Below are 72,089 nucleotides of genomic sequence, written 5' to 3'. Positions count from 1 at the left end.
GAGAATGAATATGGTAACATCCCAAGTGATGTTGTCGTCTAGCATCGGGAGAAGAAAAGGATTCACAGAGGCCATTATCTCACCAAGCCGATCAGCGCCAAAGAGAAGAGCGATGTGTTGTTGGAAGAAGATCTTTTGGCTCAACATGATATGAAATGATATATATCTAGGGGCTTGAAGGGGCTGATTTGGCTAGATGGGTAAATTCCGGGGCAACATGGCACCTCCTTCACAGAAACCTCTAGAAATGGCTCAAATCATTCTACAAACTGCTAGAAAACATAGAGGTCTATAACATCCACCAAAGAACTTATATAAAAAATTAAAGTACATACATGGATGTGCCTTGAAGTGAGCTTCGTACTGATATAAGTTTCGTTGAAAACAGATAACCGGTTGAAGAGATATGGACAGTTTACTTAAAGGGAGTAAAAACTATCATGAAAACAGACTATCAAACTCAGAGACTCGTAACTTTTTACAGTAGTATTTAATTCAAAATCTAATTTTATAGAAACATGCGCTTTAAAGAGAGCTTTGCGCTGATATAAATTTCATCAAAATTGGACTATCGAGCAGAAAGTTATGAGCAAAAGATTAACAGGGGGTCAAACTATCATAAAAATTGCCCTCCACCCATGCTAATTTGGCTAGGCAAACTACTTCCTCAAGGCTCCACCATTATCAACGATCCAATACCCCTATAATTTGTCTAAAAGAGAGGAATAAGCTTGCATGGTGGCTCGCGAAACGGACGGACCATGTGTGCGCAATGAGGAGTTGAACAAGAACTACTTTAGAGACTTGAATAGAGAGAGAAAAGGACATAGGAATGGAGACTCAAGGAAAATGATAAGAAGTGACTTTCATTGCCATGAGAGTAATAATCCACTCAAAATACTACAAACACAAGGGAGAATAAGAGGTTTCATACATACAAGAGAGAGTGAAAGCTCCAAGACTACTCATAGAGAGAGAAAATAAACTAGAGAGAGATGGACTCAAGAGTCTACATAAGAGAATATCTACAAGAGGGAGAGAAGGCTCATGGAAGAGGCTTGAGGAGACTAGAGCTACAGCAACATGAGGCCTGATGGTGGAAGAGATGATGAACAAGGGAGAGGAGGGCTCCTTTTATAGAGATTTTGTCACCCTCCACCCATTTACAATTGCTACCTGTAGATTCTTTTCCCCATCAATCACATAAGCCTGTATGTCACCATCCATGTCCTTTTTGGCTACTATTGCCATGTGTCCCATCAAAGGACGCTCAAGACTCTATAAATATTGAGAAAGTCAAGAGTTTCCCCACATGGAGCCCATAGGGACCCTCTCTTTTCCATATGTCCACATCCTCCTTATTCCACATAGGAATTCTAGAAGGATTCCTCTTGACTCCACACTTCTCCACATGCCTTCCACACTCTTGGCATGTGATCTGTCTTATATTATTGGAACACATGGACATGAGCCCACCTCTTTATATGACTCACTCTTCTATTTTCTAAAAACCCCATAATATCCCATACACAAATAACTCTCACCCCATACCAAGGTATTTATAATTCATACCTATGGTATTTACAATGATCCATTCCACTCATCCTCTCAATCCCATACAATATCTTAGAAAATAAAAATAAGTGAGAGTCGCTAGGCTATCACTTGATACTCAAACTCTTATCAAACATAGAAGAAAACAATACCAATGCCTAATAAAAAAGATCAAAACTTGGCATCACACCATGCAAAGCATATCCACCAGTAGGCACAAGACTATGCAAGCACCTCCATGTAGGTGGTATTGAGTTGCATGCGAATTTGTGTATCCATCTGATAAGTACTTGATCCGATAACACACCGAAGAGCGTGTTTTTTAATGGATGTGCATCATACTTAAGGCAAAAACAGAACGTAATGCTTGATTGACAATGCAAAGCATATGCAATGGGAACAATACTTTCCCCTCATCTTCATAAAGGTGTTATTTACTTGCATGCAAAGTGGCGCGCCCATCCCATAAGTACTTGTTTGGTTAACACACATGGGAGCGTGTTTTTTGACAGTTGTGCATAACACTAGGGGAAAAGCAGTTTATATTGCATGATTAACCATGCAATGCATATCCGATGGGCAAAATAGTTTGCATATGCCTGAACCTATGTGCTATTTAGTTGCACGCTCAGTGGCGTGCCCATACCATAAGTACTTGTTTGGATAACACACCTAGGAGCACGTTTTTTGACGGTAGTGCATAACACTCGGGGGGAAAAGGTTATATAATGCATGATTAACCATGCAAAGCATATTCGATGGGCACAACACTTTTCCTACATGTTAACCTAGGTGGTATTTACTTGTGTGCAAATATGCCCTCCATCCAATAAGTACTTTGTCGAATAACACACCTAGGACTGTGTTTTTTAAGGGTTGTGCATGACACTAAGGCAAAATGGTATTTAATGCTCGATCAACCATGAAAAGCATATTGGATGGGCACAATACTTTGCTTGCACCTCAAACTAGGTGGTATTGAGTTGCATGCAAAGTGGTATGCCCATTTAATAAGTACTTGGTCGGATAACACACCTAGGAGCATGTTTTTTGATGGATGTGCATAATACTAGGGGGGAAACGGTGTATAATGCATGATCAACCATGCAAAGCATATCTGATGGGAACAATACTTTGCACGCATCTCAAACTAGTTGAACTTGACTTGTGTGCAAAGTGTCACCCCCATTTGATATGTACTTGTTTGAATAACACACCTAGGACCATGCTTTTTAATGGTTGTGCATGACACTAAGGCAAAAACAATGTTTTATGCTTGATCGACAATGCAAAGCATATCCAATGGGCATAATACTTTACACGCACCTTAACTTGGGTGGTATTGACTTACATGCAAAGTGGCGCACCCATGCCATAAGTACTTGTTTGAATAACACATCTAGGATCGTGTTTTTTGAGGGGTGTGCATGAGACTAAGGCAAAAATGATGTTTAATGCTTGATTGACAATGCAAAGCATGTCAGATGGATATAACACTTTGCATGCACCTCAACCTAGGTGGTATTGACTTACATGCAAACTGGCATGCCCATCCCATAAGCACTTGTTCGGATAACACCCCTAGGAGCATGTTTTTTACCTGTTGTGCATGACACTAAGACAAAATTGGTGTTTAATGCTTGATCAACCATGCAAAGGATATCTGATGGACACAATACTAATGTGCCTCAACCTAGATGGTATTGGCTTGTGTGCAAAGTGGCGTACCCCTCAGATAAGTACTTGTTCAGATAACACGCCTAGGGAAAATGGTGTATAATGTGTGATCGACTATGCAAAGCATATCCGATGGGAACAATACTTTGTACGCAACTCAACCTACATGGTATTGAGTTGCATGTACAGTGGGACACCCATCCCATAAGTACTTGTTTGAATAACATACCTAGGACTGTGTTTTTTGACGGTTGTGCATGACACTAAGACAAAATCAGTGTTTAATGCTTGATCAACCATGCAAAGGATATCTAATGGACACAATACTATGCACACACCTCAAGCTAGGTGGTATTGAATTGTGTGCAAAGTGGCATCCCCATTGGATAAGTACTTATTCAGATAACACACCTAGGAGCGTGTTTTTTGATGGATGTACATCAGACTGAGGAAAAAACAATGTTGATGCTTCATCAACCATGCAAAGCATATCGGATGGGCACAATACTTTGCATGAATCTTGAGCTAGATGGTACTAAGCTGGATGCAAAGTGGGGCACCCATCCGATAAGTACTTGTTTGGATAACACACCTAGGAGTGCGTTTCTTGAAAGTAATGCATAACACTAGGGGTAAAATGGTATATAATGTGTGATCGACCATGCAAAGCATATCTGATGGACACAATACTTTTCTCACACCTCAATCTATGTAGTATTGACTTGTATGCAAAGAGGATCCCCCTTCCAATCAGTACCTGTTCGAATAACACACCTAGGATCGTATTTTTTTACAGTTGTGCATGACACTAAGGAAAAAAGGGTGTTTAATGCTTGATCTACCATGCAAATCATATCATATGGGCACATAAATTTTCATGCACCTCAAGCTAGTTGGTATTGACTTGCATGCAAAGTGGCACTCATATCCCATAAGTACTTGTTCGGATAACACACTTGGGAATGCATTTTATGATGGATGTGCATAATACTAGGGGGAAAACCTTGTATAATGTGTGATCGACCATGCAAATCATATCTGATGGGCACAATAATAAACACATATCCAAACCTAGGTGGTAATGACTTACGTACAAAGTGGTGCCCCCATCCGATAAGTACTTGTTCAAATAACACACCTAGGACCGTGTTTTTTAATGGTTGTGCATGATACAAATGCAAAAATGGTGTCTAATACTTGAGTGACCATGAAAAGCATATCCGATGGAAACAATACTTTGGACGCACTTGAAAATAGGTGGTATTGAATTTTGTGCAAAGTGGAGTCCCCATCCAATAAGTACTTGTTTCGATAACACGCCTAGGAACGTATTTTTTTATGGATGTGCATGACTATAAGGCAAAAACGGTGTTTAATGCTTCATCAACCGTGCAAAGCATATCTTATAGGCACATTACTTTGAAAGTGTCTCAACTTAGGTGGTAATGAGTTGGATGAAAAGTGGCACACCCATCCGATAAGTATATGTTCGGATAACACACCTGGGAGTGCATTTTTTGATGGATATGCATCACACTCAGGAAAAAATGGTATATAATGTGTGATCAACAATGTAAAGCATATCAGATGGGCATAATACTTTGCACGCATGTCAACCCAATTAGTATTGACTTGTGTGAAAATGGGCATCCGATAAGTACTTGTTTGAATAACACACTTAGGTCCGTGTTTTTTGATGGTTGTGCATGACAGGAATTTAATGCTCGATTGACCATGCAAAGCATATTTGATGGGTGTGATAATTTGCACATACCTCAAGATAGGTGATGTTGAGTTGCATGCAAAGTGGCATGCCCATTCGATACGCAGTTGTTCGGATAACACACCTAGGACAATGTTTTTATATGGTTGTGCATTACACTAAGGCAGAAACAGTGTTTAATGATTGATCAACAATGTAAAGCATATCTGATGAGCACAATAATTTTCATGCACATCAAACTAGGTGGCCCTGACTTGCATGCAAAGTGGCACATCCATCCTATAATTACTTGCTCGCATAACACACCTGGGAGCGCATTTTTTGACGGTGGTGCATAACACTAAGGGAAAAATGGTGTATAATGCGTGATTGACCTGAAAAGCATATCTGATGGGCACAATACTTTGCATGTGTCTCAACCTAGGTGATATTGACTTGCGTGCAAAGTGGCATCCCCATCCGATAAGTATTTGTTCGACTGACACACCAAGGATCGTGTTTTTTGACGGTTGTGCACGACTAAGGTAAAGATGGTGTTTAATGTTTGATTGACTATCCACAGCATATCCGATGAGCACAATAATTTGAATGTGCTATGACCGAGGTGGTATTGAATTGCATGCAAATTGGAGCACCCATCCGATAAGTACTTGTTTGTATAATACACCTAGGAGCGTGTTTTTTGTCAAATGTGCATCACACTAAGGAAAAAATGGTGTTTAATGCTTCATCAACCATACAAAGTATATCGGATGGGTACAATACATTTCATGCACCTCAACCTAGGTGGTATTGAGCTTCATGCAAAGTGGCACATCCATTGCATAAGTACTTGTTCGGATAACACACATCGGAGTGTGTTTTTTGACAGTTTTGCATAACACTAGGAGGAGAACGGCGTATAATGCATGATAGATCATGCAAAGAATATCCTATGGGCACAATACTTTTTAAGATCCTCAAAATAGGTGGTATTGACTTGCGTGCAAAGTAACAACCCCATTCGATAAGTACTTGCTTGAATATTAACACAGCTAGGAGCATGTTTTTTGACGGTTATGCATGACACTAAGACAAAATCGGTGTTTAATGCTTAATCAACCATGCAAAGCATATTCGATGGATGCAATAGCATGCGCATGCTCAATAGGCTGTATTGAGTTGCATGCAAAGTGGCATGCCCAGCTGATAAGTAGTTGTTTGGATAACACACCTAGGACCATGTTTTTAAACGGATGTGCATCAGAGAGAGAGTCAAAAATGGTGTTTAATGCTTGATCGACAATGAAAAGCACATCCAATGGGCAAAATACTTTGGAAATGCCTCAAAATATGTGGTACTGAGTTGCATGAAAAGTGGCACGTGCATCCCATAAGTATTTGTTCCGATAACACTCCTGCAAGCACATTTTTGACGATGGTACATAACACTAGGGGTAACATGGTATATAATGTGTGATCGACCATAAAAAGCATATTTGATGGACACAATACTTTGCATGTGTCTCAAACTAGGTGGTATTTACTTGTGTAAAAAGTGGCACCCCCATCTGATAAATAATGTTTTGAATAACACACCTAGGATGGTGTTTTTTAACAGTTGTGCATGACAGGGAGGCAAAAACGTCTTTTAATGCTTGATCAACCATGCAAAGTATATCCAATGGGAATGATACTTTGAATGCACATCAAGGTAGGTGGTATTAAGGCCGGTGCAAAGTGGCGCACCCGTCCGATAAGTACTTGTTTAAGAAACACACCTAGGAGCTCGTTTTTTTATTATTGTTTTATTGAGGACCTCTCCCCTCCCTCTTTTATCCCTCAAAATTTATACCACTCTCCAATTGAAGCCCTCTCCCCTCCCTCCTTTATCCCTAATAAATATCTTACCACCCATCATATACTACTAGACTCCCCCCTTTTATTTAATTGAAGTAGTTACATTTGCTACAATCCATGATAGTGATCCTAATTTAGTTTGCCACTTTTAAAGACTTGGTGAAGATAAGGTGGCAGTTACCGTATCAAAGATTCTTAGCACACATGTTGAGCTAAAGTATAAATGTGGAGATATGGAAACAATTGGAGATGTTATGCCCTACAATACATATAACAAATCATTTATAGCATGGGTTAGAGATGAGACTTATGCAACAGACATTATCAAGAATACAAAGTGCACCACCTTCGATTTTACTACAATAGGGGACATTTTGCAAATGATGTCATTTGCAAATAAGAATGTAGCAGAAGGTGAAGTATTGGGATTTGAACAAGTGGAGCAATGGTCATTTGCACAGATGAGGATTCTAAAAGTCACTGATGATGGTATGGTTGATAACATAACATCCTTATGTGATCCCTACTATGAGGTAGGCAAGAATATGAGATGGAGCATGCAATTTTTAAACATGAGAAAGAGGCACGTGGTTTTCAATGATAAAGATAAGGTATACTACAATATCAAAGGACCTAAAAAGCATGCCCAAGTGCCAAGCTCTATCACTTCAAACGTGGATGATTTTAATGTACTTAATTAAGAAGTGACATCTTATCTGGAGTGGATGAGTTCATTGGTTCCAAGAAACACAAAGATTTTAGAAGTGAAGCCTTATCTGGGGTGGATGAATTCTTGCATAGTGAGAAGGGCAAAGGTTTCAGTAGCAATGTCTTGTCAGGTGTGGATGAGTTCATGCATATTAGCAAACCTGGTGTCAATCAAACCTATGGATTTGTGAAAGCCATGCAAGATGTCCCAATGAGCGATTTTCTCTCAGGAGTGGAAGAGTTTCAAGGTTCTCGATACTCTCGTGGAATATTGAATTCATTGAATGGCCATAAGAGTATGTTAAAAGTGAGGATGAGATCAATAGAGGATTGTTTAGTATTTAACTTTGATTGTGATATGGCCAAGGATGTAACGATCAATCATGGATGCTTTGTGAAAAACAAATGTGAGGAGAAGAAGTACATAAATATAGATAACAACGCGCAGGAGGAATGAAAATAGTCATACAAATGCATGAAGAGAAAGCAAGATCCACAAAAGCAACCAAAGAGGAAGAGAGTAATGAAAGAGGAGTATTGGGATATCTATGTGGCAAGCGAAGATGTATGCGCTTCATTGATCTTGCAGACATTAGGGAATGTAGAGGACACGTGTGGCGAAGAAGAGGAACTGAAAGAAATGAACACCTTCTCACAAGTCTCTCTTGCTTTCTTTAGAATGGCAATAAAAGGCCAAGTTCAAGATAAAAGGTAAAACCTCTTGTGAATGAAAAAAAGATTTGCAATAAGGCATATCACAATGTTACTGGATTATCCCATGGTACATATTGGGATTTAGTCAGTAAGGCAAAGGGTGGCAAAAAATTTAGCATTCATGATAATAGAGAAAGGTCCAAATCAAGAATCTCAACTGTCAGGGTAGTAGCAATTTTACAAGACTTCATACTTTACCTCAACCCCATATATCTACCAAACCCCCTAACGGTGATGCGATCACTGAAATGCACCTTCCAATGGGCTTGACAAAACTCGAAGTATTTAATTCTATTGCAAAAAAGCAAAGGCAAAGAGCGGATGCCATGGCTTCTTCTCATACTTTGTATACTCTTTGGAAGAAGAACTTTGGATATGTTAAAATCCCAAAGAGGAAAAAAATGTCAAAGTGCAATGTCTGTGATGATTTAAAGCAAGCGATTAAAAGTGCAACATGTCCAAATCAAAGGGAATTATGCAAAAAATAAATAAAATCTCATCATGACCTTATTTGACATTCCAGACAAAAATACGCATTTTGGAAGGAGCAAGCTATTTCACTTCCTGATGACTACATGTACCTTATTGTAGATGGCATGGATCAGAATACAACAACATTGCCTCGCTTTGTTGCCATTCCACCTAAATTACAACGAAAGCACTTTCTAAAGACACATTTATGTGGAGTGTTAATGCATGGAATTAAGTTTTTTGTAGATATTTGGATTGATTCCTTACATCTACATGATAAGCAATCAAGTTGTAACATTGATTATGAAGGCAATTCGCAATGTACATGCAGAAAAAGGTCGCCTACCACTGACTTTGATAATACAAGTTGATAATTGCTGGAGAGAAAATAAGAATGTCCTCATGTTTGCATTCTGCTCAATGCTAGTTGCTCATCAAATCTTCAATGAGGTTGAATGTGGATTTTTATATGTTGGGCATACACATGAGGATATCGATGAGGTTTTTAGCATAGTCTCAAGAGATCTTAAATGCAAGGATGTGGAGACAATAGATGACTTGGTAAGAAGATGTGGGAGGCAAGTTGATGGTTGTAAGGAAAGTACGGTATGTGAGAGGCTCTAAAGAATGTATGATTAGAAGAGCTTCATTCTACCTTTCATACAAACATGTGGTGATGAATTGACACGTCATACCAATCCACACTACTTTCATTTTTTTTTAAAGGATGAAAAACCAGTAATGCAATGGCAAGAGTATTCTCATGATACAAAATGGAAACCTGAAGAACCTTACAGTCTCTTAACTTCAATTCCTAGTAAGGAAAGGTATCCAACATGGGCTCCTATATAACAATTCAATGAGAGGTCTAAATGTGAAATAGAAGGTTTTAAACCATTTATTACATACAAAGAGGAAATGCTTCGGAGATATCCTGATTAGACACCTACTTGGAGAGAACACACTACCACTGTAATTAACAAGACATGCAAATTAATAAAGGACCTTGAGAGATTGCGAGGCTCAAAGGATGTCGAGGAAGAATGCAATTTATTTTGGTCAAATGTTCATAATGATTTGCGCCCAGCTCGAGTCTTTGAAAATGAATTTGTATCATTACTCCCACGTCCATATTGTGGACTGAAGATGAGACAGTTTATGCCACAAGTAGATATAGAGGTCGATTGTTTTGTTTTGGTTCGGCCATCGGATGATGAATATGAGAATTTGAAGTTTTGGGTTGCAAAAGTAGTTGATGTGCAAAGAGATGATCAAGGGAGAGCTACAACATTTACAGTGGTATGGTATGAGCCAAAGGGCACGAAGGAGAATATGGATAACAACATATTGTATACTAATTGTATAATGAAGGATTGGGTCCCTAATGAACCAGTCTCACAAGTTATGACGGAGACAATCATAGTGTCATAGCATTCAAGGGCAAAGAAATCAAAGAAGCACATGGGATATGAGGTAGAAGGAAAAATAAAAATACCGCAGCAAAGTATTTCACATATACACAAATTTCAAGGATGCTCGCCATGGAGGAAGTAGGAGACATCGCAAATGAAGAATATCCATGATTAAAGCTTTGTATTGAAGTCCATTGAAGGATTCAATTTGGGTACTAGGCAAGAAGCCAATTGACAATCATACTCATATATTAGACTAGGTGCAACTGTACTGAGTCATCACCTCCTATGCCAAATGAGAGTCAAATTATGCAGATGTCACCCAAGGGGCAAGGCTTGGCAAGACAACAGGGAGTTAATGTAGATGGCACCTGGCAAGCGACTATTGTGACAAGCAATAAGACAACGAGGAGTCAATGTAGATGGCACGGAAGGCTCTTTAAGATCAATAATTTTGTAAACATATGAATCTATATCATTTTATACAAAGACTCCAGCTGAGATCAACGATTCTCAATGTAAACATATGATAGCTATAATTGCTATAATTCTTTGGTTCAATACAAAACTTGGGTCTTATGGCATGCCTTTTTTCTATTTAAAAGTTTTAAATTTGTGCATATTGCGAGTGACAATGTTCTTTAGATGAAATATTTAAGTCTTCTTTCATGGATTTATAAATTTATCACGTTAAGGAAAAATGTTAAAAATAATTAAATTAATAAATAGCTTCGGAAAGGCTAGAATTTCTAAAATAGGATTCTTTCAAATTCTTGCATGTTAATGTAAAAGTATAGATTGAAAAAATAAGATTTCTATGTGAATATGATAGTGCCACAAAGTGAACTTTTGATTTGGGAAGGATATTTTCACAAAGTAAAATTCTGATTTGGGAAGGATATTTTCACAAAGTAAAATTTTCATTTGGGAAGGATTTTTGGGCTTCGTCCAAAAACAACAGAAAAAGTCCAAAATTAATGAAATAGGTGTTCTTATTTAAAACTCCCTTATCTATTATTTTTTCATGAATAAAACACACCCTTTTTAAATTCAATCTATGAACACCCCCTTTAAATGGTACCCTTCTGTATCTAAAAAATGTCCAAAAAAGTTGGATTTAAAATCCATTCTGCATATTTTAGAGTGACCCACCCAAGTCTTGTATTCATCTTTTCCTTATATAAGTCTTCTTTGACACTTTGGTCATTCATTTGGCTTTTGATGTCATCCTAGGTTACATCATAGAATATTTGTTTATGCTTCAACATGTGAAAATTGTTTGGATTTTGGTGCCATTGTAGCTTATCACAAAAAATAATAGTTTAAGCTTCAACACTTGATCATTTATTCAACTATTTAGTTGTTTGGACTATATATTATTTTATTGTAGTTATCTATGTTTTGACGCTTAGTCATTTATTTTTTATTTTGGTGTCATTGCAGCTTGCATATATAAAATGCATTAATATGTTGTCTAGATGAAAATGATTGTTCAATATAATTAGGATGTATGTGTTTTGATTTCTACATTTCAATCATAATTATTTGTAAAATAAGATGTAAAAAATGATGCTTTTGATCCAAATTAGTGAAAGGGAGAGGAAGGGGGGGGAAATGAAAAGAGGAGTGAAAAGAAGGAGAGAGAGAGAGAGAGAGAGAGAGAGAGAGAATAATCTTCATCATAGAGGTTATGTTCAATCTTCAATGGTTGTAGAAGTCCTTATGGTTCCTTAACATTCTAGGGACCTTTAATCCTCACATTTAATACCATCAACCTTTAGTCACACTATTTTAAATCTCCTTCTAATCATGACACCCATAAAGGCCTTTGAAATATGACATGTGTAAGGATTCTAAGGTGAAACTCTCATCTTCACCTAGAAGAGTTTGATCTAAAGTCCACTGTATACATTCTCATGCATGTGGTCTACACGGACAGATGATGTGGCATACCATGTGTAAGAAATTTTTAAATAGGGTCTAATGAGTGGTGCTAGGGGCCGATTTTAGTGCTAGTGAGGTGATGATGGTTGGAATGATGGAGATATGGTAATGGTAGAGGTGGTAGATTACAATGGCAAGAGCGTGACCGTGTGAAAGACAATGTGTCCCAAGAATTGATTGCTCCCTATGGAGTAGTAGATGTAGTGGGGAGGCTCCAATAGACATATCAAAGGAGGATGCGATAGCACATGGTGGTAGGGAGAAGTTGTAGTAGATAGGAGAGAAACTATGTGGCTACAAATGTAGAGGGCATAGATGGGGGGCATGTAGCTGAGTTGGTAGCATGCCTTATCTCCAACGGAGGAGTAGCAATGGGGGGGCACATAGAGGAAGCACACATAGTGCGAGACATGCAATGCAAGCATCAAGGCTAGAATGAGGCCCAATGAATGTTAATATGAGATCAAGGGACCAATCAGAAGGGCCCATTGGTGGGAGAAAGGCTTTGCGTGCTCCAAAGCACATGTGTTTTTGTTTTTTGGAGGAAATTTGATTTGAAGTAGTAAACAAAATATGATGGAGGGCATGAACCAAATAACACCCATAGATTTTGAACCAAAAGTAAACTTTATTGATGCTTGAATATCAGATCTCATCTTCCTTCTAAATGCATCTATAGAGGATGGATTAGGAACATGCCATTCTTGACTATCAAGGTTAGGAAGAGGAATAGGATGGAGGCTTCCATATGCACCTGCTCTTTGAGTACTTGGTAGCATGCATTATAGAAATATACTAAACTCTCTTAAGGAGGAACACCACCGTCTGAAGAACATTAACTCCCTAATGTTTGAATGGAAATCCTGAAATGTTCTCGTAGGACTATTTAAGGGGTAAATTTTGACTTTAGTAGAAGGAAAGATATCCACATAGGGAGCAAAGAAAGATGCCAATGGGCCAATCAATCCCTTTTCTCTCACTTTGTATCTAGCTCGCTCACTTTTTTGTAAAACTATCCATCACACATGCACATACACACACACACACACATACACACACACACACACACACACACACATACATACATTATACATACATACATATATATACATATATATATTATTATTTTTTAATTTTATTTTCACTCCCTCCCTCCGTCTACTCTCTTGCCCTACTCTATCCCTTACACCCCTCACACCTGTGTGTGTGTGTGTGTGTGTCTTTGTCTCACTTCCTCTCCTCCTAATCTCTCTGCTCCACACCCTCTCTCGACACACGTACACATTAGAATGGACATATGAAGTGCCATAATGAAAAAAATATAACATAAAAGAGAAAAATACAATTTGAGGGAAAGCAAGTTTGCTTCTCTTACTTTGCTCTATCGTCTCTTGAAACCTTGAATAGACCTATTGGAGATTACATTAACCTAAACTCATGAGGAATCCAACATCCCTATCATCCTTCAAAATGCAACCCACACAAGATTGAATTGATCTCTTTGGTCTAGGGAAGGGGAGTTCTTCACCATCATATAAATATTTGGAGCAAGCAAAGAGAGAGAGGTTGGGAGGAGGAAGAGGTTGAGAGGAGGCGGTTGCTTAGAGTAGGCTAAGAGAAGTGAAGAGGTTGAGAGGAAGAGGCTGAGAGGAGGAAGAGGTTGAGAGGAAAAGGTCATGAGTCAATGAGGACAGTTGGGGAGAACTCCTAGGAGGTGTTTGAGGGGGTGGGGCACTTTTGGAAAAAAGCAAACATGGGGAGGACTCCTAGGAGGTAAATGCCTAAGGAGGGGGGGTAAAAGCCCAAGGAGTTGGGGGGGGCAACTGGGGCCCAATGAGAGACAAATACTAAATTGTCCAGTGTTTTAATGCCCAATCCTTCCCACTGGCTAGTTTTCTAATCACAAATATTAAGGGCCTATGGAATCCAAAATTGTCCTAATTAAAAAAAAGAGTATCAATTTAGTGAGTAGATTAAGGTACCCAACATATCAATTGCCTAAAATGAAATCCAAAATGGTTGGAAGAAGAAGGGAGCTATGATATGGCAAGAGTAGAAAATGGAGAAAGCAGTTGAGAGGAGCAAGAGGAGGCTGAGAGGAGGTTGAGAAGGGGAAGACATTGAGGAAAAGGTCATGAGTCAATGAGGATAGTTGGGGAGAACTCCTAGGAGGTGTTTGCGGGGGTGGAGACACTTATGGAGAAAAGCAAAAATGTGGAGGGAATAAAAACTTCTGATTCTTGGAGAGGGAGGAGGGTAGGGGGACCCTCCAGACGTTAAGAGGGGGGGTAAATGCCCAAGGAGGGGGGGGTAAAAGCCCAAGGAGGTGGGGGGGGCAAGTGGGAGCCCAATGAGAGACAAATATGGATTCGTCCAGTCTTTTAATGCCCAAGCCTTCCCATTGGATGGTTTTCTAATCATAAATATTAAGGGCCTATTGAATCCAAAATTGTCCTAATTTTTTAAAAAAGTATCAATTCAGGGAGTAGATTGAGGTAGCCAACATATCAACTGCTTATGAAATCCAAAAAGGTTGGAAGAAGGGAACTATGATTCGGCAAGAGTAGAAAATGCAGAAGAGCAAGCTTTCTCTATTATCATGTTGCAAATCATGTGAGTGCACAATGGTGAGGAGAGAGATGGAGGAGCACACAAGTAGAATCAAACGAGAGGTCTTTGATTACGAGCCTTCTTTAAAGAATAAGGCTATAGGCAATCCATGCTATAGAAGAGAAAAGGTGACTACCCACGAAATAGAAACCAATTCCCAATCATCAAATATCAACATTTTCCAATCAAAAGAGGTAGATTCAAATCCCTCTAGCCATCTTGATGTATAAATCTCAACTGGGTGTTGTTGATATTGTTGTAGGAGTTTTGGTCTTAATTCTCTAACTATATGACAATTATTCATAATTTCTTCAATTGGAGAATGCGCACAAAGTTTTAACTTCCAATTACTATCATTGTTATCCTCCAATTTCCTATTTCGATCTAAGAATACTCAAATTTATGTCTAATTGATAATTATAGGCTATCAAAAGTTAACTAACTCAAAAAGTAGTGTGAAAGATGATAAAAGTAGGCCAAGGTATAGCATGTTTAGAGAAAGCTAGTTGCATATCTAGAGCTAAGCATAGGAGGATGTATATAGCGTGAATTTACGTTTATTGATAATGGTCTTCTCAGCAATAGATTTGTTCTTAGAAATCTTGTCTCATTTTATTGTTCGTATACTTCATGCTCGGAAGAGAGAGAAGCCGGGAAGTACAAACTTGAGAGAGGTGTGGGGATTTTGTGAGTTTGGAAATTTATAATAATTATTAAAAAGCAGGAATTACGAGCAAATCAAAGGAAGCTTAGGCTGTAAGGAAGAGGTTGTTTGCTGGCAAAATGCAGCTGAGACGCGTGGCGTGCGGCGCCGCCAACTATAAAGCAGCGCATTTCGCATTCCACCGGCTTTCTTCATCACCTAATTTCTTCATCAGCCTCGTCTCGCTCGCTTTCTTGCTGCTGCTGCTCACCACCTTTCTTCATCAGCCTCGTCTCGCTCCCTGCCTCCCTGCAACTGGCTGGCTATGGCGACGCTGGCCTCCCCGACCCAAAGCCAGAGCCTAACTCGCAAGCGCCCCCGCTCCCTCCCCTCCAACCTCCTCCTTCCCCCCCACTTCTACACCCCCGACATCTCCCTCCTCTTCTCCCTCGGCCCCGAGCTCGGCCGTGGCTCCTTCGCCACCACCTTTCGCTGCCTCGAGAAATCCTCGGGCCTCCCCTTCGCCTGCAAATGCATCGACAAGTCCTCCCTCTATTTCATCTTGCAGAATTCATCACAATGATGTTGAGCAGGCTGTGCGTGCCGCAAATTCACAACGATGTTGTGCGTGGCTGTTGCACTTGGGCCCATGTCCATCTCCCAGGAACATTTATTCTGCTTACAAGAACCTTTGGGTCTGTTCTACCTGAAATACTACTGCCACACATCCTGGCCGTCTCATGATATGTTCAGGAAACAAAAATGCCACCATTGTGAAGCCATTTTGGCTATGTCTGGCATCCTTTACAAAAGTATCATATAACAATTTTGGACACCATTTTTGGCAGTTTTGGGAATATCCTGATCAATTTGGATCAAATTTCAGGTCTGTCTTCACGGGCAGCATTCACATATTGAAAGTAATAATCTGATCAATTTGGATCAGATTTCAGTTGTGTCTTCACAGGCAGCATTCACATATTGAAAGTAACAATTGTTATAAATTTATAGCTTATTGAATACATTTTTGGGCTTCATTTCAAGCCATATAATAAAGGCACGTCATGCAGTAAGATGTTGGAAATTTGATCATATCATATGATCAGAATTGAATGTAGTCTTTTCCAAAATGTTCAGAACATCAAACGCAATGTGTTTTCTCATTTATGTCAAATTTTGTAGAGCTAATTTTAATTGGGAAAAGTCTCATAAAAAAATGGACATGGATATCATAATTGAGGCAATTTTACATCAAGCTGTTCAAGAGCACATGAGCTTCATCAACAAGTATCAAAAACCTATTTTAAGTCCAAATGAATGATATTTTTGGCAAATAACGTGAATTTCAATAACTTACGCAAGTCCGTGTACATTTGAAGTCATATTGACAATCTAATTGGTAATCTTAGCAAATGCAATCAAGATCATGAGGATCGTTGTAAGCATAAGGCTATCATTAGTCATGCTTTCTATTGAGCAGCTATTGGCAAAATTCAATCTATCCTTTTATAGGTAATTAGTTATAAAGGTTTATGTGCAATCGAAAAGAATTGATGGATCACTGAATTGATTATTCAATGCTCCAAAGATTTTTCAATTGATGGATAACATATGGAAGTCCGTGTACATTTGAAGTCATATTGACAATCTAATTGGTAATCTTAGCAAAAGCAATCAAGATCATGAGCATCATTGTCAACATAAGGCTATCATTAGCCATGCTTTCTATTGAGCAGCTATTGGCAAAATTCAATCTATCATTTTATAGGTAAATAGCCATAAAGGTTTGTGTAATAAAAAAGAATTGATGGATCACTGAATTGATTATTCAATGCTCCAAATATTTTTCAATTAATGGACAACATATGGAAGGTTTTTCATAATCTAGCACCAACAATGATTCACAAAGGCAAAACATAAACAACATTGAAGCTCTATCAAAAGAGATCATTATGACATCATGTTTACACACTACCAATATTCATTCATTATAAGATCTTGGACCATAGTAGCAATGCATTGACATTTACGGAGGTAATCATGCAACATGTCAATGTACATCAGCACCAAGTGCCAAGTGGGTTAGTTCATCACTTTGACATGTAGCCATCTCCAGCAAAAATAGCACTACAAAGCTTGCTACATCATAATGTTTCACGTCAAGCTTTTCAACATAATTGGCACATACAATTATTTGCAATATCAGCATCACATCCAACGTGGCATAAAATTAGATGAGTAATATCTGTGTCACATCAATGGGGCAAAACACATTAAAGAATCTATAGTTAGCAATACTCTTTGGACACATCAAAATCCTTCATATTTGCATATCGGAATCTGTAGCTTGTTTCCTTTATCAAGCACTCTTTAGGGATAATACTCCAATTTGTGTACTATATCTCTATGCTGACACACTTATATGTGATCACTATAAGAAAACTAAGTAGAAATGGCAATGGGAAGTGGCACCCGAATTGAATCCTCAATTTTGCCATTTCTTAGGTATGAAACTGCAACCACTTCTCAAACAGTTACTGCCATATATTTGGAGAAATGGTAGTTGAAAATGGCAACCAAATCTTAAACTGCAATTTCTCAAGGGTAACCTTTTTTTGTCTACCATTTCTTATAAATGGCAACAAAAAATTGCAAGTATTTCTTCACTGCCATTTCTTATGACACAAAATGGCATCCATTTCTTGACTACCATTTCTTAAGAAGAAATGTCAGTAAAAAATGGCAACAATCTTTGCATTGCCATTTCTTATGAAGAATTGGTAGCACAAAATGGTAGCCACTTCTTTATTGCCATTTCTTACAAAGAAATGCCAGCACAATATGGGAGCCATTTCTTGACTACCATTTCTTACGAAGAAATGGTAGAATGGCAACCATTTCTAGACTACCATTTCTTACAAATAAGTGGCAGTACAAAATGCTTATGTGTGGTAAAAATACACAACAATCGACCATTCAAGCACTGCAAGGTATTCGATTGTTGCCAAACTTCCACTACCACCATTCACACCAATATCAATGCTTATCCTCAACACTTTTTCTTTAGTTTTTATTTCAAGACTGCATCAATGTTAGTACAAGAGATACCTTCATTGATATTAGAATTGATATTACCGTCTCTAAATTAATATTGATAAAATTGTAGGAAGCATCGATATTAGCATTCAATTTTTTGTCGATAATATTCTGAAATTAAACACACCATCAACAAAACTTGTCACCAAAATCTCCAAAGTTTACCATTGAAAATTTTGGATAGGCATGGAGTTTCACCCTGCACCTTGTAGCAATCAAATTAAATGCAAATGGCTTATCATCAACTCTTGTCCAGTAGTTTTTCATTTCAAGGCCATACCATGAATGTTAGTACAAGAGCTACCTTCATTGATACTACCATCTCTAAATTAATATTGATAAAACTATAGGAAGTATCGATACTAGCATCCAATTTTCTGTCGATAATGCTTTGAAATAAAACACACCATCAACAAAAACTTGTCAAAATCTCCAAAGTTTACCATTGAAATTTTTGGATAGGTGTGGGGTCTCACCCAGCGCCTCCCCAGTGCCTTGCAAGAATCAAATTAAATGCAACTATTTTTATAAACAAAAATATTTTTATCAATGTTGTCCTCCATATTTCTCCAATTAATCAAGCCCTCTTTTAGATCTTCCAAGTTTCCCTCACAAGATTGATTCTCATCCTCTTGAGCTTCCGTGGCCGAGTCTCCTACATCTTTAGCATCACATTCCAAAACTCTTGTAGTAGAAGGTACATTGGAAGTGATAGCTTACAACACATTATTTGTAGATCTTCTATTTCATGCTCCAATTTTGCATCCTTGAATATATGCAGCTTTCTAGGCACAACTTGAATCACAAACCACCACTGGGTTGTCCACTCAGTTGTGTTGAGATATATTTGAGAAAAAGTTCATGATATGAAATCCAAGGGCAAGACACCAATATAAGAAAAAATCTTACTTACTCACAATGCAATAGTAGAATGAATATCTTTAGTAACACAATCCCAATTTCTTTTTGAGTAAATTCCAAAAAACCCTATTAGATCCTTCCTGATTGTAGCTTGAAGCACATTTGCTAAAGAGTTTAAAATTCATTTGCTAAATTTCTTGTGTGTTCTAAAGTGATTCACTTTTCAAATGAGATTTGTATCCCTTTCTCTATCTCTACTGTCTTGTAAAAAGTTAATTGGACATGACTCCTTAATCAGATTTGTTACACTTTACACCAATTTTCTTTACTCAAAAGTGACTACCGTATCCCCATATTGCATTGCACAAATGGTACTACAAATCAAACAATGGAATTTTCTTTAGCGTATACATAAATGTTATAAATTAATATAAATCAAAGCAATATAATTATACATATGAAGTACAACAATGTGCAAATTCCTCCTCCCTCTGTGTCACAATCTCCACTCTTAGACTGGCATCTTCCAACCAATCAATGGTGCATTTAGAAGGCATTGCTGATAACTCCCAAGAATAAGGCCTACTTCGATAGTCCTTTGCCACTGCCTTCCCGTCCTCCTCTCTTTTAGCTCTTTCTTTTTCATATTATTTGATCCACTTCTTCACAATTATAAAGATAAAAGGTGTCAGCTTTGTGTTGCCACAGAGACACTCATTTTTCTTTTGTTTCCTTCCCTTATCTTCAAACAAGTTTATCTCCTTGCATGAAAGATTTTATTGAATTGGAATGGAAAAGTCATATTCCAAAGGATAAGCACCTTTATCAAATTAAAAACTTAGCAAAAATATTTTGCTAAGTTCAGTCAACATCAAGTAAAGGTTGGAAGCAATCATAATTTTGAATGTGTGTCATTGATATGGTGCATATTCTCGTTATAACACCTTTGCACCATGCGCAGTCACACAAGACCAATTGAACACAAGACCCATTGAAAAATTTTCCCTTCGGTGATGAATTTTTTGGATGCCAATGAGCTTGAAGACATTTACAAAAACAACATTACACCTACTAAATTATGTCACAAAGTGCTAGTCCTATAGTAAAAAGTGCACTAGATGAATGAAAAGAATAAAAATTAGTAGTATTGCTCTTTTTAATTGATAATTATGTCAATAAGCTCTGTGGAAAAATAAATAGCATCAATATTTCCATTTAGAAAAATAAATAGCATCCATATTTCCATTTAGAAAAATGTCACCAAATTTGTAATACAATGTAACCTTGTTGTATTGCTCAAACAAAAGTTAGACTACCTCTTAAATTTTTTATAACACATGTACTCACAGTGTTTGAGGTGGATCAAATATCATTTTTGTGGTAGGTCATGCATATTTTCACATTTCTTACATACCATGCATCATGCATGGGTGTTAAAAAAATGCGTTGGGTGTCCTTCTACCATGTGTGTGTGTGTGTGTGTGTGTGTGTGTGTGTGTGTGTGTGTGTGTGTGTGTGTGTGTGTGTGTGTGTGTGTGTGTGTGTGTGTGTGTGTGTTGTGTGTGTGCGCGCGCGTGTGTGTGTGTGTGTGTGATACGCTCACTCTAACAATGAAAAATAGGAAGTAATACTTGTTGATTTCATTACATAGATATTTCAGTATCTCATCACTTATTTTCTCTTGTCGATTTTGACATCTTTAAATTGATGTGGTCTTTTAGAGGTCATCTGGTGCAAATTTGAGAAAGTTATCAGTATCAAAGAGATCAAAGATCACTTCATAGATCACTCGGGGGGTTCACTATGTATAAACCCTCTATATCACATGCGTTTAAGGACTATTTGTAAATTCCCTTATGTATAAAATTTTCACTAATAAAATGTACCCTTTTTCTATAGAAATCTGTAAAATTTTTCCAAATTTATTTTAAAAACTCCCTTATGTATATTAATTTGTGTAACTTTTAGAAATTAAAAATATCCTTGTGTTGAACTCACGTGATAGGGTTACATATGATGACCGACCCCCCCGAGGCAGATCGTAGCTCTCATCGTGCTCTTTGTTTTATGCTATTACACATTCCGATCAGACTTTGGAGCAAAAAGTTACGTTATTTTTTGTGTCAACTACTCCTATCTTGGTTTCGTGATCGACATGCTCAGACTTCTTTTCTCTAAAAATATCTTGGTTTTGTGATCAAAAAGCTCGTAGTGCTTTTCTTTGCATGTATGCTATTTCCAGCATACTTCCATCACACGTCTTATCCTTTAGCAATAATTGAGTTCTCGTTCATTGTCTCGTGAGCTCTGACAAATACGTATTCTCCCAGCCCACTATGGCAACATATTCTCCCCGCCCCTTGCTTCTTGGAAGTCTAGACATGTGCAACATGGTGTGTCTTCTATTGCCATTTCATGTTGCGAGCCACTAGCTAGCTGAGTTGTTGCCCTTGCTTTCTATCATAAAAACTTCATGTTTAGCCAACTTTACAACCCTTTTCTATACAATACATGCATTAAGGATCATTGCAAGCTGAATTTTTTCGAAGATGCCTTTGCCCATGTTGCTCTTTGTAGCTACACATGTAGTCCTTTGTTAACTTCATCCAAACCCATCTGTCTCCTTGAAGCCCAATCTGCTATGAGAGTCAACCTCTTCTTGTGGAAGGGATGTCCCTTCCTACATAGGCTAAACATTCAGGATAATATCTAGTATAAGATTAATGTTGGAGTCAAATTTCCATGCATGCGTGCATATGATATTGCACAACCACACCATTTGAGATATTGGGTGACTATATGCATGTTTTCTTATGGCAAATAAACATGGTGTTGGTACTACAAGGCCAGTTTTAGAGATAACTACATTGTACTTTCTTTTGTCAATTGTACACTCTAGAGAGTTAACCCGACTACCATCATTCACTCAACTACCCTTTTCCCATCCTAGTGAGCCAAAACTAACTGCCTTGGCACCATATGGTACCAAGTGGTTATAACCAAAGAAATATGAGAGAGTGTGTTATAAGGGAAAGGGTTGGCCCTCCCTTAAAAAGGTGACTTGTATAAAAGACCAAATGGTTGACTTTGATCTTCATTGTTTTATGCACAAGTTTGGAATACAAATGAGTCCCTCTTCTCTTGCAAGAGTGTTTTTGGGCGTTCTCTTGTTTCCCTTGGAGTGCCTTTTTGTTTGCCAATCCATCCCCCTTCACTCTCCTCTTCCCTTCTCCTTCTCCCTCCGTTCTCCCCTCTCCCCCTTTCCTCTTTCTATCATGGAGACACATTGTGACAATCTCGGAGATGATTGAGTGACACTTGTAGATGGCTCGTGCTTTGCATTGCTCTCACAAGGAGTAGCTTGGAGTGGAGGATCCATCTGCATTCCTTCAATATCCCCATGAAACGTGAGTCACCGTTGAGACTACACATCTTTGGCACCACTATCGGGGAGTTCAAGGTATGATTTTTCATTGCACTTGCCTTATCTCATCATTTACACATTGGTCATTGTTTCAAGAGTAACTTCGAGCTTTATTCAAAGGAAGTACTCATGCAGGTCTACCCCTCAGCAGAATGGGGTTGCAGAAAGGAAAATCCAACAAAAACACCCAAAAATGAAGATGGAAGCTCAAATTCAAAGTCATTTTTGAGTGTTGACAGTCCCACATGTAGAAGTCTCTCATTCATGCACCAAAATTTGATGTTTTTTACTCTTTTTTCCTTAGTGTAGGTAGTTTAGGTCATAGCACCCACAAATACTCAGAGCTGGAAGCAAAACTAGAAAACCATCAAAAATCACCAGACAGAGGTTGGCGAAATTTGTGCCTGCCCCACCTCTGGCGACACCGGTATTCCCAGCAGGATCACCAATTTCTCTAGGACTCAACCCATAGACATTTCCAAGTTCATAACTAAATTTCTTGGGGAACATGGAGTGATTCCAGCAAATATGCAAAGCCTTTGGTGCTCCTGGAAATCTAGAAATGGTTAATGCCTTTCACCTGAGTCTGGATGGCAAGGTAGGCCAATGGTATAGGGCATTTAGCCCAAAAGAGAAAGTCAACTCGAAGGCATTACAAAAATAATTCATTGTAGGGTTTGCCCCTAGTGGCCATAAGTGGAGCCCAATTAATCATTTATATGAGGTGAAACAGAACAAGAAGGAATCCCTCTATGATTACATTGCTAGGATCAAACACCTCAATTCCCATTGCAAATCACATGAGAGGATGAGCATTGAACAATTGCTACCATGCTTCCTCATCGGACTGGAAGATCCCAAGCTGCATGACCACTTAATGGTTATGAATACCACGTCCTTCGAACTTTGCGGGGCAAGGTAGCCATTCTTATAAAAGTGATAATATGATGGATAAGGTTGTCAAGGACAAAACTACAACTCCATATGAGGTATCACAATTAATAAGGTCATCTAGTATAAAGGCTACCAAGAAGGAGAAGAATGAACCTAAGGGATTTAATACGAGCGAGTTGGCCTCCAACTTACTAAATCAGCTGGGTCAGCAGTGGGAAGTCAGGGACCTCCAAGGAGGCATCAAGTAACCCCCACTTGTTTCCCAGAAGAGACAATGTATGGTGCAGGGTATGCAACGGCAAACACCCCTCCAATGAGTGACCCTACCTTAAGGCAAGGCAAGCACTCTACGATGCACACTACTATAAATGGGGAAACCATGACACCCTTCTATGGCGATTCCCAAGGGTCGTTCCCCACAATCGATTTATCAAGTGAGAGCCCCACTAGCCCTAATGGCCCCACCCAACCTGATGAATGCACAAGGTGCCCCTCTAGCCAATTGAGGACAATATAGGGAACAACAGGCTCTCTTACCACCACCCATGGTTTGCAACCTCCCCCACCTTGTATAACTCCAAGAAACCAAGTGTTGGTGGGGGAACTACCCAATGATTGGGAGGATCTAGAATAGGATCACAGACACCCTGACTATTTTCCTTGTGAGGAGGGAAGTAGCATCATAAGTCACTACCTCTTACATGAGGATCAATATGTCCTAGTGTTCTAGATAGCCCCCATGGCCACAAGGGAAAGAGACATGAACTCCATGGCATGGAGGCCCCTGATCCAATGCTATACTTGCCAAGGTCTACAAAAGGCAAGTGAATGCCCGTATAAGGGCTCAAAGAACCCTCTGATGTCATGCTAAATACCAAAGGCCGCACTTTCTAAAGGACTTCCCATATAGGGATCTTGCCTCGGTGGTTCCACACACAACAGGCCCCATGCCCTTGTGTACTGGGTGTAGAGTGGAGCATTTATTCAAGGATTGCCCCTTGAGGAGAATAGCAACTTTGGCCACCCTGCCTAAGAGTACTAGCATCAATTTGTTGAGTATTGAATAGGGTTATAGGCAAGGAAATGAAGTAGTAGGCAAGGAAGGACAAAACACCCATGCTGCAAAACCCCAAGATGTGCCAACCCCTACAAACTAGGTCCAGCAAGGTCACCACCAGGGCGGGTGAAGGAACCGAGCCAGTGCTCATCCAAGATGGTTAAAACGAGGAGATAACCACCCTCACCACCTCCTCTACCTCTGGATCATCCCTCTTCTAGGATGAATTGAGTATGCCCCCACACCCGGATGTAAATAGGCCAGTGCGATCCCAAGGTCTCACCTCCCCACCTTCATATAAAGAAACATATCTAGACCCGGGCTGGGAGAAACAACACTTAATAGATGCTCAAAACTTGGTACGGGAATGCCAAGAGAAATTCAAGCATAGGCTCAAGGCTAACAGAGGGTCAAGTACCATCCACTCAGACCACCTGACCACCCATAAAGGGGCAAAGGAACTTAGGGTGCCAGAGAGGGTGGAAGAAGAGGAACTATCGAGCTCTGGTAAATTAGAGGCTCCAAACTTGAATGCAGCAAAATATTCCAAGAGGACTCAGTGCTACAGAACCTACAAGAGGAAGGAGACATCTATAGTTTCGAGGATCCGTCAATAGGTTAAGAGACCTCTCAAGAACCATGCAATAGCATTGGGTTATAGACCTTCCTCTCCACAAAGGTTAAGATACCAATCGCATCCCTGTTAAGAAGGAATCCTACCCTCTGGTGAGACCTCTCAAATTGGAGGAACGGGAAATTCTTGCCCCAAGATCCTACTAGCCCCAAAGTCGACCAACTGTAGGGGGAAAACTGGAACCTACCCAAGGTCCCCATCAATACGTTAAGCCAATACTTTGAAGGTGATGATACTACTATAGCTATCCCCATAACCTACCAGAACTAGAAGGTTGATGCCATCCTATTTTATGCAGACATAGCCTGGCCATTGTATAAGTTGTTATTAGTCTTTGAGTGGACCAAGGAATGTCATAAGTCCTTTGAGACCCTCAAGCTAGCTCTGGACATAGCACCAGTATTGCGTAGAATCTAATATTCCATGTCCACTTAGATGCTTCAAACATTTCCATTGGATGTGTGTTAGCACAACCAAGGGAGTACAACCTAGACTATCCAGTGTACTTTGCTAGTCAACAATTAAATGATGCCAAGGTTAATTACACAACAATAGACTGCCATGGTCTACACAGATAAGAGTTTAGGAACGTGCTAGCCAACAAGTTCTTCCTTTTTGTAGATCATCAAACCTTATTGTATTTGGTTAACAAGCCCTACATGATGGGACACACCACAAGGTGGATGCTAATCCTTTTGGAGTTTGACTTCACAATTGCGGTACTTAGAGGGAAGAACCACGTCCTACGAGGGATAGAGGTCACAAACTCATCAAGGACGCAGCACCATATCAGCTAATTACAAGCCAACTATACCACATGGGCAAGGATGACATCATGAGCAGATGTGTGTGCATGCATGAATACATCGACGTGCTCATTTTGGGATAATAGGTGATCACTTTTTTGCCCCTGCTGACATTACGGCACATAAAGTGTTGCAAGAATGCCTATGATGGCCAACTTTCTTTGGAGATGCAACTAAGTTTATAAAGCATTATGACGCCTGCCAAAGATTACAAAATCCACAGAAAGCGGACATGATGTCCCTAACAGGAATATTAACCTTTGAGAAATGGGGCATAGAATTTATTGGCCCAATAGGCCTAATTGCTACAGGAATAGAGTCTAGATACATTATCCTAGCCATAGATTATTTCACCAAATGGGTGGAGGGGCGAGCCACAAGAAAAGATGATGCGCGAGTCATCATATGGTTTGGGTGCCCCTTGGAATTGCAATGTCAGTGACCAAGGAACTCATTTCCACAATGAAAATATAGCGATCCTTACTTGTGAATTCATGATCATACATCAGAAGTTGATGCCATATTAACCCTAGGGCAAACAGCTTAGTCGACAGCTCAAACAAGACATCCTGCAAGATTATACCTTGCACAGTGGAAGCCAATCATATCGAACATAAGCTCATCACCGCATTCTGGGCTTACCAAACATCTTACAAAGTGGCCATGAATTGCACCCTCTTCAACCTAGCCTTTGGGGTGGAAATACTTATGCCAATGGAATATGTAGTGTCTAGCCTCCACATCACGATAAATGAAAGGCTCATCAAAAATGCATTGGTGGAGCACTTAATCGATCTAATGGCTAGATGAAACAAGATTGCATGTAGCCTACTACCTCGAAGTGGAGAAGGCGTGATGCAAAAAATGGTTTGACCACAACCTAAAAAACAAGGACCTCAAGGAAGGAGACCTCGCACTCCTCTATAGTGTTTGCAACACCAAAATTAACCTTAAATATAGGGGCATGGATCCCTACCATGTAGTGAACATTACTCCATAAGGCGCATGCTGAATAGTTACCTTGGACAAAATGGAAATGGATGGTTGCCTTAGCGGGAGTAAATTGAAAAGATACTATGGTCACCCTATAGACCCTCCAGGCCATACATAGGGAAAAGGAGCTTAAGGCTGAGGTGGCTTTACAGACTAAAAGAATGGGGCTATGAGCTGGCTATGAGACTCTAGCAATCTCTATGTTTGGTGGGACTTGGAGCAGAAACTTCAAGAATGTAGCCATGACCAATACTAGTGAGTACAATACATGCAATTGGTGAAGGGGAGTGGTCAAGTAGAAGCCAGAAAGAGTCAAGGAGAGAGAAATATGATGGAGGGAAGAAAGAAAGACAAGCATAAGCACAGAATTTGTACCAAAATCAACATAAAGAGAGTATATGAGTTTTTTTTGAACCGTTTCATAACTCTTAGAACAGGTTTAGAAACTAAGTTATTAAATGTAAAATTGCTCTTGGATAGCCAAATGAACTAGAGAGCATGCTCCCTAATTGTAGACCATTTTCTATGATTCACTCTAGCTACATTGCCAAGGAGTATGTTCTGCCAATTCACATCTTTTAGAATGCCCATATCCTTTGCCAATCCTTAGAATTTTATTGTTGGACATAAGAGAGTTGAAATTATCTTTGGGATTCTTTTGTCCTAGATTTTTCAAAAATCTATTCTTCCATGTATATATTCCATCACTAGCTTTCCATCTAATATTAATGGTTTTAACAACCTCTTCAAGTCCTCTTTAGGGTAGGGATGGCTTGGGGGGGTCACTCATCATATGTAACTGTGAAGATAGTGGAAGAGAAGGAAGGAGTCTCACTTACAACTTTCTCACATACACAATGGGGGAATACACACAAAGGTGGAGGCTGAAAATAGTTTTCCTCTTCTTAGTTGTGAAAGCCAAAAGAACTCTAGTACAAAGAAATAGAAGAACCCTATATGTGGGTCTCAAACCAAACTCAGCTAACTAAGGTGGCATACTAACTGAGCCACAAACTAGAGTACATAAGGATAGCTGTCATCCAGCTATTATTCATGGGCAGTGTACCAACTGCATCTGCAGCTAACAAGTTGGTGACATAAATGCACAACGGTCACCCTAGCATATCATGAGTGGAGCTCGATATCTCAACACTCCCCCTCGAGCTCAATCCCAATTCTTGCACACCAAGCATGTCTCTGAAGTTGTGCAGCTTCTCTGCGCCTAATGCCTTCATGAATATGTTAGCTACTTGATCCTCTGTGCTGACATAAACTAGATCAATAAGACCTAGTAAAACCATCTCCCGCACATAGTGATAATGCACCTCAATGTGCTTTTTTCTAGCATGATAGACTGGGTTATTTGCCAAGTGTATACTGCTCATGTTGTCACAATAAATGATAACTGGCCCATCTGTAGACTGATGCATATCATAAAGTAGCTTATGCAACCAAGCTACCTCACATGCTGCCATTGCTGCACCCTTGTACTTAGCCTCTGTGCTCGACAAGGCAACTGTAGGCTGTTTCTTGCTGCTCCAAGTGACTGCAGCACTCCCAAAAGAGAACACATATCCACTGGTAGATCGTCTATGAGAAATACTACCAGCCCAATCAGCATCAGTGTATCCATGCAACTATATCTAAACCCCAGTCTCATAAAATAGTCCATACTGCAATGTGGACTTCACATACCTGAGTATGCATCTAGCTGCATCCAAATGTGGTTTCCTTGGAGCCTGCATAAACTGCCTTACCAATACAACAGCATAGCTCAACTCTGGCCTGGTAATAGTCATATAAATCAAACTTCCTACTATGCGTCTGTACATAGTAGGGTCTTCCAGAAGCTCACCTGCATCTGCGCTCAGCTTCACATTCTGCTCCAAAGGAACTGAAATAGGTTTACAGCCTATCATCCCATATTTGGATAGCATGTCCAATCCATATTGCCTCTGCAAGAGCCGTATCCCACTTGGTGATCTAATCACCTCAATGCCCAAGAAATAACGCAGCTCTTCCAAATCGTTCATCTCAAACTTCTACTTTAATAGCATTTTTACATGAAGGATATCTTCATCACTATCACCTGTGATGATCAAATCATCAACATAAATGACAAGCAGCATAATACTTTTCTCTGTTTTTCTCACATAAAGTGAGAAATTTGCCTTAGAAATCTAATAGCCAATAGTGACAAGATAATGTCCTATCTTGTCAGACCATGATCTAGGTGCTTGCTTCAAGCCATACAAGGCTTTCTTCAACTTGCAAACAAACTCAGGGTAAATAGCATGAACATAACCTGGTGGCTGCTCCATAAAGACCTCTTCTTGCAAATCACCATCATGCAAGAAGGCATTCTTTACATCCATCTAATGTAAAGACCATCCCTTTGATGTAGCCATAGCAATGACTGCTCTTACGGTTGCCATCCTTGCAACCGGACTGAATGTTTCTTCATAATCAATGCCATATGCCTGTGCATACCCCTTGACATCTAATCTTGCCTTGTATCTATTCACAGAACCATCTGCATTGTGCTTCACCTTATAAACCCACTTACAGCCAATTGCATTCTTATCTTTAGGCAAAGGCACCAATTCCCATGTAGCATTTGCTTCCAAGGCATCATTTCTTCATCCATGGCTTTCTCCCATTTTTCTTTTCCCATGGCTTGCTCAAAAGAAGTGGGTTCTGGTTCGTGTATCACTTTGACCAGATAGGCATAGTGAATGGCTGTCAATCCATCATATTTCAGCTGATCCATAGGATACCTAGCTCTGGTAGACCTGCGCAAAATAGGCTCACTTCCAGGTGATCTCAAAACATCCTTGGTCTTCCTGCTATATTTATGCACTTGTCATAGAATTGGTCATGTGCTGCACCATAAACAAATGCTCATTTCTGTTATCACCCTCTCTACTAGAGGATGCATAATTGCCTTGTTGCAATTTTCCATTCATAATGTCATTCTGCTTTTTGTAGCATCTTTAGCCATATGACCCATTTTACCACAATAGTAGCATTCAAAATTGTTGTTTGCATTTTGGCCTCTCTGCCATCCACCATGACCTCTTTGGCTCCCCCTACCTCTAGAGTTACCATGTCCTCCTCCATAGGACTGGTTTTCTTGAGTTTGCTACATATTCTGATTTCTACCACAGCCTCCAGATCGGCCTCCTCTACCTCTGCCTCTATCTCTTCCAGCATTTGAGTAGAAGACAATTTCTTTGAAGTTCCTCCTGAAGAAGATGCACCACCATTTCTCTGCTCTTCAAAAATTAGAAGAGCAAACAACTCCTCAAAATCAGGAAAATTTTCACAGACGGCAATGGATGTCCGAAACTGTGCATAATCCTTTTCTAGACCATTCAAGGTCACAGAAACTAAATCATCATCTTCCACTGGTGACCCAATGGAAGCAAGTGCATCTGCAATTTTCTTCACCTTCATGTGGTAGTCATTGATGCTCATATTTTCTCTCTGCACATTGTGCAACTCCTGCTTGAGCAACATTTTCTAGGCTTGTGTATTTGTGATGCACATTTTTGCCAAAGTATCCCATGCCTTTTTTGGCGTACTTGCATCCTGAATATGCACAATCATAGAATCTGAAATACTAATAGACAACTAGTACATAACTTTTCTGGCTCTCTCATGCCATCTTTTAAATGCCTGCATTTCCTATTGATTGGGAACATTAGGAAGAACTGGTTCTTCTTCATTTCCTATAATGAACTCCCAATAGCCTTTTCCCATAAGGAAATTCGTCATTCTAAACTTCCATGCTTGGAAGTTGTTCTTGTTAAGCTTTTCAGTGACAATCTGTGAAAGAGAATCAGACGCCATTACAGAACATTGCAAAACATTTTGTCACTACAAAAAACACAGCTTCTGCCTCACAAGGGCAAATCTGCAAAACTGACGAAAGTGGTATTTGACCACACAGTCACTTCCTAGTGACGATTTTGCATCAACAGGCAATAAGGATGATTTTGTAACTCCCAATATCTTTGCACATAGGCATACGATGCAATTTTTGCGGCAACTTTTCACTGACCTGCAGAACAGTGGTCGCACAGCAAAAACAAGGCCTTTTTCTCAGTGCTTGCGGAGAACTTCCGCCTCTAATATGGGCCTCGAAATGTCCTCGAATCAAAAAAATAAAGTCCTCACAGCATATACTACCCTCTCGCCACACCGCGAAGGGCATCTCAATGTGAGACAATGCACTCTTGCACTTTCCGGCTGTGCTACATGCAGAGATTTGCTCCCAAACTCGAAAAAGGAAAGCAACACTGGTCCTCTTACCAGGACACCGCGAACTTGGTTTGCTTTCTTTAGCTCCTTACCACAAACCAGGCTCTGATACCATGTGAAGATAGTGGGAGAGAAGGAAGGAGTCTCACTTACGGCTTTCTCACATACACAATGGGGGAATACACACAAAGGTGGAGGCTGAAAATAGTTTTCCTCTTCTTACTTGTGAAAGCCAAAAGAAAGGGACTATTTAGAATAGTTTTGGGAAAATTTTCTAGATTTGTATAGAAAAGGGGTACATTTTATTAATGAAAATTTTATAGATAAGGGGTTTTAAAAATAGGCCTTAAACGCATGTGATATAGAGGGTTTATACATAGTGACCCCCTTGAGAGGGATGGGGAGAAGAAGGCAACAAGCTACCCAACTAGATTCTTTCCACCAAACCACTGAGGTACCTCCTTTCCATTGCATCCGTCTAATCACAAGGTGATTCTTTCCATCACTAGATTTCTTTCTTTTATATCAATTGGAATTGCCTCTTGATATTTGGCCAAGGTTTTCATTCAAATTTCTCCTTCAGCCAAAGTTTCCCCCATGTATGTCATCCTTTTTTGAAGATTAGGCTAGTTGCCTAGAAATCAATGTCATTCCAAGAGTAATTGTCAAATATAGCTGAGACACAAATAGATTCTAGGACCATGAAGGCTCCTTCTCCTAAAGAAACCAATTAACTATTGATAACCTAAAAGAAGCCCCAAAGATATTTCCATAGTTGGATCCTTTAGGGGAGCATGATTCTAGTTTATAGATAGTAACAAGCTTAGGATAGGTTCCATTATTACCACTTCTCCATGGCATTCTCAAGATGTGCAAGGTGTACAAGGTTCCATGTACTTTTGTAGCATATAGATATATTGGTGTCATTGTTGTTGTGCTATACGTGTAGATTAGGACCTCAGGTTGTATTCTAGTGAGAGACATAGTCTCAAATGTGGGAAGCAAACATTGTGTATGCTTGTGTTCAAGGAACTATCATCAACATGGTTGGGTTAATGATGTCTTTTTCCTAAATTGGAGTTTTTAGGCTAAGAAGTAGTTCAAGGTTTAGAAGGAGGCTCCAAACATTAGAATGAGGTTCAAGGTTGGGAAGGGGAATCTAGGATTTAGAATAGAGTATAGGGTGGAGGTTCAAGGTTGGGAAGGGGAATCTAGGATTTAGAATAGAGTACAGGGTGGAGGTTGAAGGAGGTTCAAGTTTGGGAAGGGGAATCTAGGATTTAGAATAGAGTACAGGGTGGAGGTTGAATGTTGGGAAGGGGAGTCTAGGATTTAGAATAAAGTCAAGGAGGCTCAAGGTTGGGAAGGGGAATCTAGAATTTAGAATAGAGTATAAGTTGGAGGAACTTGTCTCCCTCATAGACCTTGGAGGTCAAGGGTTGAGGAACAATTTTAAGAGGGTAAGAAGCATTAGGGGAGAAATGGGGTCTCAAAAAGGCCTCATAAGGAATGGATTAAGAAATGGATTAGTCCTAATTAAAGGGCCATGGTAGGGCCCAAAAAGTCATAACCACCCCTCACCTAGGTGGGTTAAGCCCACAAGAGACCCCACCTCTTACACAACTCTTACTCCTAGGTGGGAGCCAACAAATGCAAAATTCAAAATTCAAATTTTGAATTCCCTCCCTCCTTCTCTCTCCTCCTTCCCTCCCCCTCCCCCTCCCTCCCCCCCCCCTCCCCCTCCTTACTCCCTCCTTCCCCTCCCTCCTCCTCTCCCTCCCTCCCTCCTCCATGCTTGCTCCTCCTCCCCTCCCCCTCCCTCCCTCCTCCACACCTGCTCCTCCTCCCCCCTCCCTCTTGCTCCTCCGTCCTCCTCCATGCCTACTCCTCCTCAACCTCCACACCTGCTCTGGTCCTCCCCCTTCTCTCCTCATCCATGCCTGTTGGTCCTCCCCCTTTCCTGCGTGTTGCTCCTTTAAGCCTGCTTCTCCACACCTTCTCCTTCTCTACACTCCTTTACTCATGGCACCATTCAAGGATCTCTTCTAAGAAGGACATATGGTGGCTTGTAGCCTTTGAGACCCCAAAGGAGTGCCATGAGACATTGAAGTCGGTTTTGGAGAGAACCGGCATCCCGTCAATTATTCGAAGACAAGAGGCAGGGCAAACATTAATTGTGGATGGGCATGGAACGTTTCAAGTCGAATGGCATCTAGCTGGTGATTTGAAGACCCTCAAATGCTTGTATGGTTGTCGAATGGCATCTATGCTTGTATTGCATCGACTCTTAGAAGATGCAAAAGGGAAGCCTACAGTGGGAAAATGGCATCCTTTCTTGCAACCAAAGTGCAGCCCCTGATCATCACAAAAAGGATCCTAAGTGGGATCCCATTCTACCAATTCCATTGGAGCGGGTACACCTGTGTACTTTGCATGCTAAGCAGCATATACTTGATAAGTTACTCTATCTCCATCTAGTTTATGCTTGGAATTTGAGGCCATAGCAAGTATTTGCACAATGCATTACAAAAGCTAAAGAACCACTCTCACTAATGGGACTTCACAGAGGCAACATGAAGCTTAAGCAAGACAAGAAACAATTAGGAAAGACACAAAATCTTCCTGCTAAAGTGTCCATGGGTGGAGGAAAGGCAAGGAGGTTCTTGTCCAACCACAATGCTGATAAAGAATACATTGGCTCAAAGCACCCTAGGTTAGAAGTACTGGAAAGATTTGTGTGAGTGCACCACAAATTACAAATTGCTACTTTGAGAGCAAAACTATGGACAAAGCTTGATGCATTTATAAAGTTGCTTAGACTAGGTCAAACAGATGAGCTTTATTATGAGAGATTCAGGACAGCATTAGGAGAATTCATATCATTGATGGTAGAAACATGGGGGGAGTCACATATTACACATTACATGGTAATCTTCCTTAGGTTGAAATTTTGTGCTTTAAACTTGAGTCAGTTTATGTTTCTAATACAATGTTTTGCTTTATAGCATATTCTTTACGCACATGCACCATGGTTTGTGGAACAATGGGGCCCTCTGTCTATTTGGAATACTCAAGGAATGGAGAAATCACACTACAGAGGAAAGGCAACATACTTCAAGAGAGCTTCAAGAATACAAGGCATGGGGGTGGTATCGCGCAAAGCAATGCACTACACAAAATGTTCGATTGGTTTTATAGATGTCTAGAGGCCCGGACTCTCAAGCGCGATAAGGTATGTTATCTGACCAAGTACTTATCGGATGGGTGTGTCTCTTTGAGAACATTTCAATACCACCTAGGTTAAGGCATAGGAAAATTATTATGCCCATCGGATATGCTTTGCATGGTCGATCGAGCATTAAATACCATTTTTGCCTTAGTGTCATGCACATCCGTAAAAAAACACACTGCTAGGTGTATTATCTGATCAAGTACTTATGCAATGGGAATGCCACGTACACCATAACTAGCATCCTTGGTAGGGTAGCATCCATGCTATTGTAGTGGTTGTAATGTGTTAGCAATGGATTAGGACAACAGTGTGAAAGTTTTGTCTGTGCCTGCATTGCTAGATAAAATATGCACAGGAGGGTTGTTGGCCTTAGATGTTTCTTGAACAAAACGTCCTCGAGTGTTATACGTTGGGTCCAAATTCAAGGCACGGATGAAGCGTAGTATTGATCATTTGGTTGAGCATGTATGTGAAGTGTGTATTTTCAACGAATTGTTTTTGTTTTTTTGTGTTTTGAAGTTCCATGTCCAAGTCAAATTCTTGTTTGTTTATGTGATAATCATGATGGACCAAGAGCAATAAAGATTTCCACATTTGGAGGCCATGGTACCAAAAACAATGTTATGTTGGCCAATCTACTTGCATTCTTCAAGGAAATTATCAATTGTATCTTTGAGAGTACAATGGAAAATACATTGTAAAGGATTGATGGTTGGACTTACCACTCAATTGTTAATCTATTTGAGTTAATTTGAAACCGAAGGCAATGTATTACTCAATGCATTGCTTTAAGATATGAAGAGGTATTCTAGCATCGAAGAGTAGTTCTAAGCTTTTCACTTGGGACTAGACCATTTGTTTATCATGGAGGAGTAGTTCTAAGCTAGTCCCTTGGGACTAGACCATTTTTTTATGAAAGAAGAGTAGTCCCATGCGCTGGTCACATGGGACTAGGCCATTTGTTTATGAAAGAAGCGTAATTCTAAGCTGGTCACTTGGGACTGTAACATTCATTTATTTTGCAATTGCAGGATAAGTTTCATGAGGTGCATGAAAAAGATAACAGGGACAAATATATGACACTAATGAAACTAAGCATTCTTCCCCTTCGTTTGATTATTATTGTAGGAAAGAATAATCTAGGAAACTTCCATCGACTATAATTGCATGTAGCCCCTAAACACTACCCATGATGGGATTTTAACCATGTTTAGTTATTATAGCTGAGGACAGCTAAGAAATTAAGCAAGAGGAAATGTCGTGACATGAGCACCCAATATTTCCCCAAGTTGAATGCTAATCAATAGGATTAGTTAAGAGAAGAGCATGAGTTCATATGGATCTAAAATCAGAGTCATGTTCAATGAGATACGGTTATGTTAAGCTATAGGTCATTGCCTAGGGGTTAAAAAGGGATTAGAACAATTAAAGTGTAGGGAGAGGGGTCAAGGAACCTTAGAAATTCTAGTACCTAAGGTCTAAGGATTTTAACCTATGTTTTAGGGAGAATTGAAATGGCACATCTAATGAGGTTTGGCCACTCATGTGGTGTTACCACCAAAAAAAATTCCATTGTAAATGTAATAAGTAGAAGTGAATATATGTGTGTGGCATTAGTAGAATATAATATGGAGTGGCAAGGGACCAAGGTTGAGGTGGTAGGGCATGTCCATGTGCCACCCTTCCAATGTGTGTTGTACATAGTCCATGGAACAAATAATATAGTATTTATTTATTTGCATGTAACAGTCATTTATTTTGCAATTGCAAGATACGTTTCATGAGGTGCATGAAAAAGATAACAGGGACAAATAGATTGAGGTGGCAAGAGTCATTTGTGCCAACCCATCCATGTGAGTATTTAAATAAGAGGGAAAAATCAAGTGCATTCAGCACTAGAGATCTGGGGCTTGTAGTATGTGGAACATGCATCCCTCTCGATTGCAAATTAAGGGTGCGCACAGCCTTCCACCCACATGGAAGATGCCCTCTCCACACCATGCATGTGGGAGGATTCATTTATAGGAGAGAGCCCCAGAGAGGAAATAAGAGAAGAGATAGGAGAAAAGAGGGGAAATAAGAGAGGGGAGAGAAGAGCAAGGAAAAGAGAGGAAATAAGAGAAGAGGAGAAGAGAGGAAAAGAGAGCAAAGAAGAGAGGGGAAGAGAGGAGATAAGAGAAGAGATAGGAGAAAAGAGAGGAAGCAAGAGAGGGGAGAGAAGAGGAAGGAAAAGAGAGGAAAAGAGAGGAAGAGAGAAGGAAAAGAGAGGAAAAGAGAGGAACAGAGAGGAGGAAACAGAGAAGGAAAAGAGAGGAAAAGAGAGGAAATAAGAGAGGAACTAAGAAAAGAGCAGCCATCACCACACTTGGTGGTTGTTCCATGATTGTACGCTGCCACCATTCTACAAGGGAGCTATCACCATTGTGGAAATTTGCCACTACCATTTTTATGAATCAGTTACTATAACAATTGCTTCACCATCTTCATGAATCACCTACTATAGCAATTGCCTCACAATTCTAAGGGAGAATAGCTACAATCTTGGAGGATAATCATGCTTGTGAGCCAACTTGCTCTAACTGTGTCCAATCATCACCCCACTCACATAGACATGCATTGCTTTATCTTTGCTAGTTGCAATTGTAGGCCAACATTGGAATGCCACCATTGCCTATTCAGCTCAGCACGTCTTATGCATGCTAGTAGTGTTTTTTCTTTTTGAGAGCTCATCATTCTTCTCTTCATTTGTCCATGCCGGAGGTGCCTATACCTTTGCCACATCATGGGAGTTTGTATTGTGATCTACACCACAAGCACATCTTGTCTTTTTGCCCACTAGTCTTTGTCTGAAGACAAGTCTTTGCCCACTAGTCTTTGTCTGGAGACAGCCTCATGCCATGATAAGGAAATTTTCCACCCCTCTTGCACTAGTTGTGTCTGTTGTTCGAGAGGGGGAGGAGCCATGGCAATACATGCTCACATTGCTTGCAGTTCAAGGATAAGCTCGATTTGCTTGTAGTTGAGTCTGACTTTTCAAGCACCCATTCTCCATAGTGTTTTCAACTTCAAAATTGCATAAATTTTTGGGTTTGGCCAATTTGAAAAATTAACAATAATTGAAACCTTTGACAACACATTGAACTTGGTATAGCCCACAAAGCAGGGCAGCCCAATTTGGCTTTTGAAACTAGACATGAAAGACTCCAAACGTTAATTTGAGAGCCATGAGTTAAACACCCTACACAATGGCTACATTGAAATTTTTGTTCGGGAAATTCTTGCCAAAGGCTTCATCGAAAATGTCATTGAAGAGCAAGAGTGCGCACACATGTGTAAAATAGCTATGCAAGGAGCAACTCTCAAATTTCTCTACATGTTTATGTGTTTTATGTCTGAGTGCATTCTTTGCCCTTGCTTTGCATAAAATGAACGAAATTGTCTTTTGTTGCGGAGTGTCTTATGGGTTATTCTATAGACCTTGAATGTTGCATGGAGATTGAAGTTACAATCTATCCAATTGGTATCAATTCTCTTGGTGAGAATGTTCCTTAATATTATATTGGTTGATTGGGCTTCCTTTTTACACTTGTAATAGGTATTGGCTACTCAATACATCAACATAGATTCTCAGGTTGATACCATAAGCATTTATTCATGAAACGCGTACCTTGGTTCACAAATTCAATAGAACTAGACTAGCAAAACTCACTATGGGTTAGATTTCATGAATGATCATATATATATTCATGAAATGAATGCATTGGTTCACAAACGCAATGGAATTGAATCTAGAAAGCGGGTAATTGTAGAGAATTCTAGGTGAGTAAATAGATTGTCAACAAATAGTTTGAATAGGCAGCTTGCCTGATGGTGGGCTTTTCTAAGCTTGTTTGTAATCTTGAAATTAGGCTCATTATTAGTAGCATCATCCACTTGACCTGTCTCCCTTATATTGTTGTTTCATTAATCAAGTCAGTGATCCATGCATAACAAAAATGGATCCCCAAGCAAATAATGTCATTTTGCAAGCTATATGCCATGCCTAAACTATCTTGCTCAATGGTTCTATAATTGCACTCGAATGATGATAATGTTGTTAGTGTAGTACATTGGGTAGTCCATTTGTCCTTTGGGTTCTACTAGAGTAGCTCCCATAAATTGAGTTTCCTCTCGAGTGAAGGCATATACTAGTTCAACAACTTGGGTAAAATCCCAAAGAAAGTGTTCACACAAGATGAAAAAATCTAATGAAAGACTTGAATTATTTGATGGTGATCCCCCTGAGTTGGTGTATCATGGCTTTGTGAGTACAAATTTGCAATTGCTTGATGAAACAACCGTCCATTCCATTTTGAAGGGAGATACAGACTAACACTCGAGAGAAAGGACAAGGAATGTGTGGTTACATACTAAGCACCCATGTATGGTGTGTGAAGGGCTCTTCCCCGTGCTACTGCTGGGGCTAAAAGCCTAGTAATTGAATGCTAAGCTAGCATTGTAAAAAAAAGGTCCCCATTGAGGCTTAGATTGTGATTAATGAGGGCATGACAAGACTTTGAAGGTTGTTTCAACCAACCATAAAGAACATCGATATTTGTGGGCCAATCATTGCACTTTGGCATCGGAAAATTGGTTGGAATCCTCCAAAAATCATCAAGCTAGGTTGGTGTTGGAAACCGCCAAGAGATTTTCTGGTGATCAAGCTTTTCTCCTCCATGGGGCCTTGGCGTTGATAGAGCCCTACTTCTCTGAAGGAGATTCCAAATCATGGCTAGGTTCACTCCACCCACCATCGGCCATTCTCTTGGCCCAAGAGCCCGAGCACTAACACAAAAAATTTGTGTCAGAGCAAAGAGGGACGCGCACTCCATGGCCAGGTACCTACTCAAGGTATGCCATCTTCTCCAACCGTGACACCAATCACAGGTGTGAACTACCACCTCCATGGGCAGGCAGGTGGTACACTAATGTAGCATTTGCAAGGTTCTCTTGTTTAAATACTTACTTGGTTGAACTTAACGTGGGACAACAAAGCTCTCGAGTCGACTCGGGAGAGCAAGCGTGAACTTTGCCAGCATGCTTGGATCATTTAGACGCAGATTTCCTTCTTTGCACCAGGTAGACCAGCTGGTTTTTTACTCCTCTTTCACAACGAGCTTTCCCACAATGCAGGTTTTTGGGTCTTCACGTCGTTGAGTTGATGGGTCTGTCTTGCAGAAGCTCTCCCGAGGCTACCTGACTCATCGACGAGCCCAGAAAGATGAGTGGTGGGCTGTCGATGGAGAGATTTTCAAAGCGGAGGAGTTCGATCCCAAGCGTGTGCTGGAGCCTTCGCCAAACACGCAAATGACCAATAAGAAAAGAAGGAAAGACAGAATGAAGCAATTGATGCTGACACGCCTGAAACTCAGAACCGACGTACGTTTGTCTTCCTTGTTTTTTGGATTCATATAAGTAGAGTAACTCAAAGAGTACGCCAATGCAAACTGATACTTAGCCGGAACGAATGTAATATTCTGTGCCTCTAAATACTGAGCAGAACTTTGACGATGATAACAATTTTACCGTTGTGGCACAACAAGGGACCTTAGAAGATGTGTGAGAGAGAGAGAGAGAGAGAGAGAGAGAGAGAGATCACTACAGAGAGAGAGAGAGAGAGAGAGAGAGAGAGAGAGAGAGAGAGAGAGATCACTAGAAACCCTGGTACATGCAACTAGGATAGTTACATATCCATCTTGCTGATATCACATAGCATACGTCTTATGATTATGTCCACAATCTTATTAAAAACGTAGTCATTATATCTTGGATTTTCAGCTTTGGGTATGTTTAGGATCCCTTAGAATTATTTTAAAGTGGGAGCGTCAAAGCGCGCGCTCTCTCTCTCTCTCTCTAATTTGTTAGCACTGCCCTGCAGGCAGTGCTCTCCTTACACTTTTCTTAAAAAGTGTCCCTCCTCACGTTTCACTTTCTATTCTCAGTGACATCTCTCTCTCTCTCTCTCTCTCTTTCCTCCCCCTTCCTAATTCAACTCGTCCCTCTTTCCCTCTCTGTCTCTCTCTCTTCCTCCCTTCCCAAATCAACTCGTGCCTCTAAGGGCAGTGCTCACGAGTACTTGCACTCGCTGGTTTATTTATTATAAATATCCTCCAAATTTCTTATTTTATTTATTAATATTATTTCTAATCTAAAGTATACAAATAAAACAACAAACTAATCTAAAAATAATGATAATAATTATTTCCTCGTGTTTGCGTTGGTGTATCATTTGTTTTCTTATATGTACGTTGGTTTATCTTTGCTCCCTTGTGTTAGCATTAGTTGTCGTATTTGTCCGCCCACTTAGGTTGTGTTAGCATTAGTTGGAATTTTAATCTAATTTAAGTCTTTCTCTTTCTGTGTGTGTGTGGGTATGTGTTTGTGTGTGTGTCTGGCATTCCTATTCTTATTTTCTACTTTGTTTCTTCCTTTTTGCTATCAAAGTTTTGGTTGTTTGGGTTGGGATTTAAAGCTGAGTGAGCACTGGGTCTACCCAAGAGATTCCAGAATGGCAGCTTATGCATGGGTACTGATGGGATGTGCGTGTCTTTGCTTACTAAGTTCTTTTATTTGTTATTTTTCTCATGTCCTCATAATGTTGTCTAAAGTTGCGTACAAATTCCCTTCTTTCCTTTGTTATTTCATTTTATTTGTTAAGATTGGATATATTAAAGCCTTATGGATGTATATATATAAATTCTTTGTGTGCTGATGATGTGGGTGGGGAAGTCATAGTAGCTAGTCCCTGCTATGTGTGATGGAGTTTATGGTTTTCAATAGTATGAGGAATATCAGGAGATTGAAACTGCACACTGTGTTTTGTTTTTAGAGGATGAGTTGGGCATGTTCTGGGATTCATCTAGATATATATTTTGTGGCTATCTTGGGATGGCCATAATGTTTACTCTTTAAGAAATGTAGGAGAGACAGCCTGAAGCAAGTCGAGTCTGGTGTTCTGGTGGGCATGGGATCACAGAACTTCCTTCACGACGGTGGCAGGCTCCTCGTGGAAGTTCACTTTGCAAAGTGGTTCTGGCTGAATAGGAGATTGCATCAGTCTAGCACAATTTGTTGGTGCTTCTCTGTGATTTTGGTGTTGGCACCTTTTGCTTTATGGATGTTTACTGGCAGGTTTAGTGTAGCTTCGAGGCTTGTTCCATCCCTCCTTGTGGTTTGCAGGGATTAGACTCAAGCAGACATGGTTTATCCCTATTATAGTTTCTTTTTTGCCTGTATGAAATTCGGTCCATTGCCTAAGGAAAAACACTTTCAAAAGTTAATTGTTATGTTTCTTGTACATCAGTTCTCCAAACTCTAATCTCGTGTCTGTCCTTGCCATTCAATATGAGAGAAGATATCCCAGGCCTTCTATCTGGTTTTGTAAAGTCATGGCATGAGAATCAAAAGACCTTAATGCTGTGTTCTTTAAAGCACGACTTGCCTTAGATGACACATATTAATGATGAAGCTTAGCAGAATCCCTAATTTCTATTTCTTTAGCGATGGGAATTAAGGTTGTTCCCCCTTGCAATGATTGGTATTTACGTTTTCTATTACCTAGGAATTTTCTTTTAACTTCAATTCCCTGGTATGAAGATGTACTTGATAAAAGGCATTTTTGCTTTGTCTCCCTCATTCGTGAATTTTCATGGGAGTAACTTACCAACAATCCTTTTGATTTTTTGCTAAATGCTAAGACATAATGCAAGGTGGTTTGCTGTGAATGCTTTTATCAGACTTAGAGTTTTGTTGCACTGTATGTAGTTGCATATACTGCGTGTTGTGAACCTACGTATCAAAATCGAGAGCTATTTTCACGAGGATCACTGGGTGGTCCTTTGTGAAGCTGATGTTGGATTTGAATATGCCCCCTAAGATGTAATGCAACTTGGTTTGCTGTGAAAATTATATGAGTTGTATTGAACTGTATATATTATGTAAACTTGTTTGTTGTGGACCTGCATATCAGAATCAAGAGCCATATTGGACCTCATATATTCGAAGATATCAAATAATGAGAGATGAATGGGAGAAAATCGTCTGGGATCCAATACCTGTACCTCCACCAAAGACTCGCAACCCTTCTTTAGTACGGAAAGATGCTGAGAAATATGTCTGGCGAGACCCTCGTAGAGATTCTTATGGCTTTCAAGATCCTGGGTTTTCCAGGATTGGCTCAATATGTTGTGGAGAAGGGGTAAAGAGTTTGAATTGCTGAAAAGTTTTGAAAAGTTTTTAAAATTTGGCTTTGTTCTCTTCAATTTTGTGATCTTGGCATGTCATCCTTAATGTATTCATTTAGTTTTCTGTTTAATGAGTATAAAAGCTATTAGATAACTGCTGCATTTCAGGAGTCAGAGGGTATCAAAGAGACATCAGATTACTGTTGTAAGCTACTCAGCTATCGTGATACTCTAATGGTTTGCAATGGTTGTGTCTAAATATACATACGTTAAATAGACTAGCCAATCTTACAAATTGGGATAAACAAAGGGAAGGAAATAAAAAACAGAGAGAGAGAGAGAGAGGTTTTATAATGTTTGCAAAGGCCAAAGAGCCCTATGAGGCCAGGCCAGAATTACATCATGGGAAAAGACATGCTAGCACACCCCTAAGAATCTCATGTCTAATTGAAGTGAAACTGAAAGCAGAAATATAGAATTACTCCTGTCATGGTCATCCGTTAGTAATATAAGCTCCTTGCAGGCCCAACAAGGGTCCAAAATCTACTGCTGTCACCCTGCTTTTCTGTAGAAAGTAAAAAAGAGAGACTTGTCCAGGAAACAGTTCACACTACTAACATCCCAGATTCAACTCACAAATAACTCAAAATCAACAGAGTGTCCAGAACTGTAGATTTATTGAAATATTGAACCTGTGAACAAGGATCCACTGTTGTGTTAAGGAACTTATGGCTGCACCAGAACTCTGCTCCATGTGCCTGTAGGACCGCTTAGGTAGGCAGGATAGGCTGAAATACAATCGTAGGAGAGGCTGTGTGGGGGGACTGCACCATTTAGCACTGAATGGGGAGTGCATTTATAAAGGGAACTGTCCACCCCTGGACTGACTGACTTGGCAGTATGTGGCCGACCAACCTGGTTTCCTGGCTGACTTGAACTGGTTTCCTGGCTGACTTGAACAGACCAGGTCTTGCTGACCTGGCTGCTCCCCTACCTGGCCTATAAAAGGCTTCTTTGCTGGGCCTCTGTGGTCCAGATCCGGGTGTGCTCCGGGCAGCCCTAACTCAAAAAGAATATCTTTCCTCCCTGGGCCTGCTCAGAATCTAGGGCATAATAGCACCTACAATAAAAACCCCGGGCAGCCTTAATGTCCTCGTAAGGGGCTCACAGGCAGGCATTGTGTCATGTGCACGGATTGTATCTGACATGTGCTTAGGCGCACAGGATTAGCTTTGATAGCCTGGAGAGGCTAGTGGCTAGGCAGGCGATTGTCAGGTTGGGTTGCAAGGGCAACGTACGAGTTAGGGTTCCAGCTATTTGGGCATAGGGGTTCAGTTTTCATTCACGCAAGTCAGAGCAGGTCTAGCTCTTCCTTGCTGGTCTGGATCTTGGATCGTGATGCGGACGTGCACCTGCTTTCTAGCGTAGCCCGGATTCCCAGCGCAGTCCTAAGGCCCTACGGGCGCCTTCAGGTGGTATGGGACGCCAGGAGGTTGTGGACTGGTTGGATGCAGATGTTTGTGCCAGCAGCCCAGCCTGTGGCTTGGGGGTATGATCGGATTCTACGGGTCCTAGACCTGTGACCATCATGGTTGGGTGGTGAGCAAGCTTGTGCCTCTCGGTCATGACCTCAAATGGAAGGTTTGGGTCAGCAATAGCCATAACTGTTGTGGTAGTGAGTGCTTGCTTGAGTGTTAGAAAAGATACTTAACAGAGGGTACACGCAGCGGAAGACTTACAGTAATGCCCAGGAGCTCACATAGTGTGCGGTGTGGATGTGGAATCACAAACTTCTTTACTTATGTGCATTCAATAGATGTGCAGACTCATCAATAGACAATGAACCAACCAAATAGAGAAACCACCAAAATATTATATTTCCGTCCAAAACTATGGACACAATACAAAAGAGATAGATCGAGAGTCCCACCAATGGTGTGTTCCTCTGATCTAACCACAAGGTCCTTCTCCAATCTGTTGGCTATCTCTAGACTCGAGTCCGCGTGCTCCACCTCGAGCATCTGTAGACTTTCCGTTTAGTGTGTTCTTCTCCACCTTACTGCCTGTGAATCAGAGCCTAGGTGGGCAGCCCCTGCCAAGCTTTGTCTGTAGCACATAGGTCCCTGTTCCACTGCTCCAACCTGCTTGTGAATGACTGCTCCAGAAGGTATGATGATCACAACACCTTGCTGCCCTAGAAGACAGCCAAGGTCCAGCCTCTAGGAACTCAGTGTGCAGCTCACCTTCAACTCTCCTTCACCCCCAGTGTGAGGCCCAAGGGAGTGGCTCCTGGCTGCTCCTGGCTGCTCCTGAACTGCTGATGTCAGCGCGCCTTTCATAGGGTCCTGTTGCAGTTCACTGAGTGCCTCATGCCAGGCCTGATCCAAGACACTGTGTCTCGGCCATCTTCGTGCACATGAGCTGCTCCTGATGCAACCTTTCATCCTTGGGATACCCCACCAACCATGAATGCTCCAGATCTGTCCCAGATCCACACATCCAGGTAATCTCTCTTTGGGCACATCCTGTCGTAGGTCTCCCTCCCCCACGCACTCCTCATTTGGGGGCTTACAGATGGGGAGGTGACCTTTCCAACACCCCCTCTCACCGACACATCCAGGCCCAATGCCCACACGTCGATGAAGATGCTCTAGTAACTCCCTGGTCGTAGTCCTCTGGAACTTTTCGATGTCGAAATCATTTCCTGGCTTTTCATCCAGTGGCTCCTGCTCCACCAGGTCCGGTTCCGCTTCTGCACACCATCCTACACAGGTCCATCTTTGGTAGCACCTCCTGGCACCACCTCCTTCAGTCACGTTCCCGCCTTCGAACTCGAGCAATCCAGCCATCACGATCTTCCAGTCGTCCCCCTGATAATGAGTGAACAACGTGGAGTCTTCCAGGCACCATGCTTTGAGGGTCTGTTTCACCCCGTCCTTTCTTTGGCAAGGTCTGCAACAAAAGTACATCTCCAAATAACCTGCACCGCGAACTTTAAACGCACCTGACTGAACCTAAGTCACCCTCCTTCTCGCAAGGGCACAATCCTCTAGCCGTGGAAGTCGATTCCCTAGAGCTTCTGAATCAGGGTCGTCCTTCAGCAAGGTCCTTGCCTTTAGGCTCCCACACATGTGAGCCTCCTACTTGGGCTCTGATACCATGTTAGAAAATTTACCCAACAGAGGGTACATGCAGCGGAAGACTTATAGTAATGCCCAGGAGCTCACACAGTGTGCGGTGTGGATGTGGAATCACAAACTTCTTTACTTATGTGCATTCAATAGATGTGCAGACTCATGAATAGACAATGAACCAGCCAGATAGAGAAACCACCAAAATATTATATTTCTGCCCAAAACTACGGACACAATACAAAAGAGATAGATCGAGAGTCCCACCAATGGTGTGTTCCTCTTATCTAACCACAAGGTCCTTCTCCAATCTGTTGGCTATCTCTAGACTCGAGTCCGTGTGCTCCACCTCGAGCATCTGTAGACTTTCCGTCTAGTGTGTTCTTCTCCACCTTACTGCCTGTGAATCAGCCTAGGTGGGCAGCCCCTGCCAAGCTTTGTCTGCAACATACAGGTCCCTGTTCCACTGCTCCAACCTGCTTGTGAATGACTGCTCCAGAAGGTATGATGATCACAACACCTTGCTGCCCTAGAGGAGATCCGAAAGGGCTGCGACTGGGCCGAATGTGATCTTTGTCGAGTAGTTCGGTCACCTGTCTTTGGATTTCTTCATTTTGAGTGTAAGAAACCTGATAAGGAGGTTTCGACGGTGGATTACTGCCGGGAATAAGCTCGATTGGGTGATCCACTGGTTGTCGAGGTGGTAACTTCTTTGGTAATTCTTGTGGAAAAATATCCAGGTAGGGCTGGAAAAAAGGTTAGTTGAGGTACTCAGGAGGATCCTTTGTTGGTGTCTCCTTTATTGCCGTAACTAACAGAAGTGAAGTTTTCACTTGACATTTACGAACCCACTTCTTTACTTGTAGGGCAGAGGTAACTGGGGTTGAAGGAGAGTCCCTAGAACCAGTTAGCTCAATAAGTTTTCCCTGGTGGACAAACTGGATAGTATGGCTGCGAAAACTGATTGATGGATCATAGTCGTAGAGCCACTGTTGTTCGAGTATGACATCATACCGAGAAAGAGGCATGATGTCGAAGTTCAACTTGTCCGTATAATGTTGGATGCGAAAAGACAAGTTTTTGATTCTGGTGTTGCACAAGAAGGTAGTTTCATTTGTGAGTTCAATCTGATAGTCCATGGGACTAGGACTGGTGGTTAACTGAAGTTTTTCGACCATAGAACTAGCTAGGAAGTTATGAGAGCAGTCATTGTCGATGAGGATAGTGACCGTTGTTCCACGAATCGATCCTTGGACGCAATGTACTTCAGTGGCCAGGGAAGGTTCGGGGTTGCTGGCAAGGTTCATGTGGATGGTATTTGCCATTCGAACAGCTTTGCCTTTCTTGTCTTGTGTTGGGGTAGAATTTTTATTTGGGAAGTGCTAGGTTCCATATTGGAATTTTGCTTTGGTCATTTGGGACAATCGAACCATCTATGGTCGCCCGTACAGATGGTACAAAGTTCTTTTGTGCTGGAATTGTTCTTCTTGTTAGTGGCTACACCTTTATGTTGGTGATGACGGTCATGACTTTGTGAAGAGGAAGAGGCGTGATCCTTGGAGGAGTGCTTCTATTGGGTTCCAGCATACGATTTTTGAGACTTGTGGGGATCTTGAGACTGTCGCTGACCTTGATTACCCGAGCTTTTTTCGAACTTGGGGTTATCTTGAAGGCGAGCACCCTTGGCCATAGTAGAGTTCTGTGTTCTATTAGAACTCTGCTTGTGTTTTGGAAATCGATAATGCGCTTTGCGTAAGCGATAGCGCCAGCTGTGGTGGTGAAGTTTGCTTTGAGGACATCAATGCGTAACGAGGGATTTAGGCCTGAGATGAAAGCATGAAGGCAATCATCATCAGTTAAATCATCGATCTCCAGCACCAATGTGATGAACTGAGAGATGTAGGAAGACAGAGAGCCCGTTTGCTCCAACTGTCGGAGTTTTGAACGTGCTTGGAAGTCCGCATTGGCAGGTATGAACTGCTTATGGAGCACGTGTTCAAAACGTTCCCAAGTTAACACACTTTTGCCATCCTTTAAGGGTCGTTGCCACCATAGGAAAGCTGTATCTTTGAGGAGAGAGGCTGCCAAGGCAATCTTTTTGCCTTCAGTGAGGTCGACAGTATCAAAGTACATGCACAGTTTTGCGAGTCATTGGTCAACTGTTCGGCGATTTCATTGACTAGTGTAGGCTTCCAGAAGTTTAATGTCAAGTCTTTTAGTTTTGGAAGCTTGGAGTAAGCGATAGAGGGCACGGAGTTCAGTGTTTTCTACCTCTGGTGGGAATGAGTCCAGATAGTCGTCCGGTGGCGTTACGTCATCCTCTGTATGTGTGGTACTGCGAGAATCTTGGAGTTGTTGGACTTTCTGGACCAAGTTGGAGATGCTGTCCTGAAGCTGAGAAATTTGAAGTTGAAGTAATGCGTCGCCTTATATGTTGACTTCAGGGGTCTTTTTTGGGACTTGAGTGGCTTATCTCCGGAGAGGTTGCACGCGAGCGTTGCGACATATCTAAGGTCCCTGTGAGAAGAGCACTAACCTGCGCTCTAGTTTGTACCATTCCTGGAAGAAGATCCGGGCTGCGCCCTGAGATTGCTCATGTTGGAGGGGGCAGGCGCGGGAGGATGGAACCACCCGTGGAAATCTGGTAAAGGAGGTCCTGTCTGGGGTAACACCGGTGATGTCGAAGTGGGTGTTACTGCTCGTGAGAGTACAGGGGTAGGTTGCAAAGTCCACGGATCTAAGAAGGGATAAGGAGCTGCTGTCGGGAGCGGAGGATATCCAGGAGGAGTGCCTTCAGAGTGTAAATACTGTCTTGGGGAAGGTAAAACCCGTGTAGGAGGATATCTGGGAGCTGAAGGAGGTGGAGAGTACCCTGGAGATGCTGAAGTTGAGGGGTAAAAGTCTCTCCAAAGATGGACAGCAAACTCATTAGGAATATTGGGTGAGGATAAGGTCATCAACATATGATGTAACGAGCAAGACAAGATCACCTTGTACACGTGTAGAGGTTGGTGTGCGATAGTAGTGAATCCTCATTGAAGAGGGCTTGTCCAAGTCTTACTAAAGGGCTATGCTGAGGGTAGGAAGCTATCCATGGCCGAGGCTGAGGCTGGTATGGCTGATCTGTCCCCTAGAAGGTAGGATCCTGTAGAGGCTATTGGGTCTGCTGCTGGAGAGGTTTATACGTCTGCTGCTGATGTAGACTGAGAGCTGCTGTGGCTGAGATCTACTGTTGATGCTGCTGAGATCTACTGTTTAAGTTACCAATGCTGATGCTGCTGTAGGTAATGAAGGTAATGAATCCCCATGCCGAGTAAGTAATGAAGCACCCTAAGATCTGTCATCTCAAGCATGACCTGTGTATCTCCCATCATTTTCTGATGATTTCTAGAGAGGATAAGGTCATCAACATATGATGTAACGAGCAAGACAAGATCACCTTGTACACGTGTAGAGGTTGGTGTGCGATAGTGGTGAATCCTCATTGAAGAGGGCTTGTCCGAGTCTTACTAATGGGCTATGCTGAGGGTAGGAAGCTATCCATGGCCGAGGCTGAGGCTGCTATGGCTGATCTGTCCCCTAGAAGGTAGGATCTTGTAGAGGCTATTGGGTCTGCTGCTGGAGAGGCTACTACGTTTGCTGCTGATGTAGACTGAGAGCTGCTGTGGCTGAGATCTACTGTTGATGCTGCTGAGATCTACTGTTTAGGTTACCGATGCTGAAGCTGCTGTAGGCTCTGCTGCTAGGGCTACTGATGACCTAACATGCTAATGGAGGTGGAGCAAACACTGGAGGGGCTGCTGCTGCTCCGGGGAAGGCTCAAGCTGGATGAGGGATTCCTGGAGGGACTGCTGCTACACTGGGAGATGGAAGAATGAGGGAGTGCTTGTTTATATAGATAATAGGGCTGCTAATTGGCTGACCAATTCTGTGGCATTCCAGATGCCACTGTTACAGTAAATTCTTGTTTATGTAAAAGGGCATTATGGTACGGAAAGTTGTAACCCCTTCTTTGCTATGGAGTCTAGATGAAGAAGGGGAACTCCATAAGTTTCAGGATGTGACAGAAATTGAAGGAGTTTGAGAGAAGTTTTGTGTAGGTGATTGTGTCCTCATAGGGGTAGAGTGGTTATGAGGTTAAAAACTGAGGTGCAATGTAAATGGGAAATAGAGAAAGACTTAGTGGAACAAAGGACGGGGAAAATTCTAGAAAGGGAGGACACTGAAGGGAGGAAAAGGAGGATTGTACAGGGAGTCAAGGAGTTTTTGGTGGAAAAAGGAGAATGAAGTACAGTTTGGTTGTGATCTTCTCTCTTCTTCACCCTTGGTCCGATTGCTAATCTGTAAACATAATTATGCACTGCAAACAAAATCCTCTGTCATCATTTGGGGTGGTGAGCATGGTGTTGATGGGTCACAGGGAGGAGAGAGAGAGGGGAATTCATTGGAAGGTGCCTAGCATTGCTTGGGAGACTGAGCCGTCCCTTTTTTTTTTGGCAAAGAAAGGAACCTTCTATTAATGCTTGAAAAACTTCATACAAAGCAGCAGCCCCAAAGGTGCTGAGTATGGGAAAAAACCCGAGAAAAGGCTGAAAGAAAAACCGGCCTGTTCTAGAGAAACCCAGCTCACTACCTAGGGGATCTTTGGTACTGGGGCTAACAGCTAGGTGGGGGGACTATACGACCAGCGAATCCCTCGCGGAGTGAAAATGTAAAAAACTCCTGCAGGCCAAGCCTTGCAGAATCAAGCACGCCTTGTGACAGTCGCCCTAGAGCTTGGGGTCCCACCCTCCCAGGTGGAGCGGATGGTGTAGATGATATCCTACCAGATGGCGACCAAGGTAGTCGAGGGTGGGACCGGATGCTCACCAATCACCAGACTGCAACGAGCAACCCATATGTTCCACGCACTGATACTGGCTACTACCTCCCATATGCTGTCCTCCGGAGGAGTTTCCGGAGGAGGAAGAGGAGCTAGGCTATCAGGAGGGACCACCTCATGGAGCTCTATCCTTTGAATGCTTCGACCTTGTATCCGGTAAGCTGGGGAGATCTCATCAATCTGGAACACGTGTCCTCCCTCAGTCAATATTCATTCTCATGCTCTCACGACTCAGCTTGAACCATGGTTCCTTACATAAACAATATTCTTTTATTACAACTTAATGCATCTCAATTCCCTGGAAGGTTCCATGCTATAATTAGCTGCTTTGGTAAGTCTTAACCCCTCACCATTCGTTACTGGTGTAGGTGGATTATCTGATTCATTAGAGGGGATGAGCTTTGAGGTTCATTTCGAGTCTGTGTGGGGCAGAAGAAATAGTTGCATGGGTGGTGATTGCTGGGCCTTTGTGCATGCTCAGGGTGAGCCTACAAGCCACCAAAGTGCTTGTGCCCACGAGTGGGCTTGAACACCTCAGGTTTGGAGCCTTGGTGTGATTTAACAGCAGTTTTTCTCCTCCTACCTAACCATGTTCTGTTGCAGGATGGTGCGGACGAGTTTTGCGCTGTTCAGGGTCAATTAGGACCTATTTATCTGCCACGGGAATAGGCTGGTCCAGCATGGGGGGCCAACCAGGCCACCCCGTGGTCAGTAGACCCGACTTGGTTGGGGGACCAGGCCCCATTACCCAGTCTGTGGGTAGGGAGGGGTACGCCGACCTCGGGGTCCGCCCTTTTGACAGCCAAGTCGGCCTGTCTAGTGAACTGACTGGATGGGGGGCTGGGGCTATATATAGGCCCCTCCACCTCATTGTATTCATCTCATGTTTTGGAGGTTTGTGTGCTCTCTCTTTTGTTCATTTGCCGCTGCACTCTCACAGTCCCATGTTAGCTTGCTCGTATTTGTTGTTAAATGTATCCGCCAGCTTGGCAGCTTGCTCAATAGTTTGGGGCTTGTGAGACCTCACGTGGGAGGCTAGGGAGGGAGGCAAACCTTGAATAAAATGCAGCAACTTTCCTTCTCAAATATGTCACGCACAAAGGGTAAATTTCCTAAATTGCTGCAAATACTCATGCATTGTGCCCGCTTGTGATAGTGCATAGAAGTCTGCTAACTACTGCTCTAATACTAGTGGGGATACATATGTAGTGGCCATCAGCTTTGTAAACTGAGCCCACATGGTTGGCCTTTGCGGAAAGAAGAAAGAAAGAAAGTTGTATTAACGTTTGTAGAAGGCCTTACATGCCTATGAGGCAAGATACACATCCAAAAAAGGAAACTGCTACATCTCCGTGGAGAGAGTGACTGCACAAGGCATCTCCTAAGAGTCCCTCGTGTACCGCTACCAAGTGTGAGCATAATCCTCTAAATGCATGGCGCTCCTTGTCATGTTTGGGATGGAAGCGGAAGCAATCTTCCAGCTTTGTGAGCCATTCCTCCAGCTCATTTGGAGTGCGTGTGCCACTTTTAAAATTGTGCACTATGAACTTATCCTTGACATCTTTTGCTGCCCAATTCTTGCTTTGGTCACCCCCAAATGTGCGGGCATCATGACACTTAACATTAGTTTGGTAGAAGGACAGAAAAATGTCCTATCACACTTTTATGTCCTGTTACTTAGCCACTTCCTAGAATTATTCTAAGGCATTGATAAGGTATTTTGGGGTTTTGATCATTGACCAAAATAGCTTATATGCTGAAAAACACTCGCAATTATTATTGATTGGAACTTACGCCTAAGAATTTGAGTTTTACCTAAAGTTTTAAGGTCGAGTTGTTTATCAAATTTCAAGCTGTTTTCTTAACCTTTTGATAAAATGGCCATACTTCTTGATTGGCCTTGGTGGGCTATAAAAGGCAGCCCTCTTGGCCTCACTTTAAATCTACATCAGGGCTATTCCAGGGTAGTCCCCTTAGCCAACATCATCGGATCAGCAGCAGGATTAGGCTGGGCAAAAAAGTAGCAATTGTGCTCCTCAGCCTGCGATCCCTACAGAGTTACGTACATGCGTGGTTCAGTCTGGACAGCAATAGTAGGGTCTGCATCAGAGCAGCCCTTAGTTTACAGCTCTACAACGAGGGAGTTCCCTCCATGCAGTCCTCCTCCTTTCTTTTCCTTAGTTATAGAGCTCTTGCAAAGCTACATTCACAGCAGATGGCAAATGATGTACCTCAGAGTCACACAGTTTCCAAACATGTGTGTGAGGGTTGTCTTTTGGGTAAGATGCATTGATTTCCTTTTCAAAAGAATTGTCCAAAACTCTCAAAAAGGAAATTGCAGCTAGTACACAGTGATGTCTGTGGCCCAATGAGGACAAATGCCATTGGGGGGTATAAGTATTTCATGACTCTCATTGATGATTTCACAAGATATTGCTGGGTATATCCTTTAAAGGCCAAATTTGAAGTTTTCTTATGCTTTCAGAGATGGTTGAATATGGTTGAGAATGAATCAGGATGCAAGCTTGTCACCCTCAACATAGATAGGGGGGGAGAGTATATGTCAAAGGAGTTTGATGCATTTCTGTCTTCACGGGGCATTATTCACTCATGCACTACTCCTTACAGTCCTCTGTAGAATCCTGTTTCTGAAAGGAAAAACAGGTCCACAATGGAGATGGCGAGATGCATGCTTAAGGCCAAGTCTTTGCCCAATAAATTTTGGTTGATGCAGTAATGTGTGCCAACTATGTGCTGAATAGATCACCTACACGGGCATTGAAGACTATTACACCTTATGAAGCATGGAAAGGTAGGAAGCCTTCACTTTCACACATCAAAGTTTTTGGGTCTCTTGCATATGTTAGCTGAGACATAAGCTTGATGACAAGGCAATCAAATGCATATTTATTGGTTACAGCCAGGAGAGCAGAGGGTATCGGTTATATCAACCAAATACTGGGAAGATTATTGTCATTAGAGATGTAATCTTTGCTGAACATTCAGCTTCTCCTCTTGTGGACTGCAAAGCAAAGCAAGATGTTGACATGTTTGATGCCTTTGAATCTTGGTTACCTCTGCCATCATCAGAAGAGGATTTTGACCAGCAACATGAGCCTCCTGCAGGCCCTCCACTAAGCAATAATCAACCACAACCTCATGCTGATTTGCAGGTTTCTCTTCCGGCACACAATGATCCCACTACTCATGATGTAGTCATTGAAGAAAGAGTTGTGAATAGACAGCAAAGGCAAGTTCCCAGATGGGTTCTTGAGGGACAGCAAACAAGATCAGCCTTTTGCTGCCCGGACAAGATCAGGGAACAGACAGCATGGTCACTTTCTTGAGTTTGCACTCCTTGCTACAGCTTGCAATGAAGAGCGTGTGTGCCATAAAGATGCTTTTGACATCAAAGAGTGGATGGATGCAATGAGAGCTGAGTTACAATCTATTGCCAAAAATGACAGCATAGATCGATACAAAGCTCGTCTTGTTGCAAAAGGGTATGCCCAACAACAAGGCATTGACTTTGAGGAGACATTTGCTCCCACATCTAGGATTACTACCATTAGATGTGTCATTGCCACATCAGCCCATCATCATTGGCAAGTGCACCAACTTGACATCAAGACTGCTTTTCTTCATGGGGATATGCAGGAAGAAGTCTATGTTACACAACCTCCTGGCTTTGAGGTTGTTAATTCTGAAAATAAGGTATGCCGGCTTAGAAAAGCCCTTTATGGTTTGAAGCAGGCACCCAGGCCATGGTATGCCAAAATTCATGCACACTTACTATCCCTTGGTTTTCAGAATAGTCCCACAGAACCCACTCTTTATGTCCGTGGGAGTGGATCTAATTTTTTAGTGCTGATTTTATATGTGGATGATATGCTCATCACGGGCCTAGATACTCAGCAAATTGCAGCTTTCAAGGCTGATTTGCAGCAGATTTTTGACATGCCAGACATGGGACGGTTCCATTATTATTTGGGCATTCAGTTTGCTCATGTTGAGGGGGATATCATGATGTCTCAGTCCAAATATATTGGACAGCTCCTTGATCGTTTTCAGTTTGAGGATTGCAAGCCAATCTCTACTCCAGTGGACCCTGGCTTCAAATTCTCAGCTCATGATGGGAGCCCACCATGTGATATCACTCTTTATCAGCAGGCTGTTGGATGCCTTATTTATTTATGTCACACCAGACCTGACTTGCAGTATGCAGTATCTCAGCTCAGCAGATTCATGCACATGCCCAGTTCACAGCATTGGCAGGCAGTGAAGAGAGTCTTCAGATATCTCAGAGGCACTCAGGATTTAGCCCTCTTCTATGGTGATCAGGGTTCACTTACCATGCATGCTTACACGGATAGTGACTGGGCAGGATGTTCCGACACCAAAGTGTCACATACTGGCAATTGTTTTTTGCTTGGCAATTCATGTATCTCTTGGCTCAGCCAGAAGCAACCAACAGTTTCCACGTCTAGCTGTGAGGCTGAGTACAGGGCAGCTTTCACCGCTACAGTAGAGTGTGTTTGGCTTCGACAATTACTTACAGATCTTGGTATTTGCCAGACATCCTCCACTATTGTCTACGCTGACAGCCAGAGTGCTTTGGCTATTGCGCGTAACCCAGTGTTTCATGCGCGTACTAAGCATATTGAAGTTCATTATCATTATGTTCGGGAGCGGTTGTCAGTAGGAGACATAGAGTTGTCCTATCTTCCCACAGAGGACAACATAGCAGATATGTTTACAAAGGCACTTCCTCGTCCCAAGTTCGAAGTCTTCCGACAGGCTTTACACTTGGTTCCCTTTGTTACATGATCTGACATCCCTTGTACATTCATAGGTGGCTATATCCTTTTGAATGAACATGTGCCACCATGACCAGAAAATGCCAGGTATTTTGAGACGTTTCTAGAGTACTTCAGCCCATTCCATGGAGGGGGGTTTGTAGGCCATCTTCTGGTGGTTCTAGTGATGCCCTATAGGCCATGGTATGTGCCTTGTAGACATAAATGTAGGCACTTGTAGTGTTAGTGCCGTTTAGGCCACATAGGACACTTAGTCCTAGGTCTAGGTACAAGTATCTTGTACTTCTATTTTTCACTATCCTAGTTTTGACGGCTAAGACTCGTGCGACTCTTTGCTACCTGCACTCTCTCTCTCTTTCATTCGATCCTACAGAGCCTTTTTGCATGCATGCTTCAGCTCCAAGAGATGCGGAGGCGAAAGAAGAGCGCGATCGTGAGGCTCAACAAGCCAAGGAGCTCAAAGAGCGCATAGCTCGAGAGGCGATGGAAGAATGGGATCATCATTTTCTCATTTCTCTACTCCGCCCACAAGGAGACAAAGAAGGGGAGAGAGTTCCGCGGCCCATTGAAGCTTCATTCCTCGGGAAGCTCAATTTTACGATGGTAAGACCTAACCCCTAGCGTTGATTGCTTGGCTCAACCAGTTCGAGAGTTAGTTCTTAGTTGTGCCTACGAAAGACAACAAGGGGTGTATTCTCACATCGATGCACCTTACAGGCAAGGCGGTCACATGGTGGCACAAATGGTATAAGGACCAGACCTTGGGACACCTCATCATGGGTGGACAGAGTTTGTGAAAGATCTTAGGACACGGTTCTTGCCACTACACTACCTGGATAGATTGCATAGTCAATCCTTCGAGATGCACCCTTAGTGAACCATTATGCCAACTGGTTTACACATGTGTCCATTCAATTGCATGTCCATTCATTGCAACAGGAGGAACTCGAAAAGCTAGGTAAGTTTCTTCATGGTTTGTGTACAAACTTCCAATGGTGTGTCTGAAGTTTCAGGCCACGGGATTATGAGAGTGCATACGAGCTTGCCCATACCTTTGAGCTTATGTATAAGGCTCAAGGATCCAAGTTAGCCAACATCAAGAAGTCCTAGAATTCCACCATGCTAGGAGACGGTGGGAAGAAGTTTGGAAATGGGCAGCAGAAAAAGATGTGGACTAAAGGATAGCGATTGTTATGGCGGTTTCTTGGATTCAGCAACCCGGGTGACCTATGTCAAAGCGAACATGTGCTTCTATTGTCATGTGTAGGGCCACAAGAAGCAAGATCGCCCTCGATTCAAGAAACTCCAGGTAGAAGCAACCACGTCAAGTGGTTTATCAACACTTTCAGTCCCCATGAATACAACATCAGCGGTCATTGAGGAGATTGAAGATGAGCAGCACGGGGAGCCTCACGTTTCCCCCATGTTTCAGGTTTACAGCGAGATTGGTGGGCAGAAGGTCCTCTACTTGCAGGTTTAGGGAGTTCGGAAGATATCATCTCCATCAAAGCCACCAAGCAAGCCCGGTTGACTCTCATCCCGACAAATTCCATTGCCTTGAATGGTGCATTTGTGGGACAGCAGCATGGAGGTTACTTCAGCCACTGTGAAGATCGTTAGGGTAGGCAAACAGCTGGCCGCTCAGGGTCACACCAGCTCAGGCAGTGTATATCATCCTATGCCTTAAAACATGGAAGCATTTCGTTTATGGACATAATTTCTCTGTTCGTATAGATCATCAAGCATTGAAATGGCTTCAGACTATGCCAACGACCCAGTGGTTTGACCGCTAGGTTCGATGGAGCTAAACTTTTCAACAGTTTAGTGGAATGACTGACAACCAACCTGGGTCAGAAGATGTCCTGGCTGATGTTCTCAGCAGACGGGGCATGGTGATCTCCATCTCTATAGTTTAGAAGTCTTCTCTTGCAGACCGATGCGCAACTGGTACCATACTGACTTAGATTTTCACGTTCATTGGTACAAGGTTTGGCTTGATAACTAGTTCGACGATTATGTTGTAAATAGAGGATAGAATTACTCACTCGTCACACTCCTGATCGCAGCTCAAAAAACACTCAAAGAGAAGGGGAGAGAAAGATAGCAAAATTCAGATATATATTCATTCACAGATGTGGGCAGAAAAAAGCTCAAAGATGAGCATATAACCAGCCACGAGATGTTGGACCAACTCCCGAGTCTACTCCTCTCCGTGCGCCCTTGCTGGTGCAAGGTAGTTCTGTGCAGGTTTGCTTGATAACTAGTTCGACGATTATGTTGTAAATAGAGGATATAATCACTCACTCGTCACACTCCCGATCACAAATCAAACAACACTCAAAGAGAAGGGAAGAGAAAGATAGCAAAACTCAGATATATATTCATCCACAGATGTGGGCAGACAAAAGCTCAAAGATGAGCATACAACCAGCCACGAGATGCTGGACCAACTCTTGAGTCTACTTCTCTCCCTGCGTGCTTGCCGGTGCAAAGCAGGTCTGTGCAGGTGATGAGAAGTGAGGGAGGAGTGGAGCTGTGGCCCTCAAATGGCCGACTAGGCCAGTCGGTTGCAGCCAACTGCACTGACTTTTGAAGGGGCCTAAATGGCGCCCCTTGGTCGGTTTCTAGGCCAGTCTCGTGGCCTATATTGTGAAAACCAGACTAAAGCAAACAACACAACTGAAATTGGAGGAGGTGAACACATGTAACAACCGAAGTGGACTCGGGGTAGACAGGAAGGCAAAGGCAGGACCCGCCTTAGCTTCTTCAGCATCTATCTCTACCTGAACCTCAACCTCAGCTCCCGCTATAGTTTCAGTTTCGGTTTCAGCTCCAGCCTCAGCTCCCTCTATCACACAGTTCCGCATTACGCTTCACTCTCCCCTCTCCCTCTCAGTCAGCCCACGCTCCCACACCCTGTTGGGATCGCCTCATCCATTCCACTGTCATCTCCGTTACTCACCCAGTTCACCCAGTCATCGTCCAGTTTTCGGACTCAGTCCCACACTTTCATGCCACAGTCACCACAGTTTCAGCATGGACATGGGTGGGCTGATACACCAGAGGCCCGTGAGACCTTGCTCATGGAGATACATAGTTTTCGTGAGCGTGAGATGGAGCTGACTTGCTTTGCACGGGAGCAGGTCCGCTTCTTCTAGGAGCAGAGCCGCATCATACAGGAGCAGCAGGCTAGGGCCATGGGAGTAGGCGGGTCTTATTCAGGGACTCAGACATGATATCATGTAGCTCCGACAGGAGGTCACAACCATACACATTGTCCCAGGGAGTACCCCGGTGGTCGAGCCACGGATTGCAAGCATGCAATCTGCTATTGAGGAGACTTCCAGATGGGTTGACGTGGCCAAACGGGTACCCGCAAGGGTAACCGTTTTGGCTACTCTCATTCAACAGCAGCAGAGAGCCAGTAAGGCTCTCAACATCAGAGTACGCGGGATCCCATGCACTGAGGCTACATAGATGGTAGATGCGACTGCATTCGTGGCCGCTACTCTGGGTGTGACTGAGCACAGGTGACAGGATAGAGAGGGCATGGTGGGTGGGGAGAGATCCCAACTAAGAGCAACCCCTGATCATACGGTTCCATGACACTCAAGCACGACTTTCAGCTCTACGACGCAGGTCAGTCCTTCGAGATCAGCCAACGATCTCTATGGATGAGGACCTCACACCTCTACAGGTTGAGGAGAGGCGCTCTTTGCTGCAGCAGTGGCATCAAGTCCGAAAGGAGAGGAAGTGGGCAGTGGTACAAGAGGGACGACTTCTTACAGGCCCCCATAGGGCACCTGCTCCCTCTCCTACATAGGGAAGCGGGGTCTATGAGACTCAGATATCCGAGATCCTGTCCCGTACCATTTGGAATTGTAATGGTACCTTATGGTGAGAACCAGGGAACTTCTCCGAATCTTATACAGGCCACGACATAGTCTTTATATAGAGACACATCAGAGTCCAGAGTGCCCTCTTTTAATAGTCAGCGGATATACATGGGAGTCTGCCTACAGAGATGAGACGAGGGGTACAGGAGGAGTTCGAGGTTCAGGTGGAGTTGCAGTCCTTTTCAGATCCACACTTTGGGGTACCATTTCAGTAGAGCAGAGAGATACACATTCCAGATTTCTTTGGATCTGGATTCAACACATGGATAGCCGGAACGCAGTTTGCTATTTCCCCCTTGAGACCTCCCACTTTGCCAGAGATATCCGAGGTGATGATGAGACATCCCCGTTGACTTCTCTAGTTGCGGAGAAGTCCTTCTAGTGGGGGACTTTCAACGCGAGGACAAGGGCCTGTCAGGTACCACTTCTTGACTTCAGAGATGATTCCACTCTACTGCCAGATATTGACTTTGAGGAGGCAGGTATGCTACGGGTTTTGGCTGATAGGCGAGGTCCATTCTCATCTCATGGGCAAGCCCTATTAGATCTCGGTAGGATACATGATCTCATTATCTATAATGGTCTTGACGGATGGCGCGCTTCAGGTGGTTTCTTGGTTCCATCCCACTCAGTGCTTACCTCACCTACCACGATACACGCTTTGATCGGGATCACTCACCTTCTTACTCTGGCCGTTTGTACATACTTCTTGCTTATATTGACTTCATACCCCTTTTAGAGGATCGTGCTACCCTTGTCACCCGCTCACTACACGAGGTTTCCATTCACGCTTTCCCCCACGCCACTCACTCCACCCACCCACCACCCCTTGGAACCGTACTTTGTAATAGTTGGTACGATGATGAGTGTAAGGCTTTACGCCGTCAACTCAGATTTGAAACCAAAAGCAGTCTTCCGAGCGCACCAGATACACTATGCGAATACCGTAGACTGGTACGGAGGAAGAAACTAGACTTTGTTCATCAGAACGAGGAGCTACTGAATATTTTGTTTAGTAATAACTCTAAGGGCTTCTGGCAGAGATTTCTAGAAGGACGATCCCCTCCGCCACTCATTGACACTTAGATCTGGTTTGATTATGCACGCACACTTTATGACATCCCAAATCAGCCAGTGCCTAACCTCTCACACATGCCTCGTCTCACATCTTGCACCCTCTTCACTAAAGGAGGGGTAAAGGATGCCATAATGAAACTTCATAATGGCCGAGCGAAGGATCATGAGGGGCTATGCATTGAGTTCATTGTATGTGGGATTAACCTCCTAGCTCCGATCTTAGCAAAGCTTTTTAATGAAGCTATTTGTTTGGGATTTCCACACACTTGGACCATTAACACTATCTCACCCATCCACAAGGCAGGGGATCCCATGAGCCCGGAGAACTACAGAACCATTATGATTGGACATGTCATGTCCAAGATTTATGCATCAGTACTTGACTCCGAGGTTAACAGACTTGCAGAGTGTCGAGGACTTAGAGTAGCAGGACAGGTCGGATTCCGGCATGATCATGGAACCATGGACCACATCCTCACGCTCAGATGTATCATCGAGGAGGCGAGGTCACGGAAGCAGAGGGTTTATTGTTGCTTTGTGGATTTATGCAAGGCATTTGACACGGTTCCGAGAGCCCGCCTCATACGGCGCCTACAGGACTTGGGTTATGACCATGAGATCATTTGGGCTGTCATGGCACTTTACGAGAGAGTTTCAGGGAGAGTTCATACAAGATTTAGGTAGACAGACGAGATCATGAGCACCATCGGGGTCAAACAAGGGTGTCCTTTGTCGCCTATCTTATTTGGCCTCTACATTGATGAGCTTGAGACAGTGATGCAGACACAGGGGGGTGTAGGTTGTTCTCTTGCGGACACGCTGATCTAGATTTTGCTCTACGTAGATGACGTGGCTCTCTTGTCTTCCTTAGCAGAGGGGCTTTAGAGACACCTAGACACACTACAGTCCTTTTATGAGTCTCATGATTTGAAGGTCAACCTGGGTAAAACCAAGGTCATGATCTTCAATACATCTCGAGCCATCATGCGTCAGGAGCAGTTCACATTTGAGGGGTCATCTGTTGAGATAGTTTCATCATACACTTATCTTGGGGTTATCTTCTCCGGACGCAACTTCACTATGAGACTTGCAATGCAGGCACGCTTGAGTAGAGGGTATGGTTCATTGGCCAGACTAGAGAGGCAGTACTTCCGCTCGCACTTTCAGGATCCACCCACCAAGGGGTTGCTTTTTGACTCCTTGGTTCGCCCGGCGGGGATGTACGGTAGCCCTTGTTGGGAGTCAGACTTGTCGGATATAGAGTGGGCCCGTGTGGAGCGGCTATAGGTTCTCATGTTATCACAGATGATTCGTGGTAAGTCATCCGATCATTCAGGCTGGGTTTGAGTCACCCCCTTTACAGCTAGATGTTGCATTTCAGGTCATCACGTATCTGTACCGAGTTAGGGAATATGGGGATCATACCTCGGGGCGTAGCAGGCTACCATGGATAGCTCTATCCTCTTATATGGCACTTGCAGCAGGAGGAGACCAAAGGTGCTGGTATGCTCGTACAGAGAGATGGTTTGAGCGATTGGGGCTCCACATGGATAGACTATCTCCCTTCGAGTATAGCATGGATGCTCCTTTTTCTCCCCTCTTATTACACGAGGTCAACCAGGTTATCCGTGAGAATCTACTACAACTACATACATTTCGGACCTGGTTGGGACCGAGTGAACTCTCAGTAAGGCTTAGCTTCTACAGAGTCACTTCTTACACATCACAGCGGAGGGTTTCATTGACCCACCAAGATACACGCAGATTCACCTATCCCCCTCGTTGAGGATCTCTCTTAGGCAGTTCCGAGTCTCTTCACACAGACTTCGCATCGAGAGTGGCAGAGCAGAGCGACTACCCAGGGAGAGGCGCATATGCACACTGTGTGACATGCAGGAGGTTGAGATAGAGGAGCATTTCATCTTTAGGTGTCCTGTGTACTATGAGATCCGAGGGTGTTTCCACTGCCTCTTCAGGGATAGTTATGGGATTTTGGCTTGTTTCCTCTCCTACCCAGACCAGCGGTGTTTGGCAGGTTTCATTCATGAGGCACTTAGACATCGTGAGAGGATACTCCGAGCATGGAGACAGGAGCAGACTTCTTCCTCGGCTGATCCCTCTCAGAGCTCTATCACGGAGTTCTTTCAGCTAGATCACATGGACTCCCACGAGACGAGGCCTCGACATGACCGTGATTCGGAGCCTGTGACCTGACAGCTCAGATAGAGGGTCGACGCATAGATCACACTTGGGGACATCCCCTCCTTGTTTAGAGTTGGAGCCTGACCGACGGGGGTCACAGTAGCCCTTGTCAAACGTAGAGCTATGACCAGGAGACGTGCTAGGACCGCACCTTTGAGTGGTCGACAGCACTCTATTGTCGACTTCATGCCTCCACTGCCTCATCCATCCTGATATCTTGCTGTTGCTGCTGCTGATGATGATATTGATGACGATGCTGTGATCGATATATAGTCGACGATCGACATGACTATGTTGTACTCAGGACTTAGTACTGCCATTCTGCATTTTTGCATTTTGCACTCCTGAGTCTACTCCTTTCCCTGTGCACTGTGGCCGACTAGGCCAGTCAGCTGCAGCCAACTGCACCGACCTACGAAGGTGCCTAAATGGCCGCCCCTTGGTCGGTTTCTGGGCCAGCCTCCTAGCCTATATAAGGCCCCATTGGTACTGCTGCATATGCCCCCGTATGGTGCTGGTGCAATCCTCCACGCAGGCTGCTGGCGCAATCCTCCACTTAGCCAGGTACTCTCAGCCCTTTTTCCCCCTATAGTCTCGTGCCCCCTTGTCCCCTCCAATCGGGGGCTCACAAGTGGGGTAGTGACATTTCAAGCAGTATGGACATGATTTCTCTGTTCGCATAGATCATCAAGCATTGAAATGGCTTTAAACTACGCCAACCACCCAGTGGTTTGACCGCTAAGTTCGATGGAGCTAAATTTTTCAACAGTTTAGTGGAATGATTGATTACCGACCCGTGTCAGAAGATGTCCTAGCTGATTCCTCAGAAGACGGGGCACGACCATCTCCATCTCCGTAGTTTAGAAGCCTTCTCTTGCAGAGCGATGCGCAACTGGTACCATATTGACTTAGATATTCATGTTCATTGGTACAAGGTTTTGCTTGATAACTAGTTTGACGATTATGCCATACATTATATGTTAGAATTATTGTTATAATTTAGCAGTGACCAATGTAATGTAATAAGTAGGTTGGAGGTTTTTCCCCCTAACCACAGTTAGTTCACTAACTACGGTTAGTGAAGGATAAGGTTTTGTCACTTAGACAAAACATATCACTCTATTCAGTTGTAACACACTCATCTATTGCAACTATCGTTTTCAGCTCTCTCTCTCTCTCCTGCTCCTGCTCTCACACTTTGCTCTCTCCCTATTCTCACATTTGGTATCAGAGCAGTGTTCCTTCCCGGACCTGCTCCCAGCTCCTTGCCCAAGCGCCTCCTGCAAGTCACCTGCCCAAGCCTCTGCTCCAGCCTGTACAGCTTTCGTACCATTTCGTACAGCCACCGTTGGTTGTTCCGTACGTCCGTACCAGGCCCAGCCGCCCTACACCATCTGCATGTCGTCCGTACCTGATGCAGCGCATGTTCCGTACATTCCGTACACAGGCGCACACTCTGCATGTACATTCCGTACAGTTCGTCGTCGCTAGACTGTACAACCCTCGTACCGTACAGCGCCCGTACCGTCAGTCGTACATCTCATTGCTCATGTACAACTGCAGCGCTTGTTCCGTACTGTTCACGTACACTGCAGGCAGTTCGTACAGCATACAAACTTTCGTACCTGCAAGCAACGTTCATACATCGTACAACGTACGGTGATCGTACTACTATGTTGTATGGCGACCGTACACTTGTCAGCTGCGCAGCTCACGTTCTGTGTCGTACACATCTCCCTGCAGCAATCCGTACGACTAGTACGGGACTGCTTCGTTTGCAGGTGTTGTGCTGGAGAAAACTCTCTGTGCAGGTTATTTTCTTTGAAGGTACATTTTGCAGGGAGCCATTGTTTGGCAGAGCAGATTTTTGGGCAGATTTGAGCATATTCTTTGAATTGGGCATTTTGCAAAATTTGGGGCTTTTCGTGGATTTGCCCCAATTTCAACTCAATTTCACCTCAGCATTTGGGGCTTTTGCAATTACACTGCAATTTTGCAGTGAAATTTGGGGCTTTTGCAAGCAGAGAGCAATTTGTGCAACATTTGGGGCTTTTAGACCATTTGCCCCTTTCTGGTTGCAATTTAAAGCCACAAATTGGGGCTTTTGTGTTGGGAAAGCAATTTTGCAGGTTTCAGTTCACACTGCCTTTCTGTGAGTGTTTTGAAGCACTTTTGGCAGGTTTTGGGAGAGATTGGTTGCTCTGGCAGATTTCTAACAGAGACATTACAGAAATATGAGTCGCATTTTTAGCGAGTGTTTGGCTGTATTTTTTGCGACATTTGCTGTATTTTCTTTCTCAGACATGGCCCAGCAAAATCAGAATGATTTCCAATTCAGTGGTCTCTCACAAGAGGATAAACTGGATGGTACCAACTACTCCCTCTGGAGTTTTATGGTACGCAATATTCTGATTTCCTGTAATTTGTGGGACTATGTAAATGGGGACGAGTTCTGGCCAGCAAATGTGGCACCTAATACCCCTCCCCAACAAGGAGGAGGCAGAGGTCGTGCACAGGGTACAGCTGCAGCACAAGTTATTGGTGCACTTATACCTACCACTCCAGAGCAGAAGAGATGGGATTCACGTGATGCTTTAGCTTTGTCGTGTATTTCTCTTTCAGTGAAAAGATTCATCATTCCGCATATCCAGTTGTGTAAGACCTCAAAGGCAGCATGGGATATTTTGGAGAGCATGTATACAGCTCGGAATGATGCCAGGGTGTCTTTTTTGAAAAGAGAATTGTCACTCCATGTCAGTGCACCTCACAAAGCTACAGGATTCACGAGAGCAATTGCTGAATATTGATGAGATCATTACTGATTCAGAGATGATTACCACTACTCTGAATTCTCTTCCTGAGTCTTATCTCAGCTTTCATACCTCGCTGAATTTGTCGTTGAGGGGGGGTGCAAATCCTCTCAATTTTCACGAGTTGATAGGACTTCTGCTGCAGGAAGAGCAGACCAGGAAAAACATGGCTTCACGCCCAGGTGAACAAGCCATGCTTGCAAAATTCAAGCCTAAAGTAAAGGGATAGGCAAAGACTTCAGCAAATCAGCCTTCCCGTGGTTCAGAACGGCCTTCTCAAAAGGCTAAGGGTGATGCAGGTAAACCCAAGAAGAAGGGAATATGTCATTACTGCAAAAAGCCAGGTCACTACATCGGAGAATGCAAGAAAAGGCTTGCAAAAGATAAGAAAAACAGCTCCGGTATGGCTGTTTCAGATTCAGCTCCTCATGCATCTGACAATGAGCAAGCTACAGCCAACTTTGTGGAGCACAACTATGCCTTCTTGTCTTGCATTTCAGACTCTCAGTTGCTGCTCCGGATAGTACAGCCACTTGTAATGACTCTTATGCTTTTCAGACATGCAGTTATGATTCTTCCAAGGATGCATCAGCTTTCAGTGTCAACGAGACACAAAATACATGGTATTTTGACAGCGGTGCCTCAAAGCATATCACTTCCAGGAAGTGTGTTTTCACATCTCTGCATCCTACCACCCGTTGGTAAAAAGGTCACATGTGCCAACAGCTCCTCCTATTCAGTGCGTGGTACAGGAGAAGTTGAACTTACAGCCATTGATGGCTCAACATTCAAAATTTCTGATGTCTTGTATCTGCCTGGTATAACAAAAAATCTACATTCAGTGTCCACTCTTAACAGAGCTGGATTTCAGGTCATTTTTGAAGATGACAAGTGTGCAGTCCATGATAGAGAGCATGACTATGCCTTGAGATTGTCTGGCACTTTGTTACGTGGTCTTTTTCAGCTTGACATGTATGAGAAAAGACCAACACATGCTCTTGCAGTTTCCACTCCTACTACTGCTATGCAGAATGCGGAGTTATGGCATGCCAGATATGGATACATGCATTATGGCATCTTGATGACGCTTCAAAAACATGCCATGGTTGATGCATTGCCTCCTCTTGAAACACCTCCTCCACATGCCTGTGAAGGGTGCATTCTTGGTAAAATGCACAGATCTCCTTTTAAGAAGGATGGATCAGTAAAAGCTGTTCGAAAATTACAGCTTATCCATAGTGATGTCTGTGGTCCCATGAGGACTCCATCATTGGGTGGTCATCTTTACTTTGTCACTTTTACCCATGCCCTAAAATTCCCAAATAGTTTCTGCTTAGAGTTAGTCCCTATACTCACATGCAGTTTTGCATCATCACATGTACTGAAACCCAATCTTCCACACTTCAGTGAGTAGAATTTATAGTTTTGAGAGGCATTGGCTGATTGATTAGTGGTATATTATTTGATTTTGCATTCACATGCCTTCATTGTAAAGTCTTATCGGCTATTTTTCTTTCATTGTGCATGCTATTTTTCAGCCTTATAAAGCCACTTGGCTATTACCGACATCATTTGCCATAGAAGCCTTGTAATAGATTGGAATATATTACAGTTCTATCTTAAGTAACAGTTCAGGTTGCAGTTGATTCAGATAGTGATTTTCACATGCACTTCTGTCAGGATTTTTGTTTTCAACCATGTTAAAGTCACCTAGTAGCAGAAACATTGTCACTAAGAACATCAAGAGACTGCCACGTTTCTGCTCTATCTTGATAGTATGTAGGTGCATACATAGAGATAGAAGTAAAAGTGAAATGAACTCCTTTTACCAGGCATTAAAGTGCAATCCACCTATTGTCCTTGTCAGTGGTGACATTCAAAACACCTTATTCATAGTAAGAAATTATGCCAATGGAGTTGCCTCCTCTCCCTTCCTCATGAGAGGTGAAGGACCATGACAAACGACATCAATTTGGAGGCATCTACTAAGTTAGACAACTCAAATTAAGGCTCATGGAAATATCAAATGGAGACCATTCTTGTACTTTAATACAAATGGGAGTATGTCGATGGGTTTACACATAGACCATCTAGCAATCTAGCAGCAGCTTCCACCATTGCCGCAGCATAAGAAGAAGGTCTACACTTGGACCAACGGTGTCCACACTTGTAGTAGATCCTACCATTTCTTGAGCATAGGAAGAATGGAACAAGAAAGACAAATATGCATATGATTTGATCAAACAAAATGTGCAAGATGTCATGCTAGGACAGCTCATTATAGTGAAGACATCAAAAGAAGCATGGGATATGTAGCAGCTCTTTATGAGTCTAAGAACACATCCAAGATTCTCCCATTGAGAAACTAGATCAACCAGAGTTTTCTCAACAATGGAAATGATATCGATCATGCTTACATACTAAAAAATAAGGCTTACAACAATCCACTCGAAGCAGTAGGAGAAACTCTGAATCTTGCAGAAGTGGTTCAAGTCATCTTGAATGAACTAGGAAAGGGATACAAGAATCTAGTCTAGGGTGTTGCCATTCAACAATAAATTCCAACATTGGAAGAGCTACGGTCAGTGTGACTTGGTGAAGAACTCAAGATTCAGGCCATTCAAGCATACAAGGTTCATTCCAAGGATCAAGTATTTATAGCTTTAGACAAAGGTAAAGTCAGAGGCAGAGGCAAAGGTACAACATCTCAGTAGCGAAGTGGTCATCATCATTAACAAAATTAGCATCAACAGCATTAGCATTCGCAGAAGCATCAACATCATCATCCAAGAGGAAATCAATCCAACAAAGGAATATTTCAAGGAAGAGGGAATGCATCAAGGTCAATCTAGTAGCAACAATCAAGGGAACTTTTATGGAAGAGGAAATCATCATGGTGGGAATTCACATCGTAGTCATTATGCTAATGCAACCTTATAATAAGTATCTTTCAATTGAGGATATGTAGAAGACTAATACAATGTATCTTGACATTGATTGCAATTCCAAAGGGAAATGCAGTTATCAAGTTGATCAAGCAGATCGAGATCCTTGGTACATTGACAGCAGCGGTGCATCATCACACATGACAAAACATCTGCATGATTCACAGAGATGAAACCATTAGAAGGATTGTCAATGAATTTTATTAACATTGCAGATAACACACCAAACCTAGTTCAAGGGAAAGGCATTGTCCCTATGAACAATTTCACTAGTATAAAAGGATTGGTGAAAGATGTACTCTATGTTCCGAAGCTCAACAAAAACCTCTTATCAGTTGGGCAAATGATAGAACACAACTATCAAGTCATCTTTGATGGGGATGAATGCACGATCAGAGACAAATCCAGAGGATATCATCTAGTAGGAAAAGCAGCCAAGAAAGGATGCTTGTTTAGAATGTTAACTTTAGTACCAGATTTGCATGCCATGTCAGTTTAGCAGCAATTTATGCCACTTTTCATAGTATGGCATAAGAGATATGGACATGTCCATTTCAAAACCTTGATGCAGCTAAGAAATTAGAATCTGGCAATTGAAATTCCTAAACTTCAATTACTTGGAAATACTTGTGAAGCATGTTGCTCTAGCAAAAAAAAGAGAACCAATTTTGGTAGAAGCACCTTTCGAGCAAGAGGCATTCTTGATTTGATTCATATAGATGTATGGGGTTATGCATAGACCCACAACGCCAATGGTTCACATTATTACTTGACTTTCATCGATGACGGCTACAGCGCATATTGTTGGGTCTACTTTTTTAAAGAGAAATCTAAAGTCTTTTTTGAGAGTATTTTCTAGATTTCAAGAATTCAAAGCCAAGGTTGACAACCAGACATAAAAAGATCAAAGTCATGAGATCAGACAGAGGAGATGAATACATCTTCAACATTAACGAACTTTTGCAGAAGTAATGGCATTTGAAGATAGTTTACTTGTGCAGATACTCCCCACCAAAATGCAATAGCAAAAAGGGATAATGGGACTTTAGCAGAAAATGCTAGAGCAATACTAAGTGAGAAGCATCTTTTCAATCAGTATTGGGTAGAAGCAATGGCCACTGCAAACTACTTGCTTAATCAGCTTCCAATAGAGCCGATTTAGGATATGACAACTTATGAGGCATTTATTGGATACAAGCCACGCATTGCGCATATGCGCATATTTGGTTGCATAGCATATGCTCACATACAAGATGATCATCGCAAAAAAATGGATGTAAAGTCATGAAAATGCATCATGGTTTGCTACAGTGAAGAAAGCAAAGCATACAAGCTGATTATGCTCTTATGACTACCATCATGGTGGCCACCACAAAAGAGCCAGTGTACTTTGAAGACGCAGTTGACAAGCCAGACTAGCAAATTGCTATATGAATAAAGAAATGGAAGTTTCATATAAAACAATACTTGGAAATTATGCAGCCTTCCACTTCCTTCTTTTATATTTTTCTATAACTTTTTGGGCTTACAGATTTACATATTCTATGCAACCTATGTCTAAAACCAGTATCACTGTTGCGTTTCTATAAGGATATTAATAGGAATCCAGTCTAATCTATCTATGCCTAAATAGACCATGTCAGGTCTAACTTTTTCATTGATGTATTCTATAACGTCCTTTAACATATTCATTACTTTTGGATTGTCACCATCACATCTATACGGCGATGATTAAAAATGTCATATAATCCCAGATCTCTACTTGAATAGTGAGTACAAGCCATGAAGTCATGGTATGTCTCATGGGGTGTGGCCATTGGAGGGATGTGGAAGCTGGTATGAGTTGGGGTTGAAGAGGTTATGTCTAGGGGATGAGCACAATAGAGGTTGTGTTTAGCCCTCTAGCCTTTATATGGTAGACTCTAGAATTTTCAAAACACTCTTGAAAGTAAAAGGTGATGTTTAATACAATTTAGGTAATAAAGCATGAGAATAATTTAGCATGATAAATTTTCAGCAATCAATCATCATTTTAAAATATTCGAAAGAATAGTCTAGACTCATTGCTAGAAATAAAAAAACTATAAACTTTTGATACCAATATGAATGACGAAGATACAAGGAGGCTTCACTTTGTAGAACACTGATGTTGCTTGAAGTTGCATTCTTATTATCTTCCCATTCATTGTTGTAAAGATAAAATCACTATCATCAAATGTGATAGAAATGTATTCTTGAATGTTCTTCAAGCTCTAACTCTCTATGACCTCAAGACATTGCATTTTTTCCTTTGGCATATGTATCTCTACCTTTGTAGTGTCTACTACGTCACAGTTTATGGGTATCCATGTGCCATGATTATTCTTCCAATATATATAATCATATCTCATGTAACAAATACTGCGACTACATTATACCTTATTACAAAAATTTCTTTACTAAATAGATATATAAAATGGCCTTCCTCTTGGAAACCTCCCTAACATCCCACATTGGGTATCTACTAGGAGATTATCAAGTAGTTCTCTACCCCATTAGGGGAAGTTTGGACTTAAAAAGGGCCCCATAAGGAGAGGATTAGGATCTTGACCTTGTAAGATCCATTGGTAAGATTCATTAAATGAATGGATTTTACAAGGTCAAGACAAAATGTTCACTATTTGTCTACCTACAAGTGAGATGCAAGATGGATGTATCAAAAATCTAATCCAAGCCAGATCATATGGGTCACAAATGCATCGAGATTAAGGCCATTGGATCTTTTTCTATCAAGGGCTAGTGACTAGCACTTGTTTGGAGCCATCGGATCATATTTTCTTCTTAAGGTTAGTAGGCTAGTGGCATGTGGTGCTAGGAGACAAGCATTATTACATGAAAGTGACATGTGGCACCATCTATGGGTAGGCCGTCACAAATCCCATGATGCACAATGTGCATGAGGTCTTGGTCGTTGGATGGAGATGTTCATCTAAGGGTGTGCACGAACAACACCATTTCGTGGCCATTAGATCTTCTTAAGATCTAATGGTCATCCTCAAAACAAGCTAGGCCGCATGATCGAGGTTCCATCGAACAGTGCATGGAGATTGCCTCCTCTCAATCGTTGGATGGCAACCTTAATATAAGGGACCATGGATTGCGCCAAACTCTAGCCATTAGATCTTTCTAAGATATAAGGGATCACATGCCACCGCAGGCCTAGTCAATGCCTCATTATAATCATGCAAAGCCACCATGTGATGCATCCACCATTGGATCCACCACTAATCTAAGGGTGTAGATGCCATGTGTATCCCTCACCATTGGATGTAAGAGTCTATCAAAGGGCTCATATGTGGTCATCTGGATCATTGATAGGTGGGCGCCACAAGCTTATTTGACCCATTGGATCAGTGCCACTTTCCACAATCTCAAGGTCTAGGATCAACCTTATCTATTGTGAATCATCCACCTTTGATGTCTAGAATGATGCCACATCCACAATTATCTTTCAAATACCTTTACCAAAGTCATTAGAGGTAAAGTGGATGGTTGTCAGTTGTCCCACCAATC

General features: G+C 42.2%; 1 protein-coding gene across 1 annotated transcript; it reads left to right on the top strand.

The window, feature by feature from the left end:
- The first annotated feature begins 39,621 nt into the window (after window positions 1–39,621).
- LOC147904969 (uncharacterized) lies at window positions 39,622–41,691 on the top strand. Its single transcript, XM_087384888.1, has 3 exons — window positions 39,622–39,673; window positions 39,773–39,973; window positions 41,516–41,691. The coding sequence occupies exons 1-3, from the start codon at window positions 39,632–39,634 to the stop codon at window positions 41,636–41,638; spliced, it is 366 nt and encodes a 121-aa protein (XP_087241014.1). The 5' UTR covers window positions 39,622–39,631; the 3' UTR covers window positions 41,639–41,691.
- Window positions 41,692–72,089: the final 30,398 nt, after the last annotated feature.

This window comes from Dipteris shenzhenensis, chromosome 2 (assembly GCF_047967505.1).
Source record: "Dipteris shenzhenensis isolate YYH24624 ecotype China chromosome 2, Dip_SZ_1.0, whole genome shotgun sequence".
NCBI lineage: Eukaryota > Viridiplantae > Streptophyta > Polypodiopsida > Gleicheniales > Dipteridaceae > Dipteris > Dipteris shenzhenensis.
This window is presented reverse-complemented; position numbering and strand designations above follow the sequence as displayed.

What these genes read in the sequence shown, in the direction of transcription:
- LOC147904969 (XM_087384888.1), top strand. Translation starts at nt 39,632, where the DNA reads ATGCTTGGATCATTTAGACGCAGATTTCCTTCTTTGCACCAG. An exon ending in GATTTCCTTCTTTGCACCAG is followed by an intron (nt 39,674 to 39,772) that starts GTAGACCAGCTG and finishes TCTGTCTTGCAG; the next exon opens with AAGCTCTCCCGAGGCTACCT. An exon ending in GCCTGAAACTCAGAACCGAC is followed by an intron (nt 39,974 to 41,515) that starts GTACGTTTGTCT and finishes TAAGAAATGTAG; the next exon opens with GAGAGACAGCCTGAAGCAAG.